Source organism: Narcine bancroftii, chromosome 9 (assembly GCF_036971445.1).
Source record: "Narcine bancroftii isolate sNarBan1 chromosome 9, sNarBan1.hap1, whole genome shotgun sequence".
Taxonomy (NCBI): Eukaryota; Metazoa; Chordata; class Chondrichthyes; order Torpediniformes; family Narcinidae; genus Narcine; species Narcine bancroftii.
The window spans coordinates 118275105-118347193 of NC_091477.1; the positions used below are offsets into that span (position 1 = coordinate 118275105).

Consider the following 72089-nt stretch of genomic DNA (forward strand, 5'->3'; position numbering starts at 1 on the left):
TGGTGCAATGCTACTATATAGTGCCTGGGTTAAAATCCAGTGCTGCCTGTACGGATTTTGTACAATTTCCCCGTGTCTGCTTGGGCTTTCCCCGGGTTCTCTGGTTTCCTCGCAGTCTGCAAAATGTTTGGGTTGATGGTTTAATTGGTTGACACGGGTTTCATGGGCTGGGAGGGTCTCCTACCATGCTTTATTGTTAAAATTAAAATTTAAGTGGGACCATTTGGCTCATTGAGTCTGCTCCACCATTCAAATCATGGCAGATGGATTTTTCTTCTCAATCCCATTCCCCTGCATTTCTCCAAAACCTTTGATGCCCTCACTAATCAATCAATCTCTGCTTTAAAGATACCCAATGACTTGAATTCCACAGCTGCCTGTGGCAATGAGTTCCAGAAATTCACCCTGCCCTGGCTGAAGAAATTTCTCCACTTCTCTAAAGGGACATCCTTTGGTCCCAAGGCTATGCCGTCTGATCTGAGACTCTGTAGCACAGTTCATGCCAGCAGAGGAACCAGCCCTTTGGTAGATTAGACATATTCTCACCATCAAGCACATATTTACACTGATCCCAACTTATTCTCCTCACAGATTCTACCACTTACCCAGATCGGAGGATGATTTACTGTGATACCGTACCATACATCTCCTCCATGGCTCTGTAAGTGGACTCATATTCCCTGATAATGTAGAAGGAGACCTTTGGGCTCATTGCATCTCTGCCAGGACATGAATCATTCTGATTGATTTCATTTTTCCACTTCCCTATAATCGTTTCATTTATATAAAACTTTGATTAGGATGCATTTGGAATCCTATGCGCATTTCTGGTCGCCCCACTACACAAAGGATGTGGGGGTCTTGGAAAGGATACAGAAAAGATTTACAAGGGCGCTGCTTGGATTGGAGGGTATGAGTTATGGCGTGAGGTTAGACAAACCTGGGTTGTTTTCTCTGGAGCTTTGGAGGCTCAAGGAATGCTTACCTGACAGAGGTTTATAAAATGATGAGAGGCATTGATCAGATTGGCAGTTAGAACCTTTCTGCAAGGGTAAAAAAAAAAAAAAACTAGTGAATGTACATTCAAGGTGAAAGGAGAAAGGTTTTATAGAGATGTACAGGGAAATTATTTTTTACAGGCTAATAGATATCTGGAACACACTGCCAGGCATAGTGGTGGAAGCAGAAAAGGCAGTAGCATTTAATAGTCTTCTAGCGAGACACATGAATAGACAGGGAATGGAGGGATAGGGATGTTGGGTGGGCTGCAGAGATTTAATTTAATTTGGCATCAGGTTAAGTGTAACATCATGAGCTAAAGGCAAATGATCCAATATCCCTTCACAGGTACGCAGGCAAACGTGCACACACACACACACACACACACACACACACACACACACACACACACACACACACACACACACACGCAGACACACATCTGCATACGCACACACAGACACATGCACGCATCCACAGACAAAAATACACACACACACACAGTCACACACACTCATAGTCACACAAACACACACACACACACACACACACGCGCAGACACACATCTGCATACGCACACACAGACACATGCACGCATGCACAGACAAAAATACACACACACACACACACACACACACACACACACACACACACACACACACACACACACACACACACACACAAACACACACACACACACAAAGGACCAACTGATAATTGGCAATAAACAAGATCAAACATTTTTGGAACATGGGAGGAAGCTGGAGCAGCAGAGGAAATCCACGCAGTCACAGGGAGACTCCACATGGATCACCCCAGAGGTCAGGATTTAAACCTGGGTCACTGGACTGGACTGGACTGGTGCTCCTGCAGCTGCCTCATCCTGAGAAATGAGAATTACATGTCATTGAGGGTATCAATCCAAACACAGAAAATGCTGGAAATGCACAGCAGGTTAGGCCATGTCCATGGAAAGAGAAACGAGGGTTAACATTTCAGGCAAAGACCTAGCATCAGAACTGGGAAATAGAGGGAATAAAACACATTTGTTCCTACGACGGGTCTTTGACCAGAAATATTAACTAAATTTCTCTTTCTGTGATTGCTGCTTGACCTCCTGAGTGTTTAGTTCAGATACCCAGCAGCTTGAATTGCTTTCACTTTTCATCGAGAACACCAATTGTTTCAGGAAATATTAACATTGCTAAACATTGAGTTCAAATCAATGGAATCTACTGAGAAATTCAGTTCCTACAAACATTTCCAAATCCCTACTGATATCACATTGTCTAGAACCCAGCTGGCCTAGACTGATGTGATTGACAAAGGCACTGGGCCTGGGAGTTATTTTGTGAACTGCTCTCAGGGGAATGAGCAGCAAACTTGGCTTCTCCACTAGGCTCGTTTGCCCATGAATTCTCATCCACGCAGCGGACATAAAATCTCCAAGGGCACTCCTTTGAAGAGATGCAGGTGGTACTCCCCGATTAATACTCAGCCTTCAGCCGATCACCCAGATAGTAGATTAGCTGGTCACTAGCAACTTTGCTCTGTTCTGCTCTGCGTTATTCAAATGAGCAGTGACTACGCGTCCAAAAGTGCTAATCAGTGTCAAGAAATGTACTCGAGGAATCCACACGTTTCCCCAATGACCCCAAGCATGAAACAGCCCAAGCTTTCAGTTCAAATTTACGCTTATTGCCACTTGTTCCACGGTACAATCAAGAGGCTTGCTTTCACTCCCCCCAGCAAGTCTGTTCATACAGAAGTGCAGCAGAATAAAACAAAGTACTAAAAAAAGAGTTACAGTGGCAGATGAGTTTTCGCAAAGTAAGGGCCACATTATTTAGAACAATGGTTTTCAAACTGTCCCCTTAAACTCATGTTCCACCTGAAGTAATCCCACGAGCTTGCTTGAAACTATGAGGACATTATGCAACATTTCTAGTGAATGATTACTTGGTTTGCCAATCATATGAGCAGTTCATCCATCAGAATCACATATCTCTGACATAGTGAGGGAGCAGGAGTTCAACGCTGATTATTTCCTTTGTCCTTGACTATGATCAGTTCTGACACTGCAGGCAGGGAACTTGAGATACCTGCAAATGACAGACTGGGTGGTGCATCTGAGCTTGCACAGCAAAGGTCAATTAAGCTACTGCAGAGCTTTCTGAGACAGAGGCTGCAATTCCATTGAGGCCTTGGTGAGAGGTTGTGATATTCAGGGTGATTTCTATCGGATATAAATCAGTGCTGCCGACTGATTTAAGCTTGCAATTTTTCCACTGTAACCCTGGGAGAAGGGCTGACGGGGTCTGATCTCGTTTAGCAGTGTGTTGGATCTTCATCGGAACATCACATACAGTGGATGGGCTCACATTTGCTGTGCTACTGATAGTGAGGCCAATTGTAGTAGCTGAATGCCAACTACGTTAACATCACTGGATCCATTTTTTAAAGAGCTACACAACCATCTTTTGAACTCAAGAGTGAGATAGAATTTTCTGTTGGAAGAAAAGTGCAAAACCCCTGCTTTGGAGAGTGGAGGAGGGAGGTCGTCTTTAAAGAGGGAATTTATACATTTATACATGGCACAGAAATCGAGAAGATGCGGAGGTAAGATTGGCCATGATCACATTGAATGGTAGGGTAGGTTTAAATTCTTTCTTTTGTTCATTCGTGATTTCTATCTTTCCTAGAAAGTAAAGCTTAGTTGTTTGAAATCTTGTTCAAATCAGAAGATTATGCCTTCAAGTCTCACTATCTTAACACAGGACATAGAACGTTACAGAAGAGCACAGGCCCTTTGGCCCACGATACTGTGCCGAGCAGGATAAACCTACTCAACAAATTAAACCACACCCATAACCCTCTATTTTGTTGCATCCATGTGCTGTCTAAGAGTCTTTTAAATTTCCCCATTGAAACAGACTCCACTACCACCCCTAGCACCAACTTCCCTCTGTGTAAAAACTTATCCCGGATGTCTGTCTCCCCTAAACTTTCCTCCATTCACCTTGTAGGTATGTGTGGTGGTCCACCACCAACCTACTACAGGGGGCAACCTCTGTACCTGCAGGAGTGTAAGGGGACAGGACAACACCTGGCCAGCTGGCAATCAGTCGGCCTGAATGGATCAAGCCCCACCCGGTCGGGTGTCAATCACCCTCCGGGATATAAGCCTGCGCCGGCCTCCCGAGGCCTCACTCAGAGTTGCTGCAGCCACAGCCAGCCTGGCTCTGTGGACGTCTTTGTGGATTAAAGCCTGTTGTACAGTCTTTACCTTGTGTGTGTCTGATTCTGTCTAACAGCGCACCACAAGATGTCCTCTGGTTTAACCACCTTAGTTGATGGTTCTACACAGCACTGAGCATGTGCTGTGTAGTCAGATAAATTCCACCTATTTTCACCAAAAAACCAGTCAGGGTTCTGGCTATGAAGAGAAGGAAATACTTTGCTGGTATCCTGTGCAGATTTATTATTTAAAGAGCTTCACTGAGATATTATGATTACCTCACTGTGGGATTGTGAGGTGCTTAAGTTCGTTGCTGGATTCTCCCACAGTGTACCACAAACTGCTCGAGAGGATCACATCCTAAAGCAGTGAACCAGTCAAAAAGATTAGAGTTGAGCTGGCTTTGGCTTCCCGCCTCTTCATCAACCTTCACTGATTGCCCACTATACTTCCTTTGCCATTATCCTCCCCTCCCACTCCCCCTGCCCTCCCCCCGTCCATCATTGTTTGCCTAATGCCTACTGACCCATCCCCCTACCCTCTTTAATACTGTCCACCTTCTCCCTCCTGAGCACAGCCTAGTACATCACAGGCAAAACTCTCCCAAGCATCGGGAATTACCTACATAGAATGCTGCAGACAATGAGTGTGAGTGGCATCAAAAATCCTCACCACCCAGGCCACACTCTGTTCTTGCTGCTGTCATCAGGGTTGAAGACCATGGAAAAATCAGACTAAGTGTCAAAATAAAAGGGGAATTAAAAACACTCATTTGCAGATGTCTCATTCAGAGTATCTCTGGCCTGCAAATCTTCCACTGAAATCCCACATAGCCTTCCCTTTTGTAATTTTTCCATCTGATAATACAGCAGATGACAGCTGTGAAAGAAGGTATCAGATCATTCCCACCCACATGGAATTAGAAATTGTGAAGCACGAATTTCCACAGGAGAACCAGCAATGGCCAGAACCAGCGATAGCCAGAACCAGCGATGGCCAGAACCAGCGATGGCCAGATCCAGAGATGGCCAGATCCAGAGATGGCCAGTACCAGCGATAGCCAGTACCAGTGATGGCCAGATCCAGCGATGGCCAGAACCAGCGATGGCCAGTACCAGCGATGGCCAGAACCAGTGATGGCCAGAACCAGCGATGGCCAGAACCAAATTATCATGAGTCCCAAAACTGTTTGTCCCTGAGAGGGCAGCGTTCAGACAATATCAATGTGAGGCATTGTTAGTGTGACCTACAGCTGGCAGCAATGTTTGGCAGAACCACTCCCTAAAAGGATTCACCTTCCAAATTGAGGGCAATATATTCCAGAAGAAAATTTTAGCCAAGTTGCCAGCCTAGAATCCCGAAGAAAAGGATGGGAAAAACAAGTTTCACAGTTCAAAGATTCCTTTTATGGTTACGTAATAATACATAAAAATGTAATGTCCATGATATACTGCAACTTTTGTCTGCCGTAAGGCAGAGTTGCCATGAGCATTGCAAGGTGCCCCTAACAGGAGGAGAAAGAGAAGCAAAAGAGGATCCCTTCAGAGACAACGAATGTCTGGATTCACCTCCAGTGCCCCCACAACCTCTGCAGTTTATGTAATAAATTACTTCATTAATTTCAGCGAAGAGGAGTGGGCAAAGGTGCAGCAATTTCCGATTCAAGATAGTGTGAGAAAGGAACATGGAACATGACAGCACAGAACATGATCTTCGGCACATGATGTTGTGCCAACCTATATGAACCTACTTCACAACACTCATAACTCTCTATTTCTCTTGCATCCTGTCTAAGAGTATTTTAAATGTCCCTGTTGTACCAACCTCCACTCCCACTCCTGGTAATGCATTTCAGGCACCCACATCTCTCTGTATAAAATACTTATCCCAGATGTCTCCCCTAAATATTCCTCCTCTCAACTTGCACGTATGTCATCTTAGATGATGGTTCTCCAAATCACAGAGTGTGTTGCGTGGTCAGATGTGCTACTTGCTGGGATAAAATTCATCTATCCTCACAAAAATAAAAAACAGATGGCAGGGTACTGGCTAAGAAGGGGAGGAAATATCTTGCTGGCATCTCATTCAGATTTATTATTTAAGCAGCTTCACTGAGATATGGGATCGTGCTATGTATAGATTTGTTACATGATTCCTACACAATACTATAAACTGCTCTTCAGGAGTAATTCCCAAAGCAATGAACAGGTCAAAAAGATCACAGTTAGGTTCAGCTTCTTTCCTGTCTCTTTTTCATCAACATTCTCTTCCTTTAGGAACAGTCTCTGCCGTCATCCTCCCCTCTCTGCTCCTGGCTCCATTGGACTTTTTGTTCTCTTTATCAATCTTCAGCTCTCATTCTCCTGCCTCTTGTCTCCCAACACCACCCCTCCCATTCTCCCACCTATCATCCTTTACCCCTCCTCACTCCACCTATCACCAACTGACCCCACCCCTCCCTCATCTCCTATTGAATACTGTCCACCATCTCGGTACATCACAAGTAAAACTCTCCCAAGCATTGAGCATCTCTACATGGAATACTGTTGGTGGAGAGCAGCATCAATTATCAAAGATCCTCATCAACTCGGACACACTCTGTTCTTGCTGCTGCCATCAGGGTTCAAGACCACAGAAAGTCAGATGAGTGACGCAATAAAAGGGGAAATAAAGACGGTTGTCTGTGGTTTCATTCAGAAGCATCTCTGGCCTGAACATCTTCTAATGAAATCCCACAAGCCTTCCTTTTTGTTATTGTTCCATCTGATAATATGTTTCTCTGAAGACAGCTGAGAAAGAAGGTATCAGGTAACTTGCACTCACAAGGATTTTATCAGGAATTGGGGCAGAATGCGTGGCATAGTGGTCAGCACAATGCCCTTTCAGCGCCAGCGATCAGGACCTCTGCTGTAGGGAGTTTCTACTTTCTACCCACGTCTGTGTGGGGTTTTCCCAGGGGCTCTAATTTCCTCCAACAGTTTGAAATGTACCGGGGGTTGTAGATTAATTGGATGTAAATTGGGTGGCACGGATTCATGGGCTGAAATAGCCTGTTACCGTGCTGTGTGCCTATGTCTAAAGAACTCATGAGGCACAGATTTCCACAGTAGAACAAGTGAGTTAATAACTGAAGTAAAGTATTGAATTGTCACAGCCACCAAAACTGAGGGGTCAGGATTCCGACAATATCAATGTGACGTATTGTTCGTGTGACCTACAGCTGGCAGCAACGTTTGACAGAACCATTCTCTAAAAGGATTCTCCTGCAGCGAAGTATTCTCTACTGAGCTGCTATAAACATTGGTATACACGTTGTTGAGTTGATGAACACCCTGTGGAGTCTAGTGCAAGACTGACACCTCCAGGCTTGCATGCTGGGCTTATATTCATCACGGCTTCTGTCACATGGACAGGAAGTGGCATCATCAGTGATATCATCAGCCCAGATTAAAAACCTGTGTGGGATGCAGGTCAATTTCCCGCATTTTCCACAGCATGTCTGCCATTTTGGGAGCTGGTTCACTGGCTGGTAAGTGGTTTGCCACACTCCTTCCAAATTAATGGCTAAATATTCCTGAAGGAAATTTTAGCCAACTCACCAGCCTAGAATCCCAAATGAAAGGGTGGGAACAGCAAGTTTCAAGGTTCAAGGTTCCTTATCTTGTCCTCTAGTAATATATAAAATATAATATGAATGATATACCTCAACTTTGTCTGCCGTAAGGTAAACAGAGAATGGCAATGAGCATTGCACAACGCCTCTGACAAAAGTAGAAAAAAAAGCAAAAGAGAATCCCTTCAGAGACACTAAGTGTCTGGATTCCAGTGCTTCCACTGTTTCTGCAGTTTATGTAATAACATACCACCTCATTAAGTTCAGTGAGATGGAGCGGGCAATGGTGCACAGTTTATGATACAAGATAATGTGAGAAAGGATCCTATGCAGAACGTGGAATATTGCAGCACAGAATATGCCTTTCGGCCCAGGCTGACCTTTATAAATCTACTCTACAACTCTCAGAACATTTCTTACCCCACACCCATAACCTTCTATATATATTTTTTTCATCTGTGTGGCTGTCCAGGAGTCTTTTGAATGTCCTGATTGTACCAGCTTTTCACTAACCCCATAAAATGCACTCCAGTTCCCCAAAACCCTCTATGTAAAACTTGACGTCTCTTTTGAACTTTCTCCCATTCCCCTTAAACAGATGTCCTCTGGTATTTCCTGTTGTTGGGTGGGAAAAAATGGTGCTGGCTGTCCAGCCTATCTAAACCCCTCATAATGGTATATACCATGATTAAGTCGCTTCTCTTTGAAGTTTCTTTGGAGTCTAATATAAATCTGCATTTAGAGTAAAAAGTAAAAGATCTGGCTGCTAAGTAGAAGGGTGATAGGTGGACATTCTACTTGGCCCACAGGAAAAAGAATCTCAGAGTTGTGTGTGATGTTATTATTTATGAGAGGAGATCTTATAGAAACTTATAAAATTATGAAAGGGATAACTAAGATAGAGGCATGAAAATTGTTTTCACTGGTAGGTGAGACCAGAACTAGGAGACACACCCTCAAGATTCAGGGGTGTAGATTTAAGACAGAGATGAGGTAAAACTGTTTTTCCCAGAGAGTAGTGAATCTGTGGTATTCTCTGCCAAGGGAAGCAATTGAGGTGACTTCATTAAAGATATTTAAGGTTCAGTTAGTTAGATTTTTACATAAAAAAAGGAATTAAGGGATATGGGGAAAGGGCAGGTGGGTGGAGTTGAGTCAACGATCAGATCAACCATAATCTCAATGATCAGATCAACCATGATCTTATTGAATAGCGGAACTGATGGCCAACTCCTGCTCCTATTTCTTATGTTCTTAGTTTAGTCATACAGCACGGTAACAGGCCACTTTGACCCACAAGTCTGTGCTGCCCAATTTACACTCAATCAACACAACCCCCCCCCCCCCCCTCCCTCCCCGGTACATGTACTTTGACAATAAACCTGAACTTTGAACTTTCTCACTTCTGAAGCAGGATTTCAATGCAAAATGTTGACTATCCATTTCCCTGACTCTGTTTCCCCAGCATTTTATAATTTTTTACTCTAAATTCTAAACCGATGGTATAAACAAAAGGGGTTGGTATTGAAACAAAGAAAATAGCTTTAAAAACGTCTTGCAGACAAATAAATGGAAATATTAGAACCATTTCTAAACCTTGGTCAGAGCGGAAAGGCCAAAAAAAAACCCACCACTGGATGAACTCAGTGGATCGAGCAGTAATTATGGAGGCAAGAGGGATGGTCCACATTTTGGGTTATGGCTCTCTCTCAGGAATGCGATTAGTGTGAAGTCCAGAAGCTGATCACTGAAAACTTTTCAACATGTCGTGTGTCTTTTCTCCTGAAAGTGGGAAAATAATTCAAGGAACGGAGGTACAACATGCTGATGACGTTTTGAGAGATGATCTGAATTTTTAAAAGGAGTCACGCAGGACGGAACAGGCCCTTCGGCCCAACTCACCCTTGCCGACCAAGCTGGCATTCTGTGCTCATTCTATTTGTCTGCATTTGGTCCATTTCATTTCCTATCCAGAAATCTTTCCAAATGACTTTTGGCTCTTGAAAACTTCTACAGGTGTACCGTGGAGAGCATCCTGGCTGGCTTCCTCATTGTCTGGTGGGCAGGTGCTAATGCTCAGGGCAAGAAAAAAACACCAGAGTGATGTTAACGTGGCCTGCGAAATCACGGACACCACTCCAATGAAGACATCTACAAGAGGCGGTGTCTCAAGAAAGCAGCCTCTATCATCAAAGACCACCCAGGCCATACCCTCTTCACTCTGCTACCATTGGGAAAAAAAGGTACAGGAGCCTGAAGACGAGCACTCAGTTTCTTCCCCGCTGCCATCAGATTCCTGAATGAATATTTAACCACAGGCACTGGAGGGTTGAAACCCAAAGCTGAACTCACTGAGGCATGGGACTTCTAACATGGTTCTTCACCCAGAGTGGCTATGCACTCATAGTGTGGGGTGACACAGTTAGTGCAATGCCTTTACAGTGCCAGTGATTGGGACTGTGGTTCGAATTCCACCCTGTCTTAAGATGTTTGTATGTTCGCCCCATGTCTGTGTGGGTTTCCCCGGAGGCTCCAGTTTCCACCCACCGTTCAAAATGTACCAGAGATGTAGGTTAATTGGGTGTAAATTGGGAGGCACGGACACGTGGGCCAAAATGGCCTGTTACTGTGCTCTATGTCTAAATTTTTTAAAAAATTAAATTAAGATGCTAAGTTCAGGTTCAACAATATCGTCAATTAGTCGGATTATCATCCACCCCTCTTTCATTAACTTTGGCACACTGTTAGCACAGGCAGTATAAAACTAAATTAATACCAGAATAAGCAAGTTATTTCTGTTCATTTTGAATCCGCTGTCCGGTTTGCAAATGCCTTCGTTTTCACTGGCAAATCATCAGTTGTTTGCAAAAATGCTGATTCGGACAAATTGGATGATTCTTCATCCTGCATGATTTTCTTACGTAACCCAGAGCTCACTGATCATTGAATGAAAGGAATGTCACATTATCAGTGATGTGGAGTGATGCCCATTGTGTTTAGATGGAATCGAATTAAGGGATTAGTCGAAGGCAAACCATTTAGGACCGAGGTGGGGAGGAATTTCTTGACCCAGAGGGTGGTGAATCTGTGGAATTCATTGCCACAGAGGGCAGTAGAGGCAGGTTCATTAAATATATTTAAGAGGGAATTAGATCTATTTCTTCAGTATAAGGGTATTAAAGGTTACGGAGAGAAGGCGGAGACGGGGTACTGAACTTTAAGATCAGCTATGATCTCGTTGAATGGCGGAGCAGGCTCGAAGGGTCAAATGACCTACTCCTGCTCCTATCTTCTATGTTTCTATGAAGGATCATCAAGTTTATGAGTGCTCGTTGAAAAAGAATATTGCCAGGCTCTCTGGCGTGACTTCACTCTGTTTTAGACAGACGCTATTACTGATCAGTCTTCTCACTGTAACCAGCATTGGGGCATACAGCTGAGACCTCATCAGCCAGCCCTTAAGGGCACAGTCACCCATGAAGAAGGGCTCAGACCTGAACCGTCGACTGCCGCTTCTTGCTGTGTGACTTACTGAGTTTCTCCCGCACTGTGGTGAACAGGCACTTGAGCCACCAGTTTAGAGTCAGAAGAGGTATCCCAGTTTTCATCTGCATCAGTGTTCAACTCATAGTTTTGAACTACAATATTTGGCAAACGTTGTCTCCTTAAATGGAGAAAATCCCTGCGGCATTTTGAGGGATGGATGAGAGAACTGTGGGATTATTTTGCTATCATTGCTATTCGTCCTTGGTCCGTAAAACGTGTTCCATTCACTGTTATTTTGTTCATTCTGTTGAGTAGTTTGCTTTAAACCAGTTGGTTCTCAACCCTTTTTCTTTCCACTCACATCCCACCTTAAGCAATCCCTCTGCCATCGGTGCTCTGGGATTAGTAAGCGTTTGCTTAAGGTGGGATGTGGGTGGGAAGGGAAAGTTGAGAATCACTGCTCTAGACCCAATTGTTACGGAAATATTTTGCTTGAGTAAAACTGTCATTGGCCCATTTCCTTTGGAGTTACAAAACCGTGCACATAACGAGTCAATGAAGTACGATTAAAACAGGGGTTTTCAAACTTTTTCTTCCCACCCACATCCCACCTTAAGCAATCCCTTAATAACCAAAGAGTACCGATGGCATAAGTAATACTTAAAGTGGGACGTGAGTGGAAAGAAAAGGTTGAGAATCACGGTTTTAAAGTTAAATGTGATTTTATGCTGCTAATTTGTAAGGGATAAAATTATAACTGGGAGGCTGGGATAAGATGGTGGCCGTGGTTTGAGATGGCTGGGCGGCAGTTGCTCACAGCGGCCTCTTGCCACGGTGCCATTTTTCCCGCTTCTATGGTTGGTCTTGTGGTGGTATGTTATTACACCACTAGGTCACCAGTTGGCTCACCTGGTGACCTTGCATATATAAACTGGTGGAGACCCATCCCCCCTCATTCTGGCCTAGGCTTGCACAGAGGCAAGACCTCAAGACCTAGCTGAATATATTAGTCTATTAAAACTAATGTTTTACCTGCACTCCGCTTCGTGTGATTTGATGCCATCAGGTCTTATGTATTCTGTTATTAAGTTACACCTTGTCCTGGAGAAATGCAATTGCGTTTTTGTGGCTGTTTTACAGTTTTAAAAATGACAACAAATTCTGATTGACTGATATGCAGGTTACCGGTGTGTAAGTTGGGCAGCATGGACTTGTCGGCTGAACTGGCCTGTTATCATCCTGTATGTCTAAATTTAAATTTAGAATCCTTCTCAATTACTTGAAGAAGTATCCCTCTCCCCAGGAATCACTGACACAGACCAGAGGTAGAGCTGGGGGTGGGGGGGGTGGTGGTGTGGGTGAAGGGGGAGCTACCACATTTTTCAAAAGTGGCGCCTTTCCCCCCCCCCCCTACCCGGTCCTACTCCACCACCACCCGGCCCCCCCCACCACCACCGGTGCCAACACCACCCTCCCCTCAATCTGGTTGAACCCCACCGCTGCCACCCACAACATAGCCCCCACCACCATCTTTCCCCCCACTCCGTTCGCCACTGCCGATAAAGTGTGGCCCACCATTCAACCACTGACTCGCCATCTGGTATGTGTAATGGTGCCTTATTTATGTGCTTGCTCCCCATAAGTTTAGACCTTGGCTAAGCCCATCTACGCAGACAACATTGTGGCACTGGTTTCTGACTCATGACACAGGAGTATTGTCTGTTGGTGGTTCAATACAACACTTTTAAAATTTGAAATGGAAATTCAGTGTTTGTCTTTTCACTGGTGAGTGAGATCATTTAGTCAAGCAATATAAAACTTTGGTTAGGTTACACTTGGCACATTGTCTGCAATTCTGGCCCTTGTGTTACAGGAAGGATATGGAGGCTTTGGAAAGGGTACAGAAGAGATTTACCAGGGTGTTAAATGAGAATGTCTGAATATGCTGGGGTCGAGTGCAATACACAAACGTCCTGGAGGAACTCTGGAGGTCACAGAGCATCCACAGGAAGTAAAAGGTAAGCAGGATATCAGGTCTGGGGCCTTCGTCAGGCATAAGGAAAAACGGACAAGTGAGGGAGGGGGGAGGAGGAGAGGAGAGGAAGGAGCAGAGCGAAGAGCAAAGGCCAAAAGGTTAGGTGATACAGTTGGGAGAGTAGAAGAGAAAAAAAGGTGAGGAGTGTTGGGGAGCTGGGTCAAGAGTAGCCCTGTGAGAGGAGAAGGAAAGGGGGTGGTGAACTGGAAGAAAGAATTCAGAAGGATAGGGGGAGAGAGGGAAAGAGAGAGTGAGAGAGAGAGAGAGAGAGAGGGGAGAGACCTGACGGAGGTTTATAAAAATAATAAAATAGACAGTCAGATATTTTCACAGGGTAATAATGCCAGACATGGAGGATATGTGGCCACTGGAATCACAGTGGACATGACGAAATAACCACAAAAGGCATTTTTAGAGTGAATCAAGCAGATTTATTCTTCATCACCTGCGTAACCTGTTAAAAGCCCGAATCTTGTGCTCGACACGCACTGACGCCATCGCACATTGACGTTACGTACCTGGTTCAATGCCTTCTGGGAGTTGCAGTGCCACCATCGCACCACTACAGGTATGTATTTAAAGTGAGGGGGAAAAATTTAAAAGAATTGTGTGAGGCGAGAATTTTAGGCCAATAGTGATGGGTGTCTGGAACGGGCTGCTAGAAGCAGTGGTGGAACCAGATACAATAGTAACGGTTAAGAAACCTAAATAGTCACATAAACATAAAGGGGATTAGACCGATAAGGATCATGTTTATGTAGAAGGGTTTTAGTGCTTGACACAGATACGTGGGCCAAAAGGCCTATTCCTGTGCTGTACATTCTACCTATTGTAAATGTTCAGGATGGTTCATGACCTGAAGTGTTCACTCTGCTTCTCTCTGGTGCTTGGCCTCCTGTGAATTTCCTGTTTTTACTTCACATTTTTGGCATCTGCAGTATTTTGATTTGATGCAATGTAAACTAAAAGAACTTTCAACCAAAATTTCATTGCATCAAAAGGTGTGTGTGTGTGTGTGTGTGTGTGTGTGTGTGTGTGTGTGTGTGTGTGTGTGTGTGTGTGTGTGCGTGCTTGTCTTGAATATATACAATATATGTGTGAATGTGTATATGTATACATTTTTACACACACACACACGTCGTTGCAGACCATCAAATGTTCACATATAAAATTTTACCTGAAGTTAAAACTGTTTTAATATGAAAAGTTATACAATAAATTAATTATTTTCAGAGATATTATTATTTCTTCAATTTAATCAGGCGTAATGTTCCCCACTTTCTTTAGTGTTCGACTGCCAGCTAAATTTAGCACCTTTACTGTGTCCATCCTAGACACTGCCAGCTCCTGCAGATCGTTGACTTGAATAATCCCTGTGCGCAGCAAATGCTACGTCTGCACTACGTTTGTCATTTAATTAATGCACAACCATAAATCCATTGTGTGGGAGATTTTCTAAACATCAATAATAACATTAAAATAAACCCAGGCCCAATGTGACATTTTAACTGTGATTTTTCAGCTGTCTGTAAGGAGTTTGTACGTTCTCCCCGTATCTGTGTTGGTTTCCTCCCACCATTCAAATCGTACTGGGGGGTGTAAGTTAATAGGGCGATAATTGGGTGGTACAGATTCGTACAGGACCAAAATGGTCCTTTATGTCTAAATTTAAATTTAATTTAAATATTTAATATTGCATTCACCTTCCTCACCACCATCTCAACCTGGAGGTTAACTTTTGGGGTATCCTGCCCAAGGACACCCAATTCCCTTTGCACCTTTGAAATTTGAATTATCGCTTCATCCAAATAATACTGTGCCCTTTATTCTTTCTACCAAAGTCCACTTTCCCACATTGTATCTCATTTGTCACTTCTTTGCCCGTTCTTCTAATCTATCTGTCTCTCTGCAGCCTCTCCATTTCCTCCTCACGACCTGCCCCTCCACTGACCTCTGTATCATCTGCAAACTTAGCCACAAGGCTATTTAATCTGCAATCCAAATCATTAACATGCAATGTACCATGTGGTCATTTCCTTCTTCCCTCATAGCCATTAATTCTGCAAAAACACTGCCACTCATCTAGACACCAGGGGCAATTTACAGCGGCCAACTGGCCAACCAGCCCGCAGGTCTTTGGGGTACGGGAGGAGCTCTGTAGCACCTGGACGGAACTCCATGCGGGTGCAGGGAGGTCGTGTAAAGTCCACACAGGCAGCAGCCAAGGTCAGGACTGAACCCGGGATGCTGGAGAGCTGTGAGACAGCGTCCATGCCGGGAACCAAGGCTGGTTCTTAAGCATGATGGGGAAGGGGGAAGCCTCAGTCATTGCCTGGTGGGAAACAATTCATGCTGTCAACATTCACACACCTAGCCCCAACAGTCTGCTACTTGCACCATGTAAACTAGGATGCACCATGTAAACTAGGATGCACCATGTCACTATGTGACTCATTTAGAGGGTTGAGCAGAATGGCTTGCTCCACTGTCAGACCATCCACCATCCTAGTCTTGCCGAGAAACCATTACGTTCAGATCTCCTGTCAGAGGGAGTCAGGGAAGAGATTCGAGATGCCATGAACAGGAGGTGTACAGGCACTGGGGTTTAGCGCAATACACAAATGTGCTGGTGAAACACCGCAGGTCACAATATATAACCAATGCTCTGGCCTATGCACTTCATCAGATATTGCTATTTATTATTTGGGCATGGGGAGAACGTGCAAACTCCTTACTGACAGTGCCAGATTCAAACCTCGGTCGCTGGCGCTGTAACAGCGTTGCAATAATTGCTGCACTAACCGTGCCACACCACAGATGGGTTATGGGGCTCATAACATCTGATGAAGGGCCCAAGCCTGAATCATCGATTACCTTTTACCACCTATGGATGTCGTGTGGCCTGCTGAGTTTGTCGAGCCCATTTGTGTACTGCACACCATTAAAACAAATCAGTTCCTTTTCATCAATTATTTTGCTTTACCTCAATAACTTTTAAATATTTATGTGGCTGCAGGTGTTTTAAAAGATTCAGACCCAATTAAAGGTGCTGAAGTCAATTCACAGCTAGCAAAGCTCCATCTCCAGCCTTTGCTGGATCAGAAGGTTGATGGTCATTAGGAGGCACAGATGGAAAGCAGGCCCTTCAGCCCATCGAGTCTGCACTGACTATTGACTCACCCATTGACTCCAATGCTATCCATAGCTATTTTATTCTCCCCGCACTCCCATCCACTTCATTCAATTCCACTGCTCTCCTGCGCACATGGGCAACTTACAGCGGCTCACCAACCCTGGGGAATTTGGAATGTGGGAGAAAACTGGAGCAGCCAGAGGAAACTTGCGTGGTCACAGGAAGAACATTAGCGTAGTGATTAACGTGATGCTATTGCAGTGGCTCTGACCAGGGTTCACATCCAGCGCTGTCTGTTCAGAGATTGTATTTTCTCCCCATGACCTGCATGGGTTCTTCCTGGGTGCTTCTGTTTTCCTTTCGCTCAATGAAAGGTAAATTGGGTGTCTTTGGATGGCGCAGGTTTCTGGGGCCAGAATCGGTGTTATAAATAAATTTTAAAAAGCATTTAAATGTGCAACTTCCACCAGATGTCAGGATCAAACCTGGGTTCCTGGAGGCAGCCGTTCTACCGGCTGCACCACCATACATCTTCACTGCATGGCCAGCAGCTCACAGCCATTCAGAGGACTCTGAGGTATGAAGGCTAACAGGAGAGGCCCTCCCCATCCAGTCAAGGCAAGGACAGGCACAGCAGAGACTGGTCAGGGGAGACACATCTATAGAAAACACTTTCCCTATTCTAATATATCCTAATTTCAGTATTATCTTCCAAAGCATGAGCTACGATATTCCAAATTCCAATCTCTTTAATCCAACAAATCAAACTCTGTGGCTGCTACTTTATGTTGTTTTAACTAGTTGATAAAACAGATAAACATTTTGCATAGCTTCGTATTAATACTTTCATAACGATGAATAAAAAAGCATTTACTGTATAATAGAGATAAAAAAGATATATTGAGATATAAAAAGCTTTTAAAAAGAGACACAAAGGTATTTAAAGAAAATCTCTTGTGCTCAGGCTTCCTTCACATCTTGTAGAATACAAGCAGTTTGCTTGGCAAATATTAGAATATATTACATAATAGTCGCTATGGTAACCCTACAAACAATAGTTCTCTTAAAGTGACAGGCACAAAATTAACTAAGAGTTTTAACCTTTTCATCATCAGTACCACCCATCTTACTGAGTTCAAGGTTCAAATTTATTGTCACATATATACATGATATTATTTACAGCCCTGTGATTCTTTATCTTTCTGGCAAGGCAGAATTCTATGCCAGTAACTGTAAAACTGCACTCAAAGTACAGTGTGGAGCAGACTTGATGGGCCAAATGGCCTACTTCTGTTCCTTGATCTTGTGAATTAAGAAGGGACTGTAAACAAACTGACTGTGCAATGCCAATGCAGATATAAATATTCAGTAGTAAATAATGACTGAAGTAAGAGTCCTTATTAAATGATTCTCTGAATGAGTCTATTGTTCATGAGTTTGCTAGTTGAGAGGTAACAAATATTCCTGCACCTAGAGGTACGAGTTCTGTAGTAAACTGAACCCAAGACATCACAGGTAAAAACCCTCCCCAGCATTGAGTAGATCTACGGGCAGTGCTGCTGTTGGAGAGCAACAGCCATTGTCAAAGACCCTCACCACCCAGAGCACGCTCTGTTCTCCCTGCTGCCATCAGGAAAGAAGTATAGGTGCCACGAGACTTGCACCACCAGGTTCAGGAACTGCTGCTACCCCTCCACCATCAGACTCCTCAACAGTGATTCACTTAAAGACTCTTATGCACTTTATTGATTTTCTTTTTTATTCTCTCTATATTGCACAGTCAGTTTGTTTGCATTTGCTATCTGTTTACAGTTCTTTCTTTACATGTGTACACTGTGTACTTTTTCCTTTGCACTACCAATAAATGGTAGCTCTGCCATGCCCACAGGAAAAAGAATCTCAGGGTTGTATGTGATGTCATGTATATACTCTGACAATAAATCTGAATTCTGTGGCACCTCTCCCTCCTGCCTGATGGCAGCAGTGAGAACAGAGCATGCCCTGGGTGGTGTGGATCCTTGATGATTGCTGATGCTCTCCAATGTTCTTTATGGTTGGGACAGTATTATCCTTTCAGGGCAACCTGGGAGTCGATGCTTAAACAGGTGAACCTTCACCTTTTTCTCCTGCTGAGAAATGGAATCGATTGGTGGCTACTATACACAGATTTTGGGTGGGATATGAGACAAATGGCTTCCCAATAAGTTGAGAAATATTCCACACAATATCAAAGTCCAGGAGTTGAGAAAGATTCCATACAATTTCAAAGTCTAGGTGTTTCCTTCTTCAAGTTTTTGGAAGTTCAAAAAAAATGAATGAAATATTGATACCACTTTTCATTTTTTTTATTCCTTTTACTTGTGCATAAAACATTGGGTCTCATCGGTCGTGTTGAAGGGCAGCGGCAAAATGAAAGATGAAATGCTTCATATTTCTTTCCACTGTGCCTGTGCAGAGAGTTGGTGCATACTAATGATTACACTCTTTGCAAATATTGATTAATCTTTGCCACTTGAAGGCTGGTTTAGATGCTAATCAAGTTCAGAGGCTTGTGCTAGATATTTTCCACGCTTGTGAAAGATTCTTTTCTGTCTCCCACTCAGAGGGTGGAGGGGTCAAGCTGTTTGTTCGTTTCAAAATAGATTTTATGAACAGTAAAACAAAATGTATACAGTGTATACATGTACAGGAAACCCACTAAGTATCCAGCACCTATTGGGATTTTTAGATACTGGATAAGTAAATTCTCCAGTTGCTTGAGATTGTGGGTTGTGTGGATTGGCGAACTAACTGCCAGCGGACACCAATTTTAACCTTTGGGTTTTTTTTATCAATTTACTTCCCGCAGTTTTTGCCTGTTGCTTGAAGCTGCCGGATGTTTGAATTCCAAATCATGGGGATTTTACTGTATACTGTATACATATATATTTCCTGATATTAGATTATGCAAAGATCTGAACTCACACTTTGCAGAGGCCTAGACTTCTACAGCATAGCAATGGGTCCTTCAGCCCAACTTATCATGCCAACCACCTTTTGCATGCATTTGGCCCATTTCCCTTTATACCACAATCTGTATTGCACAGGTAGTTGTTTATATTTGTTTGTTTACCTGTGTACGTTGTGTAGAGTTTTTTTTTGAACTATCAATATGGTAATTCTGCTTCACCCACAGGGAAAGGAATCTCAGGGTTGTATGTGAAGTCGTGTATGTGCTCTGACAATAAATCTGAATCTTTAAACTATTCCAATCCGTGTCTCTGTTTAAATGTATTTTAATCATTCACTTTTTCCCCGCCTCTACCACTTTTAATTTTTAATTTAGTTTTGCACCACAGTGACAGGCACTTCCAGACAATGCGACTGCACCATCCAATTACACCCATGTAACCAATTAACCTACTGACCCTGTGCATCTTTGGAACGTGAGAGGAAGCTGGAGCACCCAGATGAAACCCACACAGGTCATGGGGAGAACACACAAGCTCCGAGCAGACAGCGGTGGATTCGAACCTGGGTCACTGCCGCTGTCGTAGCGTTGCACCAACTGCTACACCATCCGCCTCCCTTTGACACCTCGTTCTACCTACTCTGAAGGAGGTGCCCCTCAACCTCCTTTAAGCCCTCTCACCTTTAATCTAATTCTCCCATCTTGGGAAAAAAAGGGCTATTTACCTTTTCTGTGTCTTTCACGATTTTATAAACCTCTCTAAGACTAGGAAAGGGGAGGAGAATTAGGCCATTTAGCCCATCAAGTCTGCTCTGTCATTCAAATCTGAACCATTCTCTTGCCTTCTCCCTGTAACCTTTAAATTCTTTACAAATCAAGAGGCTATCAACCTCCACTATAAATACACTCAATGACTTGGCTTCCACACCATCTGTGGCAACAAATTCCACAGATTCACCACCAACTGGCTGAAGAAATTTTGAAAAAAACAGTAAGATGTAGGATCATAAGGATCCCTCCTTAGCCTCCTACACTCCAGGGAGTTTGGGTTATTTATTCACATGCTAAGTTAATAATACTCCTTATAGTGTGAGAGGTTTTTAACCATTTAACCTTTGCAAAAGAAAATGCATTTATCTTGCAGTTGCATTCAGTTCAATATTGGTTATTTTACAAGGTTTTGCTCATTTCTTGCAATCCACAAGAACAGCTGATATTGCAAGAATGGAAACCTCTGGCTGATGGTTCACATGTTCCCAAGTGTGTGGTTATCGTGGATTGCCATTGAATGCTTTGTTCTAGCTTCAAGCCACAGATGTAACTGTTGATTAATCCTGAATCAACCATCTACTCTGGAAATCTTGGCAACATTATGTTAAACCCAGATATTATTCTGGGCCAAGTCAAAATCTGACTCTTCCAACATTGAAACAACTAAAACTGATCTTATTATTCTGTACATAATTATTATGGGTATAGATAGAGTACATGCAAACAGACTTTTTCCACTGAGAGATTAAAACAGGAGGACTTAAGGATGAAAGGGGAAAAGTTTAAAGGGAACATTAGGGGGAACTTCTTCACACAGAGAGTGGTGGGAGTGTGGAATGAACTGCCAGCTGGATTGCTAAATGTAGGCTCAATGTTGACATTTATGAAATGTTTGGACATGAACATGGACAGGGAGGAGTATGGAGGGCTATGTTCTGGGTGCAGTTCAGTAGGACTAGGTGTTATTAATAGTTTGGCACAGACTAGAAGGGCCAAAAGGCCTGTTTCTGTGTTCTATGGTTCCATACTTATTCACTAACTCGCCAAAATAAAATTGATGCTTTCATGAAATTTCTGGAATGGACTTTGCATTGAGGTTGTCATCTCACGATTTTGCTTCTATTTCACAGGCAGATTATAGGGAAGTTACTGTGAATTTGGCCAAGAATGCCTTTAGATAACGACTTAGGGAAGATAAATATGCTGTCTATTTTAACTTCACTAAGAAGCACCAAAAAAATCTTCCTTTAATAAATCACTTCTTTAATTGCACCACTGTTCAAAATCTAAGCAGGAAATGGTAAGATCCAGATATCAATGACCATAAAATAATTCGAGGTTAGTAGGATGCTATTCACAGCATCAATGACCCAGGTTCTGTCTCTGAGAAGTTTGTATGTTCTCCCTGTGTCTGTGTGGGTTTCCTCCTGGTGCTCCGGTTTCCTCCCATTTTCCAAAGATGTATGGGATGGGTAAGGTTAATTGGCCTACTTGGGCATCCGGAAAAGTCAACCATTCTTTTTCTCTCACTGCTGCTGGACCTGATGAGTTCAGCCGGCAAGGCCAGATTCCAGCATCTGCAGTCTCTTCGTGTCCCCAGTTTTATCACCTCATAAGACTGAAAGAGCGTAGAGGAGATTTACACGGATGTCACCAGGAAAAGGAACTGAGTAACAGGGGAAGTTTAAACAAGTTGGGACTTTATTCCCTGCAGCGTCAGAATCAAAGAATCAGATTTAATTGTCATGAACATGTGTCGAGAAATTTGTTGTTTTGTGGCATTACAGGTACAAAAATTGTTATAAATTTCCATAAATTTATGATTTAAAAATAAGTGAATTAGTGCAAATAAAGAGAAAAAGTGTGAGGTTTAATTGTCCATTCAGAAATCTGATGGTGGAAGGGAAGATTTCATCGAGGTATACAAAATTATGAAGGGTATACTGTAGATAGATTAAATGGAAACAGGATTTTTCCACTGAGATTGGATGCCAAGAACTAAAGGACATGGATTAAGGATGAAATATGAAATGAAGGGGAAGTTTTTCACTTGGTGAAAGTAGTGTAATCCGCTGGCAATTGAAGTGATAAATGCAGGCTCAATTTTAATATTTTAGACCATTTTGGAGAAGTACATGGAGGGGAGGGGTATGGGTTGAGTGCAGGTCCATTTGATTTGGCAGAGCAATAGCCTGGCACAGACTAGAAGGGCTGAAGGGCCTGTTTCTGTGCTGTAGTGTTCCATGATTCTGTTGTTCTATGGTTCTGGCTACCCACTGATGAAAAAATTGGCAATGCCTTCTTCCAAGTTTTATTCATTGTTAATTCTCTATGAAGAACCAGGTATTTTCAATAAATCTTACTTATCTTACACACTTCACTGTCACTAATAATAAGTCATCGACGAATGCAGCAAGAGTGTAGGATCCCAAGAGGTCATTCTTCAGACAGCCTGGGTCATCTGCTGGAGACAGCTGTCTTGATGTGGAGCATCAGTAACAGGGCCGATTCTCAGCAGGTTGCCATGGCAGGCAGTCCTTCCCAGTGACTTGCTGAATCAGGTTCCACTGATCCTTTAAAGCAGATCTGAAAGCAGCAGAAATCGACCACAGGTTTGCTGCAGGAATTGAGTGAAAATTGACCGGAATGAAACCTGGACTTATCAAATATCAATGATGGCACAGGCACCAATTATATTCCCTTGAATGGATTACATTTTAGGAACGCTGAGGTGAACTGAAAGAGGATGAGAAAGAACAGTTTCTGCTGACTGAGGATTCAGAAAGGACCAATTAAAAAATTGGACCAAGGTTCTCAAGAGTGCATTCACACAAGTATTGATGGAAATATGAATTTCTCCTCCAGATCAGTGAATCAATGTCAAATCTAACATTAATAGCATTTTGTTTTATCAAAACCTGACACTTGCCAACATCTGCTCACTCAATGTATCCCCGGGGTTGTCACCAGGTAGCCCTCAGGAACAGGAATCCCAATTATTCATCATTCAAAGGGCAAGCATGCTGGAGAAACTCAGCAGGTAGCACAGCATCCATAGGATGTGAAGAGTAGCCAACATTCCAGGCCTGGGCCCTTCACCAGGTACAGGCAAAAACTGGTAGGATCCTGAATAACAAGGGTGGAAACAGTGAAACAAGATTGAGGTGAGGGTATTAGGTGAAACTGGAAAATTCAATATTCATGCCCATGTGATTTCAAAGACCCAAGTGGAGATTTCATTATTTGCTTAAGATTCTGTCATCTGTAACACAATCTCTCTCTCTCTCTCTCTCTCTCTCTCTCTCTCTCTCTCTCTCTCTCTCTCTCTCTGTTCTTCCCCGAGAGCTACCTTTTCCAGCCCTCTGCCCTCTCCCCCGATTACTTCTCAGTTTCTTTCTCTTCTTCTATCTGTCACCTGATTTCTGTGCTCCTCTCCCCTTCCAATTCCATTGCACCACCCCCCCCCCACTTTGACATTTGACCTTTTTTAATTCAGATGTCTGCCTGAATTTCAGTACTCCCCAAGAAAGGGTCAGGCCCAAAATGTCAACCATTTTTTTTGCTTACTCTGGGTGCTTGTGTGACCTTCACCACCACTTTGGTACTATTGCAGAGTGAAGAAGAGAGCTAACTCTAAGATTTATAGCCTCATGAGGGGTTCTGATAAGGTAGCCTCATTCTTTTTCCAGGATCAGGCGGTCTAGTTTTCAAGAGTTCTTCTTGCCCTCAGCACTCCCTTGAATCCCGGTTCTGATACTTGGCTCCCATGAGCCAGTCTCCATCAGCCTGTGTCCTTCAGCTGTTGAGCCCCTCATTGGTCCACTACCATGGTAACTATCCCTGTAGGGTCATCTTCCATGCTTTTCCTTATCAATGAAAGGTGTTTCTCGTCCCCTGCAGTGTAACAAGCATTTATAGCCGGTATGAAGTTGTCAGTATCATGACCGGGCAGTAGGACCCTGTGGAGCAGTGTTGTGTCTCCACTCCCTGCTCTCTCGGGTCCACACGAGAGGCATTGCTGCTTTTACATCATCTCCAGCAGCAGGTGCCGTTTCTTTTTTCAGTGGGTGGTGGATATTGTGGTGCAGATGAAATAATAGAGGTGGGTGCCATTTTTATATTTAAATGACATTTAGCTGAGCAGGTGGAGAGGAAAAACTTCGAAGGATATTGGCGTAAGGTAGGCAAATGCGGCGAGCTTGTGTAAATGATATGGTCAGTGTACACATGTTTGGCCGAAGACCCTCTTTCTGTGCAGTAAAACTATATCTCTCTTTACAGCACTGTGTGCTGCCTCGCCAAAGATAGACATAAAAAAAGAGCCCAAATAATGATCACAAAAGGAATACTGCAGGTTTAGCTTAATACAAACACATTAAAATAAAAGCTTTAACCAATTACTGAATGGTTTGAAATCATGGAACAAATAAAAGTACACTTCATAATGGAAAATTCCATTGATTTTTTTCTTTTGATGTGCAGCAGGCATTATTGGCTTTTAAATAGAAAGCGACTTCTCTGTGGATGAAGAGGAAGCATCTCGCAATGCATCACTCAGTTTGTAGAATAATTAGCTCCAAAAAAAAACCTCAGAATAACAAATAATCAGGAAAGCAAGAAATGTAACGGATAGTGGATAGTAGGTGTACCTGAGAGCAAATAATTGCTGCTATGTATCTTCAGTGCAATTAAGAATTTCCTAATTGGAATCAGAATCCTGAACATGTCACGAAAATGTTGCAAGCGCAAATATTGCTATAAATTAATTGTTTAAAAACTTGTGCAGAAGAAGAGAGAAGGAGGCGCTATTTCTGGTCCATTGAGAGATCTAATGGCGGAGGGGAAGAAGCTGTCCTTGTGCCGCTGGGTGTTCGTCTTCAGGCTCCAGTACCTTCTTCCTGATGGTAGCAGTGTGAAGAGGGCATGGCTTGGGTGGTGAGGGTCCTTGAGGATAGAGGCTGATTTCTTAAGATGTCCTCGATGGAGTGAAGACTGACGCCCATTATGAATTCGCTGAGCTCACAACTCTCTATAGTCTTGACATTGACACTTCCGTACGAGACAGCGATGCAGCCAGTCAGAATGTTCTCCATGGTACATCTGAAGTAATTTTCAAGATGGTTTTGGTGACGTACTAAATCTTCTCAAGCCCCTCACAAAGGCTGGTGAGGACTTTGTTGTGATTACATCAACATTTAGGCCCCAGACCAGATCTTCAGAGACATTGACACCCAGACATTTGATGTTCTTTAGCCTCTCCACTGCTGTTCCCCTGATTTCCCCCTCCTGAAGTCCACAATCAGCTCCTTCGTTTGGCTCACATTGAATGCAAGGTTGTGACACCATTCAACCAGCTGATCCATCTCACTTCTGTACACTTCCTCATTGCCGTCTGTGATTCTGCCAACAATCATGGTGTCATTTCCAAATTTTTGTATGGCATTTGAATTGTGCCCGGACAATTCAATTAGATTTTGTTCTTCATATTGAGAACTCTTAAAGGCAAGAGTTGTGTGTGCAGAACTTCCCCAATAAATAGCATCTGTAACCAATATCTTCAGAGAATGCCAGTCTCATTAAACCAACTGTACCAGTATTTTCTCCTTCGATGCCATTGTCTCCATCAATCCGCAAACCATTTCTTTCTTTCCCTCTCTCTCTTTCATCCTCTCTCCAACATTTCAGAGAATATTGGAAACAAACTAATTGTCAAAAGAATTTTAATTTACTTTTTAAATTTTTTTTAAACTTTAGAGATACAGCATGAGCCCATGTTCCCCAAACGCTCCAATAAATTGACAGACCCCATATGTTTTTGGAAGTTGGGAGGAAACCGGAGCAGCCGGACAAAACCCCACGCAGTCCATACAAGCTCCTTACACCTTAGAAAGAAAACTGAAGATGCTGGACTGAAATTGAAAAGACCAGCCACACTGTAAATACTTAAAAGCTTAGGCAGCATATCTAGAGAGAGGAAAATGTTTCAGGCCCTTCAATAGAATTAAAGAAGAAAAAGAAACACAGTTAATATTTCAGGTCAATGAACTTTCATCTGAAGTAAGTTGCAAATATGGGAAGAGAACAGAGGGATTGTCCATGATAGTGTAGTGGCCAAGGATGGTCAGGTCAATATAGAGAAAGCACTCCAGCAGTTATATTTTATTAAGTCTTTGAGGAGATTCGGCATGTCACCAAAGACTCTTGCAAATTTCGACAGGTGTACCGTGGAGAGCATCCTGACTGGTTGCATCACTGCCTGGTATGGAGGAGGCAGTGCGCAGGTCAGGAATAAACTAAAGAGAGTTATAAGCTCGGCCAGTGCCATCGAGGGCATCAGTCTTCACACCATTAAGGACATCTTTAAGAGGCGGTGCCTCAGGAAAGCAACCTCTATCCTCAAGGACCCTCACCACCCAGGCCCTCTTCTCACTGCTACCATCGGGAAGGAGGTACAGGAGCCTGAGGACACACAGTCAAACATTACAAAAAGAGCTTCTTCCCCTCCGCTATCAGATTTCTGAATGAACAACGAACACTACCTCATGTTTTTCTCTTTTTTTGCACTACTTATTTATTTTTTTTTAATCTTGTATTTATTTAATTGTAACTTTACAGCAATTTTGCACCTTGTTCTGCACAGCACTTGCTGCTGCAAAACAACTAATTTCATGATGCCTGTTTCTGATTCCCTTCATTCTCCGACACTACAGGGAATAAAATCCTAACCCGTTTAACCTTTCCCTGTAACTCAGCTCCCACTGACATTCTTGTAAATCTCCTCTGCCCTCTTTCAATCTTATTGATATCCTTCCAATAGTGAGGTGTTAAAACTGGGGACACCAAGAGACTGCAGATGCCAAAATCTAGACTTGCCGGAGGAATAAACCTGATTCTGATTCTGATATCCTTGATGCCATCTAAGAAATTTAGAATAATGAGGGATGATGTTTTGGAAATAGATATGATCCGAAGAGGCAAATGTTGAGATGTTCCACTGGTAGTAGAGTTGTGAATGAGGGAGGGTAGTTCCCAGATAAGGGGGCGATCATTTGTTGCTGAAGTGCGTCAGAACTTTAACTTGGTGGCCTTTTAATCTCAGGATTTTGGTGTCCCAGAGGATTGTGGAGGCAAGGGAACTGGCTAACCCTATTACTCTCATTTTGTAGGCCATAGAGAGAGCAAAATGAACAAATAGGGACTGGAGGAACTCAGCAGGTCAGGCTGCATCCATGGAAAGAAATATTCAATGTTTGGGATCCTGAGCTCTTCCACAGCCACTCCCTTTACGAACCTGATATCTCTCCTTCTAACATTTTTCCTAATAATGTGTAAACTAGAGGTGATAGGTTGAAGGTGAGAGGGCGTAGATTCACACAGAAGGATGAAGGTGGTTGGAATGAGTTGCAGAAGTAGGTACAATTATGATTAGTGAAAATCATTTAGAAGGTACATGGATAGGAAAGGTTATGGAGACGTGGGTGAACACAATCAAATGGGATGGCTCATATGGGGTAATTTAGTTGGTATGGAAGAGTTGGGCCTGGGTCTGTGTGGTACAACTATCTGGACGACGGTGGTTCATGCCGATTCTGATCAACTCTTTCCTGAGCCTTGTGTTATAAATGAAATTAAGATGTTAAAATATTAAAAGCTGATTTAGTCTGTTGCATCCAAAGAACTTATTTCTTCTGGCGGGGAAATCAAAGAAAAAGCTGTCCAATTTCAAAAGTTGGATTGAGGCAATTCAGGATTGAAATCAAGATGGATGTTTTCACAAAGTATTTGCAGAAGTATGATATTGTGTGGATGTTGCTCTCCCTCTTCGCAATCTCTGTAATCCCCCTCATGCCCCAAACTCCCTATTTCTGATCCCAATCTACCTCTATAACCCCTGCATCATATCCCTGAAGCTCCCTATCTTTGTAATATCCTCTTGATCATATACGCCCCTCTTATCTCCTCCAGCCTTCTCCCTGTCTCTGTGACATCTTCCAGGTTCTGCACCTCTCTTTGTATCTGTAATGCCCTTCAATCCCTATGCCCCTCTCAATGTTCATAATACCCTCTAGTACTTGCACCCCCTATTTCTGTGACCTCTTCCCATGTCTAAAGGCCTCTAATCCATCTAACCCCACCTGTCCCGGTATCCCAGACTTTCCCCACAAACCCCATACTGTCCTACCCCCTCCACATCCCTCTCCCTCTCACCCATCAATTCAGGGGTGAAAGCACCATATGTAGGAGTTAAAGATGTTTTGGGCCTGACCCTTCTTCAAGGTATGAGAGCTCGTCGAGTTTATCCATTTTTCTGCCAACTTCCACCTTGACCTCAAATTCACTTAGCCCATCTCAGGCAACACTCTCACCTTTCTCGATTTGTCTGTCTCCATCATAGCCCCACCTATGCCTGCCTTTCTTTTTGGGTACGTGGAGAAACTCATGCTACAAGCCTACACAGGAAAGGCTCCTCAAACTTACCTCCACTTCATCGACAACTACTTTGGTGCTGCCCCATTCACCCACAATGAGCTTGTTGACTTCATCTACTTTCCACCCCAACCTCATATTTTCTTGATTCATTCTTCCCTTCCTCAATGTTATGACATAGACCAGCAGCAATAGAAATTCACCAAACAATATTATTTTTAAAAATCAATAATTTTTATTATTAACTATTAATAACATAACACTTCATACTTATCTCTAACTTAATCCCATTACGCGCAAATGTAATACCCGCGTATGTTATGGTGTATAATATTGTGTGTGTGTGTGTGTGTGTGTGTGTGTGTGTGTGTGTGTGTGTGTATGTGTGTGTGTTTGTGTGTGTGTGTGTGTGAGTGTGTGTGTGTGCATGCGTGTGCATGTGTGTGCGTGTGTGTGTGCGCGTGCGCGCGCGTGCGTGCGCAGGGTCCAAATCCACAGATTCCCTCAAGGTTGCCAGGCAAGTTGATAGGCAGTTAAGAAGTTTAATGGTGTGTTAATCTTTATTAGTTGAGGAATTGAGTTCCAGCACCATGAGGTAATGTAGTAGCCCTATGAAGCACTGGTTATACCACACTTGGAGTATTGTTTTCAATACTGGTCGCCTCATTACAACCACAAGCTTTTAGAGCGGGTGCAGAGGAGATTTACCAGGATGTTGCCTGGATTGGAGAATATGTCTTTTGAAGCAAAATTGACAGCACAAGAGCTTTTGTGTTTGGAGTGACAAAGGATGAGAGGAAACTTAATGGAGGGGCAGAAGATTATGATAGGGTGGGCAGCTTGCATCCTTTTCCTGGGGTGACAACAGCAAACACCATGCGACACCGGTTCAAGGAGGAATGTTTCGGGGAGATGTCAAAGAGAATGGTGGGTGCCTGGAATGTATTGCCAGGGGTGCTGGTAGAGGCTGATACAATAGGGAGATTCAAAAGACTCTTTGATGGCAGATGGTAGTAAGAAAATTAGAGGGATGTGAGGTGGATAAACATTAGTTTGTTGTGGAGTAGGTTTACATCAGAAGACACAACACTATGGAAGTAATGTCTGTGTTCTGTGGTGATCTGAAGTTCAAAGCTGGAAGAGGAATCAATCAATACTTTCTGAAATGTGATTGGCCCATGATCGATAGTAATTTGCATGATGCAAAAAAAGAGGAATGAATTCATGAGATTGTACTGCCAGAAGCCAGTATAGATAAATTGGATGGTAAACCAAGTTGGATCTACTGCCAGAGCATCCTTCGTTCATAGCAGTATCTCTCAGCTAAAGGTGGTGACCAACAATTTAGCTTGAGTGCAACATTGAAGCATGACATCCTTGTTACTTGTGAGAAGGAAGGTTGAATCTCCTGTTTTACCAACATACCTCAGGGTCTCCAGTTGGGAAGGTAAGTCTGCAAGACCACATGGCCCTTCATTGACTGGGATTTGGGTCTCTATTTGATAGGAATTCATGAAAATTTGTGCTTTTCATATGCAGGAGGTTAGGCTGTTTATGTATGGTTAGTGTAACATTCTTGTAGCACCATCATCAGGACTAGGGTGTGAATCCCATGCTGTCTGTAAGGAGTTTGTACGTCCTCCCCGTGTCTGCGTGGGTTTTCCCTGGGGGCTCTGGTTTCCTTTCACCATTCAAAACTTTGGGGGTGTAGGTGAATTTGGTGCAATTGGGTGGCACGGGCTCATGGGCCAAAAAGCCTTGTTACTGTGCTATATGTTTAAATTTCAATTTTAAATTTTAAAAATATAAATTAAAAAAATTTAAAGCCTAATTTTCACATAACATGTGCTCACACCTATTCCATTTTATCCCCCAAAACAGCCTTTTTTTCTTGTTTATGAATATTCCTATTGTTGCAAGACTGGGTCATGCTTTATGAGTTTAAACATTACCCTGTACAAACATTCAAACTGAGAGCAGGATCCATATCCTCAGGCCTGTTCATCCACTTAACATGGTGGTTCTGACTCTGTGTTCAAAGTTCGGATCTATTGTCAGAGAACATGTGTACAATCCCAAGATTCTTTTTTCCTGTGGGCACTAAGAAAAAGATACATATACCAAAGAGAGAAATGTAGACAAAGAAAGAAATATAGAAAAAATAATTATTCAATCATTAATAATTTTCAAAGAGTTGTTAAGTGAGTCTCTGTTTGAGTTTGTTGTTGAGGAGTCTGATCTGATGGTGGAGGGGGAGCAGCTGTTCCTGAACCTGGGGGTGCAAGCCTTGTAGCACCTGTAGCAGCGAGAACAGAGCGCGTGTTGGGTCGTGTGGATCCTCGATGATTGCTGCTGCTCTCGAAAAATGTTCTCGATGGTGGGGGGGGGGGGTTTGCCTTTGATGTACTAGATTTTATGCTCGAGTGCATTCATGTCCCCATACCAAGCCGTGATGTAGCTGGTCAGCACACTTTCCACCACACATCTGTAGAAGATTACCAATATCGTACTGGACCGCTGCAAACTCCCATCTACTCTTCACCTTGCTCCTCCTTGCTTATTACATACTTATCTACACCTACTTTCAAATAAATCAGAGACTTGCTTACATTGATCTTTGAGGAAAAGATTCAAAGACTCCTGATCCTCTCAGGAAAACAAATATGTTCACGTGTTCAAGTCAAGTTTATTATCATCTGATTGTAAAAGTACAACCTGACGAAAGAACGTTCTCCGGTGCAAAACATGAGGATATGCAACCAGACATTCCACATGTACAGACAAGCAATGCATATATAAGACAGGTACTTATTTATACAAATAAATATTCTTTCATGAATATGAGAGTCTCAGAGGGTGAATGAGAGCAGTTCCTTTGATTGTTCAGCATTCTCACTGCCCACGAGAGGAAGCTGTTCCTCAGCCTGGTGGTTCTGGCTCTGATACTTCCCCAACGGGAGCAGCTGAAAGATGTGTGCAGGGTGGAAGGGGTCCAATGATTTTTCACGCCCTCTTCAGACCACGATCCTGATCGATCTGGTCGAGAGGGAGGGGGAAGGAGACTCCATTGATCCTCTCTGCTGCTCGTGGTCCTGTGGATTGTTACCTCACTGGAAAGAAATGGGACATTAATTTTCATTTGATGAGCCCTAATCCTAGATTCTCCCTTAAGAGGAAACACCCCTCTATTTCCTCTTTCCTAAGACCCCTTATTTAATCAAACCACCTATGTTCTAAACTCCAGTGGAAACAATCCTGTTCAATGTTGCTTGAAAGATCCCAGTCCAGTTTCCCATAATTTAGTAAACATTAGCTGAAATGTTTTCAATGCATTTATATCATTTCTTAAATAAAACCAGAGAATCTGTGTAAGATTATGCAGAAATGGTCTCACCAATGCTGTAGTAAACTGGAGCAAATTCTCCTGACTTTTTTGCATTCACTTCCCACAGCCAATCATAATATTGTCAGTTTTCCTAATCACCAGCTGCATTCCATCTTTTGAGAATGATGTATGAGGAACATAGGATCCTTCTGCATCTCGCACCTCTGAACTCTTTCACCATTTAAAAAACGTGCTTCCCACAGCACCAGTCAAACACTTAGCCCAGTTACAGCATCCACATTTGGCATCTTGATCTACGATCGGAAAGGTTTGTGGAATGATTAGATCTCAGGAGCCCTGCTGTACAAAGCAGGCAAGCCACAGTTAGAAAACTAGAAAAGATCATGTTGTTACAGATTCCATCAGTTAAATGCCACAATGTGGAGAGTCATTGAAGTTATAAATAGTAAGTCAACTCACAAAGAAGTAATGAGCCATAACATATGATGCTGACGTTTGAGTTATTCAAAGATGCTATAATTATTAAGAAAAATAGCTTTCATTTGTAATTTTTTTATGTTCTAGTGGTCTTCAAATCAGTGTTTTATGATGATTGCCGAAAGAGAGAGAAGTTGGAAGATAATGAGTAATTGTGAGGGATATTCAGGTTCAAGTTTATTAGCATTTCACTGTACATATGCAGCTCAACGAAGCAGCATTTCTCCAGAATATGGAGCCCACACTTAGACAATACATTTCTCACACAGCACATAATGATCGTATGCATAAAAATATGAAGTAACTTCACATGAGTGCAGATTTGATGGCAGCGTAAAGGTGGCCCGGCGAGTGTAGTGGTTAGCTCAGCGCAATTACAGGGCCTGTGATCCAGGTTCGAATTTGGCACTGTCTGTAGGGCGTTTGTACATTCTCTCCCCGTCTGCATAGGTATCTTCCCACATTCCCAAGATGTACTTTGGTCACGTGTCGTACTGGACCTCTGCAAACTCCCATTTACTCTCGATCTTGCCCCGCCTATTAATTTGGTATTTGGGCAGCAGAGGGTCAGAAAGGGAAAAAAGGCTGAGAAGTGATATGGGGAGGGGGTAGTTCTCTGAATGTAGAGGGAATAATATTTTGTCAACCAGATAACATTAACATCAATTTCTCTCATTTCCATTTTGTCCTTCGCCTGAGTGTCCCTCGTTCCTTATCCCTCTGTCTCCTTTCTTCCAGCTCCCCACCCTCTTCCCTCTCCATTCACCTCATTTTTTTTCTCTTCTACCCTCACACCCATAATCACTTATTGACTATTGGCCTGTGCACTCCCCTTTCCCTTGCCTCTTCCTCCCTCCTCTGCTCTCCTCCTCCCTCAGATGCCTGCCTGCTTTTTTCCCCTCATACAAAGGGCACAGGCCTGAAATGTTGCTTACATCCCTTTGCTTTCTATAGATACTGCGTGACCTGCTGAGTTTCCCTAGTCCTTTAGCTTGCCATGGCTAAGATACCAGAAGACTGAAATGTTGTGATTGTTGTCTCGTCTTTCAAATGGGGCCCTGAGGGTGAGCCTGGAAATTAGGACTATGGGGCAAGTACAGGATTAATGTGGGCATGCCTCTTGTTTGGCATTGATGAATTGGGCTGAGGGCCTATTTCATCTATGGCTGGTGGCTAACACCAATTTTTTTTTGTGATTTGCAAGCATGCCAATCTGCCCCTGATATTCTCATCTAGATGCGTTGCAAGCAGCTGGGGGTTATGGACCTCCAGCCAGAAAATAACACTCTTCAACCCATGAGACTCTGCATTTACGCCTCAAGCCAATTTTAGATCCATTTTACTAAAGCATCTCGAATCCCATGTGCCTGAGCTTTTGCATCAAAAGTTTTTGGTTTTGTTAGAAACCTCCTCAAATAAAATCTTGGTCAGATTTGTGAGGTGCAAGTTCCCAAGCATAGACCCCAAATCAGTCCCTGCCTTTTCAAGTGACTCAAAATCCCATTCCTAAGAATTTTTTGAAATGGTTTCTCCTACTACGGATGTAAGATTCACCAGCCCATAATTTCCTGAATTATTGCTAAAATTCTTGAATACAGGAATATTATTAGCTGCGCTTCAGTCTTTGAGTACCTCTCCTTGACTAAAGAAGATGAATAGATTGCCATCAGAGCCTCATTGATTTCTTCCTTTGCTTCATCAATACCCCATGATAGGTTACCTCGGGATTGGATGGCTGTACTTTGATACCTCCATCTTCTCCTCTTTCCTGTTGTAACATGTTCCAGAGCCTCACTTTTCCCTACATCCTGAAAAGGAAAAAGTATGTATCATGGTCAATGTGGTTTATGGTGTGAAAAAAAAAACAAAACAAAAAAAAACCCTCTCCATCCACCCCATCCATCTCCCAGGTGACTAGTGATGCAAATCTTTCATTCAGGGAATCACAGGCATCCTCTGGGTCCGCACAAAGACATCCCTTCATGTCCTTGAGGGGACCTACTTTGTATGTTCTATATCATAATGTTGCCAAAGAAAGCCTTGTCCCTTTTTTTGCACTTTTCACTGCTCTCTTAAGATCTCTCCGGCATAAACCTCACAAGACTCGCTCAATAACAATTTCCCATATCTGGCACATGTTTCCTTAGTCTTCCTGAATAAACTCTGAATTTCACTTGTAAACGTCTCCCTCTTGCAGCTGTTCCCAATCTATTTCCATCAGTTCCCGTCTTGACGTCCGATCTCCTTAACATCATTAGAGTCTTTCAGTTCCTCAGCACGTGACTTGTCCACATTGACCAAGTTGTCCATATAAGCTCATCCAATTCGTCTGCGTTCGGTCCATATCCCTCAAGATAATTTCTCCCCGTGTGCTAGTCTAACAGTATTTTAAATTGTACAGTTGCACTCTCCTTGACCACTTCCATATGTTCACCATTCTCTGTGTGAAGAAGGCGCCCCTCAGGTTCCATTCCAATCTTTCCCCTCTCACCTTAAATCTTTCCAGAACCCCTCTCATATTAGATTCTCCGATTGAGGAAAAACACCATGACTTATCTATACCCCTCCTGATTGGATACAATTATGCCATTGGACAGGTTGATAGGAGAGTTAAAAATATGGATTAAATGCAAGCAAATGGGGCCAGTCCAAAATGGCAAATTGACTGGCATGGACAATTTGGGCTGAAGGGCCTTCTCTATGACACTTTTTTAAAACATTTTATTTATAAATTTTTAAACCACAATAAATAGTGAGATTACATTCAATTCCAGAAATTATTTTGAAAAATTATACATGTCGTAAATGTAATCCCACCCTCCCACTTCCCCACCCCTAAGTAAAAAGAAAGGAAAAAGAGAGAGAAAAACCGGAGGATGCCAAGAAAATAAAACATTTATTCAATAAAATCTATTGGAAGTTACAAAGAAGTGAGGTCTTCGGGGAGCCTATCATATATGAAAACCAAAATTTTGTAAATATGGGTGCCATATTTTCCCAAAAATACATGATCTTTATCTTCTCTAACGGTATACAATTCTGAAGTTCTGCATGCCACCTAAATCTATTCCATGATTTCCTAAAAACTGCTAAAGCAACTAACACAATTTCAATTTGATAGATATTTAATTTTAATTTATGCCTAATAGCCTTCATATCACTCAGTAACATTGGATCCTGTGCGAATTTCACTGCCGTGACTCGTCCCAAAAAATTACCTACCCGTAACCAAAATTATCCAACTTTAAGACCATGTTGAATGCAAAAAAAGTTCCAACCTCAGATCTACACCTGAAACAATAAATCTGATGTGGTGATATTTAATCTTGGTGGAGTCAAATATAATTGATGCAAAAAATTATATTGGACTAACCTGTATCTTACATTTATAATTTTCTTGCATAACTTCATCCCGTCCTTTTCATTTATTTGTGTGTGTAAATCCACTTTCCATCTTAGTCTTGATTTATGCACCCCAATTTTTGGGGGACACTATATTATTATAAAACATTTAAATAATTATAAAACTAAAAAAGAGAATGCATATAAAATGCTAGTGAACTCATTTAAAATCATATGGCACATGGGTTGGAATGATTTAATACTTTTCCGATTATCCAAGAACCACTTAATCGAAAAGCTCCTAGGCAGGAGCGGGACCCTTAGGCTCTCGGGCAGGATCCCTGCCGATGCTACTGGGGTTGCTTAAAGCCAGTTAACTGATTCATGTCCAGTCCCGAGCATTTCAGATCCTCGGAAACTTACTCTATGTAAGCAGCAGAGATTTAACTTGATTTGGACTTCATGTTCAGCACAGATATGGGCTGACAAATCTACACTGCTCTATTTTCTTATCAAACTTCTGTTAATAAATCCAGTTTTAATATTCAAATAGAACCGGGAGTTCTATTGCTAGGGGTGGTGGCTGGTACAATGGAGACATACAAAAGAATCATTAATAAGGATATGGATGTACGGAAAAATACAATGAGGGAGGGAAGGATTAGATTGTTTTGGAGTAGCTTTACACAGGTCAGTACAACATCATGGACAGAAGGGCCTGCACTGTGCTATAATGTTCTGTTAGAATAACTTAACATGTGTACACTTGTGTGTGGATTGATAAGATCATTCAAATGGTCCCAGCTGCGATGGATAAGCAGAGAGGGGAGAAGATATGAAATACATTCATTTTTTTGGCTCTATTTGTGATGCTGCCATTGTGAGGGCATAGGTGTAGAACACATGGCCAGCTGCATTGTCACTGGCCAGTGATTCATTGTGGAGCCACCAGCAATCCTCTGTGGCACCACCAGCCCTGTTGGGACAAAAGTGGATATGCTGGTCACGAAAATCGGTGGAAATAGCCACAGGTTGAGCGATATCGGGAGCATGAAATAAAGTCAATTGAGTTTAATGTCCAGAAATGGATGTACAAATTGTATGCTTGTTTTATGAGGGAGGGAGGGAACAGAGGAACAGGAAAGAGCAAAAAGGACAGGGTTGGAAAAGATTAATTGGAGGAAAATGAGAAGGGTGCTCATGGCAAAGCTAAATATTCAGTTCTGCTGTGTCGGGCACCAGACTTCACTCCACCAAGGATATCTACAAGTGGCAGTGTGTAAAGAAAGCAGCCTTGATCTTCAAGGACCTGCACCACACAGGCCGAGCCCTCTTCACTTTGCTACCATCAGGGAAAAGGTACAGGGGCCTAAAGACGAGCACTCAGTGGCACAAGGACGGCTTCTTCCCCGCTGCCATTAGATTCCTGAAAAATCAATGAACCAAAGACACTGGCTCATACAGACTTTTTTGTGCACTATTTTAATTTATTTTTGTAAGGTGTTTTATAAAAATGTTTGCACTGTGTGAATGTACAGATTCTATCACCAATGTGTACACCAAGACACAAGAGAAACTTGTCCGTGAACTACTCTTTGCAGATGATGCCGCTTTAGTTGCCCATTCAGAGCCAGCTCTTCAGCGCTTGACGTCCTGCTTTGCGGAAACTGCCAAAATGTTTGGCCTGGAAGTCAGCCTGAAGAAAACTGAGGTCCTCCATCAGCCAGCTCCCCACCATGACTACCAGCCCCCCCACATCTCCATCGGGCACACAAAACTCAAAACGGTCAACCAGTTTACCTATCTCGGCTGCACCATTTCATCAGATGCAAGGATCGACAATGAGATAGACAACAGACTCGCCAAGGCAAATAGCGCCTTTGGAAGACTACACAAAAGAGTCTGGAAAAACAACCAACTGAAAAACCTCACAAAGATAAGCGTATACAGAGCCGTTGTCATACCCACACTCCTGTTCGGCTCCGAATCATGGGTCCTCTACCGGCACCACCTACGGCTCCTAGAACGCTTCCACCAGCGTTGTCTCCGCTCCATCCTCAACATCCATTGGAGCGCTTACACCCCTAACGTCGAAGTACTCGAGATGGCAGAGGTCGACAGCATCGAGTCCACGCTGCTGAAGATCCAGCTGCGCTGGATGGGTCACGTCTGCAGAATGGAGGACCATCGCCTTCCCAAGATCGTGTTATATGGCGAGCTCTCCACTGGCCACCGTGACAGAGGTGCACCACAGTTTGGCGGGCAGCAACCTCCTTTGAAGAAGACCGCAGAGCCCACCTCACTGACAAAAGGCAAAGGAGGAAAAACCCAACACCCAACCCCAACCCACCAATTTTCCCCTGCAACCGCTGCAATCGTGTCTGCCTGTCCCGCATCGGACTTGTCAGCCACAAACGAGCCTGCAGCTGACGTGGACTTTTTACCCCCTCCATAAATCTTCGTCCGCGAAGCCAAGCCAAAGAAAAGAGTGTAGGGTGACTGTGATTGGCTGAGAGTGTAGCACCACCTACTGGCAGCTCTTAAAGGATTGCTCCTAGCCAGACCAGGTCATTCTGGACTGGTCGACCTACTTGTGATATGCTCCAGTCTTTTAGTTAATAAAAGCCTTGGTTTGGATCAACAAGTCTTTGGTTCTTTCGATGCGCTCTACACCCTGTGATGCAGACACAAAACAACAAAATTTGAGACCTGTTCATCACAATAAAGTCTGATTCTGAGTATTGGGGGGCATTGTTCAGCAGAAAGTTCCCTGATCCTTCCTGTCAACAGGAATAACGTCCTTTACAATGGAATCTGTATGTGTTTAGTTGGAAACCGCAGAGCAGAAAGGGCCAATCTTGTTGAGTTTTACAGCTTTTTCTCATTTGTCATCATCTGACTTCAATAATGCAGGAACAGCTGTGCTGATTGATGAATTGAATTCAATCTGTTGTTGAACTCCACCCTGAGTTGTATGTCTGTAAATATACAAAAGTGCTGGAGAAACTCGGCAAGTCCTGCAGCATCCCTTGAAGGCAAAGATGTATATATATATATATATATATATATGTATTTCATTTTTACCCAAAATAGACTTAATTCGCAATAAATTATTTACAAAGGGAAAGCCATTCAAAATCTGAGGCTTGGAGCAGGCAACACACTGCGGGAGAAGGACCACAGAATACAGTCCTCCCATTACTGGGCAATGAGGAGCTGAGACCTCAAACAACATGGTGGGGGAAGTAACCACAGCAGAAATAGAAATAAATGTAACAATACACAGTGATGAAAATGTACCGATACAAAACTAAGGGTTGAAGGCAAAGATGTATAACCAATGCTTCGGACCTGAGCCCTTTGTCAAGGTATGAGCAAAAGATTAGGCAAGTGCCTGAACAAAATGGGGAGGGGGGCAGGGAGAGGGGCACAGGTAAGGGGAGGAGGAGGGCCGAAGGGGCAGGGAGAGGGGCACAGGTAAGAGGAGGAGGAGGGCAGAAGGGGCAGGGAGAGGGGCACAGGTAAGGGGAGGAGGAGGGGCACGGGCCCACTCGCAATATGTGGACATGGATAGGAAGGCAGGAGAGGAAAGGTGAGAATGGATCGGGGGGGGTGGTAACTCTGTGGATGCAGAGCTGGAGGAAAGGAGATGGGAACGGGGAGAGAAAGAGGGGGGATGGGGAGCTAAAGGAAAGAAGACAGAGGAATAGGGAAAGAGCGAGACAAGGGGTGGTGAGCTGAAGAGAAGGCAACAGAGGAATTGGCAAAGAGAGAGAAAGAAGAGATGGGGAGGTGGGCACTTCAGGATCTGCTGAATTACTCCAGCAAATTTGTGCATTGATAACAATCACAGCTTCTGAAGACATTGTTGGTTTATTCTATCATTGACTTGGTCTGTTGGTCCAATCGATCTTTGCTCACTATTGAGTGGGAGTGGCCCTTGATGTAAGATGTAGGAGCAGAATTAGGTTCATTTGGTCTATCGAGTCTGCTCTGCCATTCAAATTGTGGCTGATGTCGTTTTTCTCTCAGCCCCATTGCCTTGTCTCTCCCCATAACATTTGACATTTGATGGGATGCAGGCAAAGCCATGATTAATTTTTAACTTAATCACATGCGACTATTACTGAAAAGACCTGTTTTTTATTACCCTTTATTCATTGCCTTGAACTACAGAGATCCTTCCAGCGAAAGTGTTGTCAGACTGCTGGCGAGCATGGAGACCTCGGTCTTAGACCCAGTGATGACTGATGGTTCAGATGGTGGTGACTTGGATGGGACCATTACTGTCAGAGTAATGAGCAGATTGCCATTTGGTTCTCTCAGCCTCTTCATGACCCTGAATGCGCAGCAGAATTGTTGTTGAGACTTTAGAACAGGGGTGGGCAACCTTTTACATGGGCCGGATGGTGTGTCAGTGGTTGAGCGGCGAACCGCACTGGTGCTACCATTAATTAATTAATTAATCAAATTGATGAATGGAATGAATGAAATAAATACGCTGATGCATTTCCGGTCAGGAAAGTCATCTTCAAATCTGGAAATGTACCAAAAATCATGAGCTAGTCATTAAAATAACAGAATAAAAAGACCACAAAAGTCAAAAAGGAGAAAAATTAGAGCCACAATGAAAACAAAATAACTAACCCCAAAACAGAGAGCAATGAGAGGGGGAGAATGTCACACAAAGAGAGGGGGCTCTCTTGCTGGCAGAGGCATGTGTCAGAGATGGAGGATGAGTCACAGAGAAAGCGAGGGATTTGCACACAGATGGGGGAGCCACACACAAAGAGAGGGTGTCCAACCCAGGGAGATGAAGTCCAATACAGAGAGACAGATGATTGCAGAGAGACGAGTCACACAGAGAGATGGTGTCTATACATGCACAGAAAAAGTCTCACATATAGAAAGGGGGAGAGAGAGAGATGACTATACAGAGATAGTTGAAAGAGCTTTACAGGAAGAATTGGTCTCTCACAGAGGAGAAGGGTCTCACAGACAGTGGAATAATGTTATCGTGAGAGGGGGGAAGAACATCATTGAGGGGGTGGGGGGGGAGTCTCGCACAGAGGGAAGGAGGGTCTCCAACATCTTCATATTACCTCTCAAATACTTGTGTCACTCTTCAATATCTTTGACCGTCAGAGATATTCAAAAGCAGCACCTCTGTTCAAAAGCAATTATGAGAAAATAGATGTATTTAAAAAAAATGCATCAGTTATTTATTAATTCAAACAGAAATATACAGAGAATTAAACAAAACATTTAGCCAGTCAGGTTGTCCGTCTAATATCAGATATAACTTTCCATTTCAATAATCTCAAAGATGTACTCTATGCAAGTGCAAATACTTGTAGAACTGAATGTACCACATGCTATGTCCTTAATGTTTTGTTGTGAAACACAAAAGTTTGAAAACACTGTGATTGAGTTAAAGCATAAAAATGCTGGAGAAACTCAGCAGGTCTCACAGCATACATAGAGATATATAATCAATGTTTTTTTCAAGAAAGGTTCAGACCTGAAAAGTTGTTCGTATGTCTTTACCTCCTATGGACACTGCATGACCTCCAGCATGTCTGTGTTAATGTATTGTTGCATGTTGATTAACATTAAAATTTTGCAGCTAAATTGATAATTTTTTAAAGAAAGTCTGCACCCTCTTTTGGCTTAAATGCAGGAGGTGGTGTATCCAATCTCTCAGTGTAGCAGTTTTTTTTTAACACCTCTGGGCTCAATGAGAGGAGGGGTGATGTGTGAAAAGAGTGAAGAGCTTCAAATACAGAAACAAATCTCTGCCAAGGTATAAAGCCAAACTAATGTTGCAGGGTACAAGTTCTCACTTGTGTACACCTGGAACGACAATATAGCAAAAAAATTCAATCCCTGTAAATGCTCTCTTACCAGAGGATCTATGGGACAACATTCTTAAACTGGTGAAATCATCTTCAATATGTGCACGGCATTCACTAATCCATTTCAAAGTGGTGCAGCATGTTCACGTATCCAAAGATAAGCTGGCTTGTATCATTTTGAAAATTAACCCTAATTGTGACAGATGCAAATCTGATATTGCTACAATGACATATATGTTTTGGTCTTGACCATCTTTGGAAATCTATTGGAAAGAATTTTTTAATATCTTTTCAACTGTATTTCAGGTGGAGCTTCGACCCAATCCAATAACTGTTCTTTTTGGGGTTATTGAGCCAGACATAGTTTTTCTGAACCTGCGCAGCGGGTTGTGGCCTTCTCTACATTGTTGGCTAAAAGAGCCGTCTTATTCAACTGGAAAGACGCGAGACTTCCAACAGTGTTTCAATGGTTCAATGTTCAAGATTAGAAAAAAATTAGGTCATGTATTTGATTCATCGGTGAAATTTGAAGATACATGGTGACATTTTATATCTTATTTTCATTTTTAAAATTTTTTATTTAATTATTTGCATCATTACAGGAAAAAAAACATTAATCAAATATCCATATCCAATGATACAAAAAAATACTTTAATCTATTTTCTCCCCATCCCCCCTCCCACCCAAAAGTAAGAAAAAGAAAGAAAAGAAAGAAACACCTCCCATTTAATATCCAATAATATTAGCAGAGACAATCATTAATTGTTATTAAAAATTACTAACTAAGAGGAGTGGATGAGATAGAAGAGGTGGATGGAAAATTATCCATAAAATCCATATATGGTTACCAAATACTATAAAAAGTTTCAACTCGATTCCTTAAACTATACGTAATTTTTTCCAAAGGTCTACAATTTTGCATCTCATTCTACCATCTTCTCAATAACACTTCTCTCTCATCTTTCCATGACATAGCTATACATTTCTTTGCAGTTGCTATTGCAATACAAGAATTTTTCTTGGTATTTGTCCAATTTCCATTTTAAATCCTTTTCATAAAAATCACCAAGTAAAAATATTCTTGGATCCTTTGATAAATTTATCTTCATAATTTGCCCTCTAATAATAAACTCAGTTCATTCCAAAACCTTCCCACTTTTTCGCAAGACCACACTGAATGCAAAAAATCTGCTTCTTTCGCACATCAAAACACTTATTTGAATAATTAGGATTAAGTCTATTTAACTTATGTGGAGTATAACACAATTGACAAAGAAAATTATATTGAACCATTTGATTTCTAACATTTACCGTATTCGTAACACTTTCATAACATAATTTTGACCAAATGTCCTCCTGAATTTATATATTTAAATCGTTCACCCATCGGATTCTTGATTTTTCCTTTACAGTCTCTTGTAATTTTATATACATATTAGTAATAAATTTCTTAACAACAAATGTATCTGTTATTATAATCTTCGAATTGACTTTGTTTAGGGAGTCTCCGATCTGCTCCCAGCCTCTCATTGATAATATGCAAAAATTGTATTATTATGTATATTATATTTATCTTTTAATTGATCAGAAGTTAAGAATAAAAATCCTAAAAAACAATCCTTTATTCTCTATAAACCTTTACTATACCAATGATCAAATAAAGAATTATTCAAATTAAAAGGAAGAATTTGATTTTGTTTTAACAGCACTTTTGGTAATTGATAATTTTTAATTCCTCTCTCAATATGAATTCTATTCCTATCTTATTTTCCTTTGATGTAAATGTTTTCAATGTAATTAGATCTACTCACTCTTCCAAATGAGATATAGTCCTGGTTTTTTGAATCACGATGGGCGTGTGTCTTTTCCGTCTTCATCCAGTGCAGTGGAGGGGGGGGGGAGGGAATCCAAGTTTATACTATTTGAAGTTTTATCTTGATATAGAGAGAGATGGATAGAGACCCAGGGAACCAGGTTTGGTTAACTACACAATGCAAATCCTACCGGTGCATTACTGCAATGAACAGCTGGAATTGTGTGCGCACACACACACACACACACACACACACACACACACACACACACACACACACACACACACACACACACACACACGATATTTTATATTCAGATTTATTCCCTTCATTGTACTGCATTTGTTATTTTTAAAAAAATTTAAAAATCATACACGACTTTGGGACTTCCATCCTCAAGTAGCTGCAATCTGTTGAGACTGCTTAATGCTTATAAAGGTAAGTTTTAGTCGATAAGATTTTCGGAGATCCAAGTTAATGACCATGAGTCAGAAAGCAGGATGGAGATCAAGAATCTGGTTGTGTGATGCCAGGACAACAATCTTGCTTTCAATTTCAATAAGATTCGCCCATCGTTATTGAATGAAGATCTACCGGGACCAATGACTGAAGAGGGCGCACAAAATCAGTGAACCGGTGCGGACTCGAAAGGCCAACGTGGCCTGTTTCTGCTCCGTAAATGGTTATATGGTTATGGTTGATTAATTTGGGAAACTTTAGAAGTTTGGTCTCGTTAACACTTGCAGAAGTTCTTATGTATATGAAAAATGCTCTTAGGCAGCATTAAAGTAAGTAATGCTTTTTTTCAGGTTTAGGCATACAGCACGGTAGCAGGTACTTCTGGCCCACAACCCGTACCGCCCAAATAACCTCCAACCCTTGTACGTTTTGAAGGGTGGGAGCACCCGGAGGAAACCCACGTACACATAGGGAGAACATATTCCTTTTCGACTGCAGCAAATTCGAACCCGGGTTGCTGTCGCTGTAATAGCGTTGTCCTAGCCGGTCCGCCCTTTGTAATCCAGATTTTTCTTTGGTTGTGTTTCTGGTTGAGAAAGGACTATTGTCCAAAAGAGCAAAATATATTTAAAACAATTTCAGCTGTTCATTGCAGTAATGCACCGGTAGGATTTGCATTGTGTAGTTAACCAAACCTGGTTCCCTAGATAGCTCTCCTCAGTGAATTCACTGGCAACAGAAATGAAAACACACTTTAGCATTACAAAGCATTGTCAATATCCTGTGCTGTTTTATTATTTCTTGCTGGGGCATGTCAGTACATGATGAACCAGTAAGGTTTCCCGTCGAAGAAAATCAATTTACGGATGAGTGTACTGCTCCTATTAAAACAGAAAGGAAGATGGTTAACTCATGACATTTCCTGTTGTGGCAGGTTTGGACATGATTAATTCATGAAATTACCTGTTGAGATAAGTTTGAATATAGTTATTTGTGAAACTTTCTGCCATGGCAGGTTTGGACGTGATTAATTCATGAAATTACCTGTTGAGACAAGTTTGAATATATTTATTTGTGAAACTTTCTGCCATGGCAGGTTTGGACATGATTAATTCATGAAATTGCCTGTTGAGACAAGTTTGAATATGGTTTTTCAGGAACCTTTCTGCCATGGCAGGTTTGGACATGGTGAAACAGTTAAATTTCTGTTGTCCTGTTCAGACATGGTTAATTCACATCATTTCTCTTAAGACAGGTTTGCTTGACAAAATTTACTGTTGCAACAAGCCTGAACATGAATAACTGGTGAAATTTCCTGCTGTGACAGGTTTGGTTACCTTGAAAACCTTTGGCCATGGCTAACAGTGACATTTTCTGTTATGATATAGTTAACCAGGGAAATTTCCCATTGAGACAGGTTTGGACATGGTTACCTTGGTGAAATTTCCTGTTAAGACAGGAATTTCAAGTTAAGACAGAGTTTACTGTGCCGTCCAGTTCCACTCAATTAACCTACAACCGCAGTAGGAAGAAACTGGAGCACACCATGGAAACCCACCCAGACGCAGGGAGAACGTGCCAACTCCTTACTGAGAGTGTGGAATTCGAACCCCTGTCCCGATCGCTGGTGCTGTAACAGCATGGCGCTAACTGCTACACCAACCATGCCTCTCTTTGCTGAATTTACAGTAAAATCTCCTACTGTGAGAAGTTTGGACAGGATCAATTAAAATGTTCCTCTTGCGATGGCATTGTTCTGGTGATGTATATTGTTGAAAGATATCCATTCATATGAATAGTATCTTCCCACTGAAATATTTTATGGATCGTTAAATGGCATTTTCTTGTTGAAACATGTCAGGACATGGTTAACTGGCATGTTTGTGTTTAGACATGTCTAAACAATGATAAACTAGAGCAATTTCCTATTGGGGTGCCTGGAGGGTACGTGAGCCGTCTGATCTAATTGTGTCACGCCAAAGCTGGTGAGATTACCCAGTGAGGTAATGAGCAAAATATATGAGCATTTGACATTTTACCCTTGGGCGAGTCAGCTAAGATTTTACATGCTAAACATTGGCATGTTTTTTAAAATGTTTTAAATTTTTCACGCTATGAACCATATCAATCAAAATACATACAAACATTTCCCTCTTAAATATACACAGTGGCATTTTCTCCCCTGTTTCCCCACCCCTACCTTCCCTCCCTCCCACCCCCCACCCCCAAACCCATTAAACGTTCAACATATACAATACAATAAACCCATTAAACAATGTCATCACACAATGAAAATAAACAAGAAAATTTTATCATCTACTTTTACACACTGGGTCAGTTCATTTCGTCTTCTTCTCCTTCTGTCATTTTAGGGGGTGGAAGTCCGCGGTAGGCCCTCTCTGTTGTGTTCCATGTACGGTTCCCAAATTTGTTCGAATAATGTGACTTTATTTTTTAAATTATATGTTATTTTTTCCAATGGAATACCTTTATTCATTTCTATGTACCATTGCTGTACTCTCAGGCTCTCTTCTGATTTCCAGGTTGACATTATACATTTTTTTGCTACAGCTAAGGCTATCATAATAAATCTTTTTTGTGCTTCATCCAGTTTGAGGCCTAATTCTTCTTATATTACTTAGAAGAAAGATCTCTGGATTTTTTGGGATGTTGCTTTTTGTGATTTTATTTAATACCTGATTTAGATCTTCCCAAAACTTTTCCACTTTCTCACATCCCCAAATTGCACGTACTGTTGTTCCCGTTTCCTTCTTACAGCGAAAACATCTATCTGATACTGTTGGGTCCCATTTATTTAACTTTTGGGGCGTAATATATAGCCTGTGTAACCAACTATATTGTATCATGCGTAACCTCATGTTTATTATATTTTTTAGAGTTCCAGAACATAACTTTTGAAACTGCAAGCTCTTCCATGTTGCAGTGAACCATTTTGTTCCCCATTATCCTGTTGAGGCTATCGTTTACTTTCAGGGGAATGCAGGGACTTTAAATGGAGAATTTACTCATTCCGTTATTTTCCACTGTTATAACACCTCTTGAAACTGTCAGCTTTAAATGTGGATGCGTGTTGCCCCTGAATCACATGTTTCAAGTCATGGTGTTGACTAATGAAGTTTTGAATAATTACACAAAATATCAATAACACTAAACAGGTCAAGAATAATCTTTTGTAAAGAAAAAAGAAGCTAACACTTTTGGTCAGCCATCTTTTTGCATGGATTGAATGGAACTGAATATCACAATTTAGTGGAAAAATTTTGTTTTGTGTGCTATCCAGGCATGTCAACCTGTCCTTGAGTACAGCAGGGCACTGTAATATAATAGTTCAAGTATCATCTGTTTGTGTCAGTGTAACCTGATGAAACAACATTGTCCAGCCCACAGTGCAAAACACACACAGACATAACACATGTGGAGACAAACTATACATATACACAGAACCTACGTACATATGTTAAAATGAATAGTATTAATAAATAGCAGAGTCACGGGGAGTTGTTTAAACAGTTCAACAATCATTCAGGAATCTCACTGCCCACATGCGAAGAAGCTGTTCCACATAATAGTGTATAGTGACATGATGAGAATTTATTGCCGTATACATAAGTACAATGCACAGATTCACTGAAATTCTTCCTTGTTGCAGCCAAACAGGTACCTACAATAGAGTAAATTAAAGGATATATAAATATTCACAGTTGCAATTCGTGCAAAGAAAATTGATGTTTCTTTAGAACAGACAGATCTTTTGTCTTAATTTTAAAAAAGTCCAGATTATGTTGTTCTTGGTCCCTCCACTGAAAGGTCCAAAGCAAAAATCTCAAGTTGACCTCAGCAAGATCGCAAATCTGACTGGGCCATCCACTTGTCACCACAATTGTTTTTAATTTTAAAAAAAAGTTTAGGCCTACAGACCATTTCGGCCCATGAGCCCGTGCCGTCCAATTTACACCAAATGAACCTACACCCCTGGTACGTTTTGAAGGGTGAGAGGAAACCGGAGCTCCAGGGGAAAAACCACGCAGACACGGTGAGACGTGCCCAAACTCCTTGGAATTCAAATCCCGAACGCTGGCACTGTAAAGGTGCCATGCTAACTGCCAACTGTGCTGTGCATTTTGAGTCTCAGATCTTCACTGTCCAGGGCGAGGAGGAAGTTTGGGACCTTCCGGCTCTGCATATTCAGAAAGCCACAGGGAGCCCACATACCCCCACTGATGCCACTGACTCAGTCCTGCCATAATTTGACCTGGGGAATTGCAGTGCTGTTCATGCCTGCTCCAACTTGATCAATGCCACCCTGGGCATAGTCTTCACTCCATTAAGGACATTGACAAGGGGTAGTGTCTTAAGAAAGGAGCTTCTATTATCAAGGGCCCTCACCAGCCAGGCCATGCCCTCTTCACACTGCTACCATCGGGAAGGAGGTACGGGAACCTAAAGGCCAACACCTAACACCACCATAACGTCATCTTCCTCTCCACCATCAGATTTCTAAATGGACAATGAACCACAGACACCACCGCACTTTCTCTTCCTTTGCACTAATTAATTTATTTTTAAAGGGAATCTATAGCAACATTGTATTTGAAACCCTGCTGTAAAAACAACAAATTTTGTGACATACTCATCAAAATAAGTTCTGATTCTGAATGAACCAAGATTTTTTTGAGTGACGTAGAAGGCTCAGGGCAAAACACACTACTCAGAGTACATTTTCTTGCCGTTCATCTTGACGTGATGATAGACGGCCGGACCAACACTTCCACGGTGGTTTGGAGACACATGCTAGAATGAGGGGGGAAAGCAGGATCACCACATTTAGTATAGCAGTCAGCATGGCGCTACTGCAGTGCCGGAGAGCGGGGTTCAAATCTAGCGCCGTCAGCGAGGAGTTTATTCATTTTCCCCGTGTCTGCGTGGGTTTCCTCTGGGTGCTCCCATTTCCTCCCACCCTTCAAAACCAACAGGGGTTGTAGGTCAATTGGGAGTATTTAGGTGGCAAGGGCTAGAAGGGCCTGTTGCCGTGCTCTAGGTATGCTGTATTAAGTGACAGCAAATTACCTGGCAGTTTAATTTGCACAATTTATTGAAGCTGCATTCATGGGTAGCATCGTTAGTGTACCTGTTAGCGCAACTCTATTGCAGTGCCAGGGGCTTGGGTTTAAATCTGCTTGTACGTTCTCCCCGTGTCAGTGTGGGTTTCCTCCAGGTGCACCAGTTTCCTCCCACCCTTCAAAACATACGGTGGGGGGGGGAGGATATAGTTCAATTGGGTGTAATTGGATAGCACAGGCGCGTGGGCTGAAAGGGCCTATTACCGTGCTGCATGTCTTTTAAAAAAAAAACATGCCAAACAGCCCCTGTGAAGTCGAAGGGACAGTCATCTCTTCAGGACGGTGCTCTGCACCAAGATGTCAAGGAAAGCTAGCCAGAGTGAAGAGGTGGAACGTGAGGGGTGAGACAGGGGCTGGTTGGTGATGGATGGAATCAGGTGGTGTGGGGAGTGATGAGCAGATGGGGTAGGTATGAGGAAAGAAAGGGGTAAGGTAGAGATGGAAGCGAAGACCAGAGGGACGGTGGTCAGCTGGAACCAGGCAGGGAAGATAACTGGGTAAGGAGGGAGGGTGTTTGGGGAACAGAAAAGATGAACATAGGGAGGAAAATAAAACCTGGGGGGGGGGGGTGGGGGTTGGGTTTGAAAGGAACTCTGGCAGTGAGCAGTGAGTTTAAACAGGAAAGTCTGTACATGCTGAGATTATATCCAATGCATAAATGTGTTGGAGAACTTAGCAGGTCACGAAGCAAAGGGTTACGACCAACATTTCAGACCTGATCCCTTCATCAAGGAATGAGCGAAAAGCAGGAAGGCACCTGAACAAAATGGCTGGGGTGGAGGAGTGGATGAAAGAAGAGGCAGGGGGAGGAGAACAGGCCAACAGGCAAGAAGTCACAGGTGGGCATGGGTGGGAGGGCAGAAGAAGAAAAAAAAGCTGAGGTGAATGGGGAGGGAGTAGTTCTCTGAATGGAGGGAGAAGGGATGGAGAGCTGGAGGAAAGGAGAGAAGGGAATGGAGTGGGGGGGGTGGTCAGGGTGCAGAGAGAGACCTGAAAGAGGGAGAAGTTTCTTATTGCCTGGTAAGGGGTTACCTGAAATTGGAAATGTTAATGTCCGCACTGTTGGGCTGCGGGGCCTCCAGGTGGAATAAGAGCCATTGTTCTTCTCGTTTGCACTTGGCCTCACCATCAATAATAGTTTGGAGTGGCAATGGGAAGGGGAGTTGAAATGGCCTGCACAAGGCGGAAACTCAGGATGGTGGTTGTGGAAAGAGCGCTGTGCAAAAAGGTGTGGGTTTGCTCTCACCGATGCAGAGGAAGCCACAGTCAAGAGCTCCTAATGCAGTAGATGGGATTGGAAGAGTTAGTCATGGTTGAGGGAGTAATCATGACCCAAATATTGGCAGAATTAAAAGATCTTTAGAACTTTCCACTTCATTTGCCGCTCAATAAGCAACTTAAAATCACCGGTTGACTTAGACAGTCCTATTGTTACTGGATAATTGTGCCTGCCATGCATTCCCAATGAGCTGTTGTTTCCAAGAGTGGATGGTTGCTCTTTGATACTATCCCCGGGATGCTATGGTTCAGACTCCACATGATCAAAAGAACTGGCTACTGATCAGATGCCCAACTTGGTGGGTTTGATTGAATTAGATCAGAAGAGATGCAACATGTCCAGCAGAATCAAATGTGCGACTCTCAACGATACCTTGGTGTGACCGCGTTTGGAGCACTGCTCCACAACAGGTCCCTCATTGCTAATGCTGCTCAGGTACAGAGAGGCTTTCATTCTATGTGGGTCATCCCCATTCGCTTGCTAAGCTGAAAGCAACGGAGAACTCAAATGTACAACAGATTTCCTGTAATTGTCTGTTAATGCATAAGAGAATATTGTGAATTAAAATAATCCTCATTAATGTATTCTTGCCAGTCATAAATCTCTGCCTCTCCACAGTTAGTGCACTTCGTTCCTCAGGTACTATATCAAATCTGCATGATTTTGAACCCCTCCCTAAATCCTCCAGCCTCTTCAATTGATGTCAAAATTGATGTGCCTGTCCTCCAAACTCAGTGACCTAATTTGGTGCTCCAAATGTCACCACCTCTGAGTCTTCAAGACCAAATGCCGACAAGGCAATCAGATTATTAAAGTGTCTGCACTATATCTGCAGCAATTAATTGGAGTTTCTGGTTGCACGTCCATAAAGACAGGAGCAAAATTCGGCCCATCGGGTCTGCCCTGCCATTCGCTTCATGGCTGATGCTTTTTTTGCTCGCAACCCCATTCTCCCATCATCTTCTGTATACTTTGACATTGTAAATGATCATGAACCGAACAACCTCCGTTTTAAATACCCGCAGTGTCTCAAAAAAGCAGCCTCTATTATGAAGGACCCTCACTACCCAGGCCAAACCCTTTTCTCACTGCTCCCATCACGAAGGAGGTCCAGGAGCCTGAAGACGAACACCCAGTGGTACAAAACCAGCTTCTTCCCCTCCGCCATCAGATTTCTGAACGGACAATGAACTGCAGGCACCACCTCACGTTCTCTTCTTTACCACTAATGTGTTCATTTTTTTTAAAAATAGTGTATCTATGCAAATGTAATTTATTCCAATTTTTGCATCTATACTTTAAACTTAAATTTACATTTTAAATTAAATGATAAATTTAAACATGTAGCACAGTAATCGGCTATTTCGGCCCACGACCCCATGCTGCCTAATTACACCCAAATTACCTACCAATCTGGTACATTTCAGACAGTGGGAGGATGATGGACAGACGGAAGATTAGGTGTTGTTCCTCCAATTTGCAGCTTAGATAGTGCATGCAGCTGTGGATGGACATGTCAGTGTGGGTATGGGGCACAGAATTAAAATGGTTTACGCTGGGAAATCCCTGATATTGCAGTTCACAGAGTGAAGGTGCTCAACATCTAATCTTCTGTCTGGGCACTCTCCAATCAGATGGCATTCGCATCAATTTCTCCAGTTTATGTACCCCTGTCTCTTTCTCTCTTACCCTTTCCCTCTGTCTCCTTTCCTCCACCTCCTCAGCCTCTTCCCTCTCTATTCAAAGAGCTAACCCCACCACCCTATCACCTCAGGGTTGTTTTTCTCTTCTACCCTCCCACCCATATCCACCTCTGACCTTTTATTTATTAGCCTGTGGAGCTCGCCCCCCCCCCCGCCCCTTCTTCCCTTGTCTCCTCCCCCGACATCTTTAACCATTCACCTTGCCTACTTTTTGTTCATACCTTGGAGAAGGGCTCAGGCCCGAAATGGATGCTGCCAGACCTGCTGAGTTTCTCCGGGCACTTTTGTGCCTTGCACGTTTATCTGTCTAAATGTCTTTGAAGCATTACAATTATTCCTGGCTCTACCATTTTCCCTGGCAACACGTTCCACATACCCACCAGCCTCTGTACGAAGCAGGTGCTGACAGCATCCCTTTTAAATGATCCCCTCTCACCTTAAATCTATATCCCCTAAGTTTAGATCCCCCCCCCAACCCCAGAAAAAGACCCTGATTATCATCCTATCTGTGCTATTCTCCTGTCAGTGCATTAGTCATTTTATTACACTCGACTGGCAAATAGTAAACAAGTATTTTTTTTCCATTAAGACCATTTTCTTTTATTGCTTCCTCGAAATGAACTGGAATTGAGTTACTGACTAATATAATCTTCAGAAGTTGAAAGAGAACATGGAAAGAATTCAAGCAGAAAAATACAGGATGTAACATGATCATGTATTTTAGATGGTTTCAAATGTACTTACAACAGAGGGATGCATCCAGCCAGGTATTTTACAATAACTAACCAATTAGTCTCTCTTCCCTTCCAGCGTTTATCTAACCACTTCTTGCAGGCTACATTGAGATGCTGTTGGCAAAACAATGAGTCAGCCGACAAACACAAAAGCTGAACATGCTGGAATCTTGGGCAGGCAAAGAATTTGTGGAGGAACTCAGCAGGTCGGTCAGCATCTGCGAGTAGAAGTGGCCAGTCGAGATTTTGGGTTGAGACCCTTTATTAAGGTCCAGAGAAATGGTCTTCAGCTTTTTCTTTGTTGTGATAAAAGGACCAGAGCAGGCATTTTCAACCTTCTTTTTGGCTATGGCTTCACTCTGGGACTCTTGCTCAAAGTTTATGGACCCCCTTCTCTGCAAAGCAGTCAAGTTTAGTTGATTTATTCCATTCTTCTCCCTTATTGTCTACATTTTAAAAAAAATTAAATTATAAATTTAGACATACAGTACGGTAACAGGCTATTTCAGCCCACAAGTCCATGCTGCTCAATTACACCCAACTGACCTAAACCCCACCCCCCCCCCATACATTTCGAACAGTGGGAGGATACCAGAGCCCCGGAGAAACTCATGCAGAAATGGGGAGCATGTAGAAACTGCTTACAGACAGCACGGGTTATGAACCTGGGTCATTAATGCTGTAACGGCTTTGTGCTCACTGTGCCATGAATCATGCTTTTATTTAAATGCAGGGGGAGAGACAGAGAGAGGCATAACCCCCCCCCCCCCAAGAATGGTTGGCCCAGAGCACAATTAGAGGGGGGCAGGGGGGAAGAACTGACATTGTAAAATATTTTATTTGCAGTTGGTGGGAGAGAATACAGAGAAACCAACTAAACTGCTTTACAGGGAAGGGGGCCCATAAACTTTGATCAGTGTCCTAAGGGGGCCACAGCCAAAATTCAGGTTGAGAATGGCTGCTCTAGACCTTTGCAAGTGAGAAGGAAGGTTGTTGTTCTGTCAGAACAAATAATGAGTTTGTCATACACAGTGTACAATGTTTTTTATGCACCAAAATTCTTACCTGCACAAGCTGAACAGTGCTTTGTTTAAACAAAACCCCTGCATAAACTACTAATAAATATAACTACAATAACATACATAATTGCAAACAATTTAAATATTCATTTATCCAAGTACACACAGAATGTGACTTGGCAATAGTGCAGACAGTCCTTTGGGTGGGTGTCAGAGTAGTCCCTGATCTGTGTATCAAGGAGAGGTTCAAGAGACTGATAGCTGTTGGAGAAACACTGCTCTTGAATCTGGAGGTGCTGGTCCTCAGGCGTTTGTACAGGAACAAGTGAACGTTATTCATCAGCTTCTGACCAGATGACTCGTTGACCTCCTCCACATCACAGCTCAATGTTATAGATGTTGTAGATCGGCGTGGATAGTGTAGTGGTTAATGCTATTACAGTGCCAGCGACTGGGTTAGACTTTGGCCCCATCTGTAGGGAATTTGTATGTTCTCCCTATGACCTGTATGGGGTTTCCCGGGTGCTCTGGTTTCGTCCCACCCTCCAAAAAGTATGAACTTGTCGGTTAATTTGAATATAATTGGTTTTAATGGTCAGAATTAACTTTTATCATGTTGTAAATAAAAAGAAAAGAATTGATCTTCATGTGTTCCGCCTGCTGGAAAGTTCCATATTAGACAATTAGACACAACTTTCATCATCCTGGCAGGAGACAAGGCAGCATCATTTCACATTCAGTTTCCTGATGAAGGTCTCAGACCCGAAATGTTGCCTGCCTTTTGATTCCTATTGGCGCTGTGTGACTTGCTGAGTTTCCCCAGTACTTTTATGTACTGCACTTGACCCCAGCATCTGCAAACATTCTTGCTTAACATCATTTCTTGTTTTCTTTGCAACACAGAAGGAGGTAATTTGGGCCATTGACTTTAAAGTGGATCTCAGGTATTCCCTTGCAACACTTTTACTCTTTCAAGTATCAAGCAACGCCTCCATAATTACTTATTCCCAAGCAACTTCAAACTTTTGCCACCATGTTATCTAATTTTAGTCCGGAAGAGAGCCTCTCTGGCCATCTACATAATCAACACCTCTCATCAAATGCACCTCTTATCAGGTCACTCTTCCTCCGTGACTCCAAGGAGGCAAAATCAAGTTCACTCAACCAATGTTCAATAAGTTTGTGTATTACTCCAGCTACCTGGAGCACATTGAAAGCTATCAGTCACTGAAAAGGGTTTTTAATTAATATTTACTGTAAACATTAATGGGTGCCATGGAGATTATTCAGAGGTCCAGTGGTCCACAGAATGCAACAAGATCAATAAAGAATGGTCAATTGGAACAGGATAGAGGAGAAATTTGTTGAGTTTCAGACAGCTCCAAGAAAAGTGCGGAGAACAAAACAAAGGACTCTACATCACCTTTGTTGACCTCACCAAAGCCTTTGACACCGTGAGCAGGAAAGGGCTTTGGCAAATACTAGAGTGCCTTGGATGCCCCCCAAGTTCCTCAACATGGTTATCCAACTGCACGAAAACCAACAAGGTCGGGTCAGATACAGCAATGAGCTCTCCGAACCCTTCTCCATTGACAACGGCATGAAGCAAGGCTGCGTCCTCGCTCCAACCCTCTTTACTATCTTCTTGAGCATGATGCTGAAACAAGCTAATAAAGATCTCAAATTTACATCCGGTACTGCATGGATGGCAGTCTCTTCGATCTGAGGCGCCTGCAAGCTCACACCAAGACACAAGAGCAACTTGTCCGTGAACTACTCTTTGCAGACGATGCCGCTTTAGTTGCCCATTCAGAGCCAGCTCTCCAGCGGATGACGTCCTGTTTTGCAGAAACTGCCAAAATGTTTGGCATGGAAGTCAGCCTGAAGAAAACTGAGGTCCTCCATCAGCCAGCTCCCCACCATGACCACCAGTCCCCCCACATCTCCATCGGGTGCACTGAACTCAAAACGGTCAACCAGTTTACCTACCTCGGCTGCACCATTTCATCTGATGCAAGGATCGACAAAGAGATAGACAACAGACTCGGCAAGGCAAATAGCACCTTTGGAAGACTACACAAAAGAGTCTGGAAAAACAACCACCTGAAGAAACACCCAAAGATCAGCGTGTACAGAGCCATTGTCATACCCACGCTCCTGTTCGGCTCTGAATCATGGGTCCTCTACCGACATCACCTACGGCTCCTAGAACGCTTCCATCAGCGCTGTCTCCGCTCCATCCTCAACATTCATTGGAATGACTTCATCACCAACACCAAAGTACTCGAGCTGGCAGAGTCCACAAGCATCGAATCCACGCTGCTGAAGACCCAACTGCGCTGGGTGGATCATGTCTCCAGAATGGAGGACCATCGCCTTCCCAAGATCGTGTTTTATGGCGAGCTCTCCACTGACCACCGAAACAGAGGTGCACCAAAGATGAGGTGCAAGGACTGCTTAAAGAAATCTCTTGGTGCCTGCCACATTGACCACCGCCAGTGGGCTGATATCGCCTCCAACCGTGCATCTTGGCGCCTCACAGATCGGCAGGCAGCAACCTCCTTTGAAGAAGACCACAGACCCCACCTCACTGACAAAAGACAAAGGAGGAAAAACCCAACACCCAACCCCAACCAACCAATTTTCCCTTGCAACCGCTGCAACCGTGCCTGCCTGTCCCGCATCGGATTTGTCAGTCACCAACGAGCCTGCAGAAGACGTGGACATACCCCTCCATAAATCTTCGTCCGCGAAGCCAAGCCAAAGAAAGAAAAAAAACATTGGGATTGATGGATTTATCCTATTTAATGGGATTGGATGAAATTTGGATCTAAGCTATGGGATAATTTTACTGGATGGTGGAACCTGCTGAATGGGTGTTTCCAATTCCTATATTCATGTAAGCAGTGAAACAGATTGTATCAATACACGACCCAGTAGCTGAATGTGGGTAAAGAAATGTGCTGTTAAACTTACAAGCCTTCGAGTGTTTATTAAGACCTCTGATGGTACAACCCGGACGCAACACATTTCCAATAGGCATCAGATCCTTGAATTTCCCTGCACTCCCTAACTACTGTGAGACGATTGAAACGTCTGTCTGCGCCACCGAAATGTGGTTGATAGAAATGTTTGCACTGGTGATACTGCCACAAAACAATGAATTTCGCGACACGTTCAAGATAATAAATTCTGATTCTTATTCAGATTGAGGCCACATGTAAATTGGAGGAACAAAAGCTCATCTTTGATCTGGACACCCTCCAACCAGATGGCATTAACGTTGACTTGTTCAGTTTCCATTAGACACTCCCCTTGTCTTGCTCTGTCGCTCGCTCTGTCTCATGCTCTTTCACTTGCTCTCGTGCTCTTTCCCTCTGTCTCCTTTCACAGAGCCAAAATAAATGCTCAACTCTCCTCCTTTCAAATCCAATTTTAAAAAAAAACTTTTGTTGGTCTGGACTCCTCCCCCAGTCAGTCCTTATTCAAATGCCTTCCTGTGCTTTGCTTATACCTTGAAGAAGGGCTGAGGTCTGAAGCGTCGGTAATATATCTTTATTGGAAGCCTAATATGCCTGAGATTGTCTGATCTAGGAAGCCAAGCAGGCACAGGCCTGGTCAGTACTTGGAGGGGAGACGGCCTAGGAACACCAGGTGTTGTAGGTTTCTGTGAGGGGTGCTGGACAAAGTAGCGGCTCTCTGCCTGCCTTACAGTAGACAAAAGTTGAAGATTTCTAAATGTAGTATTACGTGACAATAATGGAACATTTACCTTTTTAACCTATACCTCCCAAGGACACTGTGAGACTGATTGAGTTCCTCCAGCTTTTTTGTGTTTGACCCCAGATGCTTGGATAACCAGTTATTTATTTTAATAATTTATTTGAGGAACTTGACCAGGAAACTGAAGAGAATGTCCCTCAAAATGGCACCAGGGGGTCGTCTATCTCCATGTGCCTGAGTTGGGTTTAACACAGCGACTGAAATGCAGGAGGCACTGGGATTCTTGCCCTCAGCAATGCACCAATGCGTGGGGCGTGAATGTGTTTAGTAGGGGACTTCAGCAGCAGAATTTATTGTCATGAACACATCACAAAATTCGTTGTTTTGCATCAGCATCACAGATGCTATAAATTAATTTTTTTTTAAAAGTCCAAAAAATGAGAAAATGTCTATGGTTCATTGTCCATTCAGAAATCTGATAGTGGTGGTGGGGGGGTGGGGGGAGAAGCTATTTTTGTACCCTTGGGTGTTAGTCTTCAGGCTCCTGTACCTGGTGGTAGCAGAGTGAAGAGGGCATGGGCTCTGTGGTGAGGATCCTTGAGGATAGAGACTGCTTTCTTAAGACACCGCCTCTTGTAAATGTGATACAGTTACTCCCCGACTTGCGACCGTAATTCAGACCGAAGGTTCGATCATTATCTTGGAATGGGTGTATGTTGGAATTGTGTACTTACCTTGTTAGTTAGCATCCTGGAGTCTGCAGGCTGGACATGGCCATCTTGATTCCTGTGCTCAAGTGAGTCTTCTGTTGGCATCTGTGCCGTTCACGTATTGGAGTTCGGTTGGCCCATGTGCAAGAGTTAAGCGCCCTGACAATAATGAATTTGCGCCCTTAACTCTCATGTATGAGCCAACCAAATGCCAATAAATGAACCGTGCAGGCGCCAACCAAAGATTGGCACATGTGCAGAGGAATCAAGATGGCCATGCCCAGCCTACGGACCCTGGGACGCTGACTAATAAGGTAGCTATCTACATTTTGTCTTTTGCATGCCCTGTATCCCTGTTATAGTTTGTCAAATACAACATAAACCACGTAAATTTTATATTTTTTCTTCATATTTTTCTAACAAATTTTCTGCCATATGTGCGGATGGTTGCAGGTCACAAGTCGTGGAGTACCTGTATATCCATATCTGTAGTATTTCAGGTCACTCGTCTGAGTGCTACTGGTACCATGTAGCCCAATACTACCTGTTGCGTGGTCGGGTGGTTGGCGACTAAACTGGCTCCCCCACCAGGCTTGGCTAGTGCGGAGGGTAGCCAGACACCCTGCAGGACGAAAGCAAGACCTGTCAAAGGGCGGACGAACCCTCTCGCAGGGTCAGCGGTCGCCTGGCAAACGCGTGCTGTGAAGCACAGAAAGGGCATCCCTTGCATTGGAGCTTGGTCTGGCTATTCACTGCAACAGAACTTGCCCCAGCCATCTTGGACCTCACCATGCCACTGGATCCGGAAGGGGGCTTTCGAGAAGGTAGGGTCTGGACGTGTGAAACCCCCTCACCTAAATCCATTCATGCACATGCTGCTCCTTTCTGAGGAGTGGGGTATCCTCATATCAAACCCCACAAACTGACTGAAAGGAACCATCATCGCCCTACGGGATGGAGAACCAGAATATATATGTTATACGTGTTGAGATGCTGCCTCTTGTATATGTCCCAGATGGAGTGAAGACTGGTGCCTAAGATGGTGTTGGCTGAGTTCACAACTCTCTGTCGCCTTTTCCCGTCCTGTGCATTGGCACCTCTGTACCAGACAGTGATGCAACCAGCCAGAATGCTCTTCTACTCGTGCCCTTCTGAATCCGAGCCGACTGATGTACAGTGGTCCTGCCTGTGTGGTCTCTAGTGCCCTCCAGTGGTAAGGTGCAGACTGTCGACATGGAGACAGATTTTGCCCACCATTTTGATTCTGAATACCAAGGCACCTCAGTGGAGGAACGAGGAAAAGAGATGAACATGTGAAGTGAACTTTATTTATCATCTGATTGTATCAGTATGACACGATGAAACAGTGTTATCTGATCCTTGGTGCAAAAACATTCAGACACACAGCCAGAAATATCTCACATGCAGACAATACATATGCAGGACATGTATTCAAACTGTATATAAAAATAAATACATCAGTATTGTTTGGTGACTATGAGAGACTCGAATGGTTCGTGTGAGCAGTTCCTTTGGTCATTCAACATTCTCATTGCCCGTAGGCTGTTCCTCAGCCTGGTGGTTCTGGCTCTGATCCTCCTGTACCTCTTTCCCAATGGGAGCAACTGAAAGATGCTGTGTGCGGGGTGGAAGGGGTCCTCGACAATTTTGCATGCCTTCTTCAGATGTCGATCCCACTAGATCCTGTCGACGGAGGGAAGGGAGACGACAGCGATTCATTCTTATGGTCCTGTGGATTGACCTCTGATCCATTTCACTGCAGCAACCGTACACCACTGTGATGCTGTGGGGCAGAACTCTCTCAATAGAACTCCTGAAAAAGGTTGACATGATGGTGGCCGGTACCCTTGCCCCATTCAGTCTTCTCAGGAATCGCTTTTGCGCCTCCTGACAAGTGAGGAGATGTGGAGTGTCCACAATAGGTCACTAATCAAGTTAACTGCAAGGAACTTGGTGCTCTCCACTCTCTGCTACAGAGATGTTGATGCAGAGTGGAGGGTGGTCATTCCTTGTCCTCCTGAAGTACATAATCAACTCCCTCATCTTGTCCGCGCTGAGACTCGGCTTGTTACTCTCGCGCCATATCACGAGATTTTCCTCCTCTCCTCTCTAGTGTGACTCATTGTTGTTGCTGATGTGGCCAAATACTGTTGACCCCATCCCCCCTTACATCTTGCACATGGTGCGTGACCTGATGAGTTACTCCAGCACTACACCAGAAACCCCCGCATCAGCAGATTTTTTGTGGAACTGCCAGTTGTACCTTGCATTTAAGTTTTAATTAGAAAAGCTCCATGCATGCTCCCAAAGCAGAGTCATCAAGACCAGCCAAGAGTGAAGATTTACTTAAATTCCCTGAAGCAAGTAGATTTCAATTGGGACAAGTGGAGTGCTTTTCTTTCGCTGTACGTCAGCGTAATTTACAGGGCAATCCAAAAGTATCCAAATGCATCTGGTTGCGTGAAATAACTAATGGAATCCCAAAGTGAAACCTTGCCAGAATATAATGTTTTGGGTGAAAAGTAATGAGTTGCATTAACAGCTTTCATTTCGGAGCGAAAAGTAATGATCGGTGCGTAAGTTTACTTCTTGCATCCATTGGCAACTTGGCAACTACTTGGGTACTGTCGTTATTGAGAACCAAGCCACCCTGCATAAATTCTATCATGTCATGGAGTTGGACAGCACACAAACTGGCCCTTCAGTCTCCCATGTCCCCACCGACCTTTTGGTCCATCTTTATTATTCTAATTTGCCCGTAACACTGGACAATGAAGGTTTTGCATCCTGAACACTTTTAGGCGTATTTTATGGATTTTGGGCTGCTGGTCATGACGATCACTTTAAAAGTTTCCTATCACATCCTGTCTTTTAGATGTAATCTCTTTGTGGCGTGATCAATGACCACTTCGCAGACACAAAGCAAGAGTCAAAGGCTTTATTGATCAGAAGACCCAGTCATGCAGTTGGCTCACATCCAAGGCAGGTATGAGGGAGGAGACTAGGGCTCTCAGCCTTTACTGGGGGATCTTATGGGGAGGGGCTACAGGTACAGAAGGCAGGCCAACTTGCACAACCCAGTGAGGACATGCCCGGACATGGCGGCAGTACTGTGTTCCACCACACTGTTCTTGTGATTTCCTGTCATGTTTTAAGTCTACTTCAAGCATCCAAAAACCAGGAAGCGCAACGTGTCATTGAAAATTCATTTTCTGCCTTCGCACTTGGGCTTCTTCCCCCTCTGATCTCAGTGCAGTCACTGAAAGGTTTCACCAGGACATTGCGACCATGGAAAAGTGATATCAGGGTGTAATGGTATGGATTGTGTATGCTAATTGGCACGGGCTGGCCCGCCCCCTGATGATGCTCTTTCCTGGACTCCTCCCCTGGGACCCAGGCTACAAAGGTCAGACCACCTTTTCCTTCCCTGCACTTCCCTAGTTTGGATGTGGGCCAGCTCAAGTTCTTCTGTGCAATAAAGCTTATTGTTCCCTTCAGTCTTTGTCATTGCAACTATTGGGGCAACTGATAGTGCCCAACACAGGGCAACTGGAATCCACCGTCACTGCCGACTATTGTCGGACACTGACACGAGAGGCATCAGATGCCAAGTACAAGTGAAACTCAGAGGCAAAACATTTTTTAGGTCAGTTGAACTAACGCAATGTGTCAGCTTCATGATGTGATTAAACAGGCTGAATTCAATAAAAGTTAATATTTCTGCAACTTCCTACAGTCAATTTGAAATTATTTTTGTTTTCAGCTCGAGGTTGTCTATCATAATCCACATTTTTTTTTCAGAAGCAAACCTTTTGAAAAAGATGTGTTGTCCAGTGTAATTTGGACCATTTGCCTTGGCTATTTAAGGGTCTGTCTGAATGCCTCATGAATGTGATTTTTATTTGATTCCACCTCCTTCTCTGGAAAGGTTTTTGAGGTATCAACCGCTTTCTGTGAAGAAAAAACAAATCACCTCTTGGTTCCCTTTGGAAACTCCTTGATCTTTCCTTAAACTTATCCATTTGTCTGTGATACCTCCATCGTATTAATAACGCTTTGACATAGCTGCCCGATTCATGCCTCTCAAAGGTTATCAGCTTCCATCAGTTAACCCCTCAGCTTCTTTCACTCCAGAGAAATAAAATCCAAACTGTTCGATCGCTTCCCATAACTAAACTCCTCCAATCCAGTCAGCATCCTGGAAAATTTCCTCTGCTTTCTCTCCAGGCTCTCAGGATGCACAGTTAAAGGTGCAATACCACAGAGGAAGGGGTAATTGGCAAATTAATTTCAATTCAGATAAAGTAGGTGTGATTAGCATAGTGGGTAAGTTACTGGATGAGCATTTCAGTGTTGGACAATTCACCTGAACCTGGTGGGATGCGTCTTGGGGCACTTCTTTCCAGATGGCAGCAGCAAGAACAGAGCGTGTAGAATTATGGGATCTCACTGCTCAGCCCATGCGGAGGAAACGAGAGATTGTGCGGTCTGCAGGGGGTGCCACCATCCAAGTTGCACGCAGTTCTGACTTAGAAATAACATTGTCGTCACTGGATCTAAATCTGGGATCTCTCTCCCCAACAACACCTTCAACAGGAGGATTAGAGTAGTTGAAGAAGGAAGCTTACATTACACGTCTCGAGGGCTATTTTGAATGAGCCATAAACACGGGCCTTGTCAAGATCACCTAGATTCTGAAAGTGAATTTCAAAGAAATAAATAGTCACGGAGTTATAAGGCAGAGAAACAGGCCATTCGGTCCACAGGTCCATCCTATTGTTGTTTCAAGTGATTGCCTTGATGCTCCTGTGAGAGTCCCTACCTCCACCGTGCTTTCAGGGAGTGCACTCCAGTTCCCAACTATCCCCTGAGTGGGGGGAAAAAAATCTTCCTTGCATCCCTTCTGAAGCTCTTACACATTCTCATTAACCTATGTACTTTGAGGAAGGGCTCAGGCCAGAAGTGTTGAATATACAGTGAAAACCCCCAATAAGTGAATTTTCCGGTTGCTTGAGATTGTGTGCTGTGTGATTGGCGAACAGACCCGGGGGGTGGGGGGGGTTCAATTTAAAACTTTCGTGTTTTTTTAAAAACCTGTTTATTTTCTGAGATTTTTTTTCTTGCCAGTTGCTTGAGGCTGCCGGTCACTTGAATTCCAGATAACAGGGATTTAACTATATTGTAGCTGCTACTACAGTAGATGCCACTAAATAAAGACAAGGGTAGTCAACTCAAGACTGGCTTATTGCAGACATACGCAGACCTTTTATTCTGAGCTTGTTAGTGAACAGCTGCTGGTCCACAGGACCACCAGGTTAAAGCTATGAGCCATTAGTGCTGCCCCGCCCCTTTAGGCAGAGGCTTCATCTGATCCACTCGCTGTACTTTGGAGCCCAGCACTGCTAGCTCGCGATGTGTCAGGTAAGTCTGTGAACTGACGGTGGCAGTTTGCAATACTGCGCTGTGCGCCCGCTACAATATCATTATCTCCTAAGGATGCTGCGAAACCTGCTGGGTTCCTCTGGCATTTCTACAATCACAGTGTCTGCAAAGGTTCGGGCTTCAGTTCAAATTCCTTGGGTTTGGTTGAGTTGGGATGAGATTTACAGCGAGTTTAATATCAGCTGGTTCTTTGTCTGTTCTTGTCGAGCTTGCTTTGCACATGGAGCAGGAAGGGGATTTAGATGGAGTGCTTCAGTAACTCCAAGTCCTTCCTGTAAACTGTCAGCCCAAGATAAATAATTCAGGTCCAGCTGAGAATGAACAGGAGTGAGCTCCCCTCCAGGGCCACGACTGCAGGAAGGAAAGCCCACATGCTGGAAGGTGGGCTGGGTGTGGGCTGGGCTGTCCCTCGAGGAACTCAATGGCCTAGCGAGGTGGGCAGCCTTGTTGGCAGGCAGTTGGCTGGAGGCCTGCCGCACCTTTGACCACTGCTCAGAGCTGGGCTCGGTGCTGGAGACGTGGCAGGGCCAGGATTTGGGCTCTTTCCCCTGCCACTCAAGGTTAGTTCAAGTTCCAGTTCAAGTTTATTATCATCTGACTGTACATATAGAACTGCATGAAGGAACTTTTCTCCAGACCTAGGTGCCCACACATACACAGCACATAATAATCACCTTGATGAAGGGCTCCAGCCCAAAACATTGATGTTGTATCTTTACCTTTGCTACATAAAGGCACTGTTTGACCTGCTGAGTTTCTCCAGCATTTGTGTATTTTTTTCACTTCACCACGGTGTCAACAGAATCCTGTGTTTTACCACATCATATATTTTTTATTAAAAATTTAGACATACAGCACAGTAACAGGCCATTTTGGCCCACGAGTCTGTGCCGCCCAAATAACCTTTACCCAACCCCCTCCCCCCGGTATGTTTTGAACGGAAGGAGGAAACTGAATCCCCTGGGGAAATCCCATGCAGACACAGGGAGAAGGTACAAACGCCTTAGGGATTTTTATCCTGTTCCCGGTCGCTAGCGCTGCAACAGAACTACACGAACTGTGCCACCCCTGCAGCAGAACTACACGAACTGTGCCACCCCTGTATACACCCCTATATACCCCTGTAACTACACGAACTGTGCCACCCCTGTATACTTCAAGGTATCATTTGAAATAAATATACAGTAAAACATATGGAGATTGGTAGATGCTGGATAAGTGAATTTTCTGGATGCTTGAGATTGTGTGTTTTGCACGATTGGGGAGCTAACAGTGAGGCACGCCAACTTGAAAAACTTTGGATTTTTTTTACCTTTTCATTTTCTGCAATTTTGTGGGGGTTTTTTTGCTGGCTGCTTGAGGCTGTCGTTTGCTTGAATTCCAGGTAACGGGAGTACGTAAAGATTTAGGGATGATTTACTTGGTTTTAGGAAACTGTTCATCAATCTCACAGTCTGAAGGAAGAAGCTATTTCCCAGCCTGGCCGCCCTGATTCTGATGCTCCTGTACCTCCTTCCTGGTTGTAGTGAATCGAAGGTACTGTGAGCAGGATGGAAGGAGTCCAGTAATTCTTTAAGCCCTATTTAAGCATCGCTCCCAGTGAATGTCATCAATAGGTCATCAACGGTCTCAGCAGCCTTACTTTTCTTCTGTTTTTAAACCCAGACTTGAAGCTCTGGGTGAAGGCAATCTTGCCCCCTGGGCCCCAGGGAGCATGAAAGTTGGAGCCCAGGGGGGATTACACTGGACAACATTTTTTTTTAAAGATTTGCTTCCTGAAAATAAATTGGGGATTACGAGGGATAACTTCAAGCTGAAGACAAAGACAATTTCAGATTTGCGGTATCACGTAGGAAGTTGAAGAAACATTAAATTAACTTTGATTGAATTTAGCATCCTCAATCACATGATGATGCTGGCACATTGCGTTAGTTCCACTGACCGGAAAATGTTTTGCCACTGATTTTCATTTGTACTCTGCATCTGATGCCTCTCGTGCCAGTGTGAACACGAGTCGGTCAGTTCCATATGTGAATCCAAGTGTGAATGCAGGAAATGAAATGTTGCACTGATGGTTTTGGATGCTTAAAGAAGACTTAAAATTGACAGGAAGTCATAAAAATAGGTTATACTGAAAATTTTAAAGTGACTTCAGTGATCAGTAGCCCAAAATCAATTAAATAGACCCAAAAATCTTCAGGAAACAAAATCTTCATTGTCCAGTGTTATTGAGGGCACTGTTTATCCATTAAGCTCCATCTGCTATCCCTTGACAAGCCCCTACCAATTCCACTGCTATTGACAGAGGAACCAATTCATCTGTAAACTGCCCATTGGATCTTGCTGCGCATCAATCCTCAGCAGAGGGTCCCATCTTACGATGGGAGGTTCTCTGGCAAGTGCACCTGGGTGACTGCAAAGAAACTGCTGGTGTTGCATTAGCTCGAAGGGCAAGTCTGTGAGTGTTGGACAGTGGTGGAAGATGGACTCAACCCCCAACCTCTGCCCACCCACACACCCTCTGAATTGAATGGTGTGAGCGCCTGGACTCTGCCGCATAAAGAGTAACTCTTCTTTTGTAATATATGCATCCGTCATAGTTGCAAATATGCATGCAGGTCTTTGCCAGCGGCCAGTTCTCTGCTTTTGTGCAGTGATTTGGTAGCTGGCCGCAGTCCAAAAGTTAGTTAAACTTGGCTGTATAACTGTCAAGTTGGAATCCAAATACTCAGAGGCAAATTAAATTTGAGCACCCGTAAGATTTACATTAAACAACCCTTTCGCATCTTGAAGGGATTGGGAGAAGGGGGTGGTGTGGCAGGGGTCAGAAAGTATCGGGGCTTCACACCAGACTCCTGTGGCATGCCTGAGCATGCGTACAAGGCACTGGCTGATAGAATCTTTAAAATGGTGCCATTGTTTGCCTTTGAGCTGCCTGTTATACAGTGACATATAGTCATCAGAAACACGGCCAGGGTTGGTTGAACATGGAGAAAGGACTAATCACTGGTAATAGTTTTAAACTATGTGTGCATCCAGCAAAATACTTCTGCAGCATAATTTTACATTTATTTTATGGTTAGAGATAGAGCAGGGTAATCGGGCCACGCAGCCCAATTACGAATCCTGCATGGGAGGAAACTGGAGGAAACCCATGCGGTCACTTGGAGAACATACAAACTCCTTAAAGACAGTGCTGGATTCCAACATGTGTAACTGGGGCTGTAACAGCATCATGTTAACCACTACGTGACCTATAATCACCCTTATTTTCTCAGAAATATCAGATTGAAGGAGAGTTTCTTTCCTGTCATTATCAGATCCTGATTGAACCCCAAAAGAGTAAGTAAAAATTATGGTACATTTACTCCATACCAACTGATCTCTCTCTGAACTCTGCTCTTTTATTATGTATGAGAAGTTTACTGGCTTGCACACAAATCATTCTTTTGATAAATGTGACAATAATGTTGAACTTGATAAAAACAGGATGATATATTAATTTAAACATTTTTAAAATTTAGTCAGACAGCACGGTAACAGGCCCTTCCAGCCCATGCCACCCAAACGAACCCATGTGACCAATTAACCTCACCCCATACGTTTTAGAAGGGTGGGAGGAAACTGTAGCACCCGGAGGAAATCCATGTAAACTTAGCGAGAACTCCTCACCGATAGTGCCAGATTCAACCCCAGGTCACTGGCGTTATAATGGCTTTGTGCTAACCGTGACACAGTGTGATAGTACAGACCTATCACCAATGTATATGGTTACAGTATCTAGAGGGCAACGACTGTGCTTACAGCGATTGGCTGAGAGCTTAGCCACGCCTACTGTCTGGGCCTTAAATGGTTGTGTCCCTAGCCAGGTCGGATCATTCCGGACTGGTTGGCCACCTGTGAAGAGCTCCTGTCTTTTGCTAATAAAAGCCTTGGTTTGGATCAACAAGTCTTTGGTTCTTTCGACGACCTCTACACACAGCTCCACCCGAGGGGGATAGCAAGCAACAGCTCATCCCAAAGCCAGCAATGCAGACAAAGCTGCTGACCACCAAACACTACCAGGGATTCCAGCCCTGGTAGCCTGTGTCTTCACTTAACACCCTCATTTTCTTTCACCAGACAACCCGTCTCCACCCCCCCCCCCCACACCCCTTCTTCCTCTTGCCTTTCTCTCCCTGCCAATCAGGGGTGACACGGTTAACATAGCAATTAGAGCAACATTATTACAGCGCCAGTGATCTTGGTTCGAATATGGAGTTTTCTGTAAAGAGTTTGTACTTTCTTCCTCTGTCTGTGTCTGTTTCGGTTTCCTCCCAAGTTACAAAGATGTACGGAGTGGGTGGGTTAATAGGGTGAATTTGGGCAGCACGGACTGATGGGCTGGGAGGACCTAATTACTCTGCTCTATCTCTGTTTAACAGAAATACTTCACCCTCCCCATCTGCCTGTCATCCATCACCCCCTCCATGGTTCACCAATTGCCTACTGGCCTCTGTCCAACCCAGTGGTTCTCAACCTTTTTCTTCCCACTCACATCCCACTTTAACTATTCCCTATACCATAATTGCTCTGTGATTATAAGGGATTGGTTAAAGTGGGGTGTGAATGGAAAGAAAAAGTTTGAAAACCACTGTTTTAATTGTCCCTCATTGACTTGTTATGTGCACGGTTTCATAACCCCAAAGGAAATGGGCCAATGACCATTTTTCTCAAGCAAAATATTTCAGTACCATTTGGGTCTAGAGTAGTGGTTTTCAACCTTCCCTTCCCACTCACATCCCACCTTAGGTAATCCCTTACTAATCACAGAGCCCCGATAGAGGTGATAGAGCATTGGACACAAGGTGGGAGAGGCGAAGAGACCACGGCTGGAGGAGGGAGAGGTGGGGCTGAGGGGTGTGGAGTTGGGGGGGGGGGGGGGAGAATGGTAGCTAAAACAGGGAGTACAGGAGGAGATAGAGATAGAATCAGTAGAAACAGATGAGGGCTACCTAAAATTAGAATAATTGATGTTCATGTTTTGGGGTTGAAGGTTGTCCAGGAGGAATGTGATGTATGGTTCCTCAACTTTAGGCCTCCATTTAACAATGGGGGAGGCCAGGGGCAGACATCTCTGCATAGGGATGGTAGAAGGTGTTGAAATGGTTGGCAACAGGAAGTTCAAGTTTAGACACCTACACTGAGTGTAGGTGTGTGCATTGGTCAAACAATTTGGACTTGGACACCATCTTCAAACTTTTAGATGATACAAGAAGAAAGGAAGACATAGTAAATCATGAGGAGAATTAACTCCAGGGAGGTAAAAAGAAGAATCCATCAAGGTGCTCCAGCGCTCATCAGATTGTAGCTATTTGGGAGATGTTTGGGCATCTTTGTGAAAACGTCAGGAAAAGTTGACGTGCGGGAGAAGGAGGCAAATGGTATTTTGCATTCAAATTTCCCTGCAATAAAGCCCTTGGGTACATGTCATTACTGTGGGGGAAACCCACAGGCTTGATCCAAAAACATTGACAATTCATTCCCCACCCACACACAGCTGCTCGACCAGCTGAGTTCAAAATCAGAATCCAGTTTATTGTCACGAACATGCGTCACAAATTGTGTTGCTTTGTGGCAGTAGTATTGTGCATTAGGGGTGCAAAAATTGGTATTTCAGTTTTCGTGCTATTTAAAAATATATATATAAATTAGTGCGAAAGGGGAGAAAAAAGTGAGGCAGTGTTTGTGGTTCAATTGTCCATTCAGAAATGTGATGATGGAGGGGAAGGAGCTGTCCTTATGCCATTTGATATTTGTCTTCAGGCTCCTGTCTGTCCTCCCTAATGGTAGCAGGGGGAAAAGGGTATTGCCTGGATGATGAGGGCCCTTGAAGATAGAGGCTGCTTTCTTACGACACTGTCTCTTGTGGATGTCCTTAATGGGATAGAAGTGGCTGTCCTGAAACACACCTCTGTAGATGTCCTAATGGGATAGAAGTGGCTGTCCTGAAACACACCTCTGTAGATGTCCTAATGGGATGAAGACTGATGTCCATGATGGTGCTGGCCAAGTTCACAACTCAATGTAGCCTTTTCCTGTGAAGACAGGTCAGGAGATAGATGTATGTGCAGGTGAACATTTTGGGTCCAGTGACCATAATGTCATTAGCTTCACGTTAATTATGGAAAAGGGTAAGTCTGGTCCTCGTGTTGGGATTCTGAATTGGAGGAAGGCAAATTTTGTGGAAATGAGAAAGGATCTAGAAAGAGTGGATTGGGATATGTTGTTTTCTGGCAAGGGTCTCTTAAGTAAGTGGATGGTCTTCAAAGACAGAATCTTGAGAGTGCGAGTTTGCATGTTCCTGTTAGGATTAAAGGCAAAATTAATAGGCATAGGGAACCCTGGTTTTCAAGGGATATTGGCAAGAGAAAAGAGAGAGGTGTATTACAAGGAGCTAATGGGGTACTTGAAGAATATGGAAAATGCAAGAAAATGCTCAAGAAGGAAATCAGGAAGACATGAGGCTTCTCTGGAAGGTAAACCCGAAAAGTTTCTACAAGCATATTAAAAGGATAGCAATGGACAAAATTGGACCCCTGGAGGATCAGAGTGGTCAACTATGTGGGGACCTTCACGTAAGTTTGTTTCCCTTCCTTCCTTATGGTTTATGCCAGTATAAAACATTTGGAAATGAGGGAGGAGGAAGAAGCGCTTGCTACTTTACAGTTAATAAAGGTAGATAAATCTCCCAGACTGGATATGACATTCCCTCAGACCTTGAGGGAGACTGGTGTAGAAATTGCAGGGGCCCTGGGAGATGTATTCGAAATATCCTTAGCCACTGGTGAGGTGCCAGAGAATTGGAGGGTAGCTCATGTTATCCTGTACCTTAAAAATGGCCCCCAAATTAAACCGGGTAATTATAGGCCGGTGAGCCTGACGTCAATAGTAGATAAATTATTGGAAGTAGTTCTGAGAGATAGGATATCTAGGTATTTGGTCAGCCTTGGGCTGATCAAGCACAGTCAGCATAGCTTTGTGCATGTTTAACAAAACTTCTGGAGGTTTTCATGGAGGTTGCCAAGAAGGTAGATGAAGGAAAGGCTGTGGATGTTGTCCACATGATCTTTAATAAGGCCTTTGGCAAAGCCCTATATCGTAGTTAGTTCAGAAAGTTAAGGCACTAGGTATCCATGGACACGTTGTAAACCAGATTCGCAATTGACTGTGTGGGAGAAAACAGAGTATCATGGTGGATGGTTGCTTCTAAGACTGGAGGCCTGTGACTAGTGGTGTGCCTCGGGGATCTGTGTTGGGTCCATTGTTGTATATATCAATGATCTGGATGATAATGTGGTAAATTGGATCAGCAAGTCTTCTGATTACATAAATATGGACAGTGAGGAAGATTTTCAAAGCTTGCAGTGGGAGAATGAACCAAAAAATGGCAGATGGGGTTTGATGCAGACAAGTGTGAGGTGATGCATTTTGGAAGGGCAAACCAAGGTAAAACATGCACTGTAAGTGGTAGTAATTGAGGAGTGTGGGGGAGCAGAGAGATCTGGGAAAACAGGTACATTGTTCTCTGAAGGTGGTGTCACAGGTGGACAGGGTTATAAAGAAAGCTTTTGGCAAGTTAGCCTTTATAAATCAAAGTATTGAGTATAGGAGTTGGGATGTAATGTTGAAGTTGTTTAAGACATTGGTGAGGCCAAATTTGAAATATTGTGTGCAGTTCTGGTTGCCTAACTCCAGGAAGGATATCAATAAGATTGAAAGAGTGCATAGAAGATACACTAGGATGTTGCTGAGTCTCCAGGAGTTGTTACAGGAAAGGATTCAACTGGTTAGGATTTTATCCCTTGAAGCCTAGAAGAATGAGGGGGTTTACAAGATTATGAAAGATATAGATAGAATGGATGCAAGTAATCTTTTTGCACTTAGATTGGTGGAGATAAATGTGAGAGGCCATAATTTTAAGCTGATAGGGGAAAGATTTAGCGGGAACACTAGGGGAAAGTTCTTCACTCAGAGTGACGGGAGAGTGGAATAGGCTGCCATCTGATGTGGTGAATGCGGTTTCAATCTTGTGTTTTAAGAATAGATTGGATAGATAAATGGATGGGAGAGTTATGGAGGATGGGAGAGTTATGGAGTGGAAGCAGGTCAGTGGGACTAGCAGAATAATCGTCAGCACAGATTAGAAGGGCTGAATGGCCTGTTTTCTGTGCTGTAGTGTTTTCTGTGCACCTCCATACCAGTAGTGATGTATCCAGTCAGAATGCTCTCTATGATAGAAATTTGCAAGAGTCTTTGCTGACATACCAAATCTCCTCAATCTCCTAATGAAATTTAGCCATTGGCAAGTGTTCTTCGTGATTGCATCAAC

General features: G+C 43.2%; 1 long non-coding RNA gene across 1 annotated transcript; it reads right to left on the reverse strand.

Moving 5' to 3' along the window:
• Positions 1-31398: 31398 nt before the first annotated feature.
• On the reverse strand, positions 31399-36620 carry LOC138743079 (uncharacterized). The gene is made up of 4 exons (XR_011344646.1): positions 36582-36620; positions 35849-35967; positions 34196-34283; positions 31399-31762 (listed from the first exon to the last, which is right to left on the reverse strand). It is a non-coding gene; the product is annotated as an uncharacterized lncRNA (long non-coding RNA).
• Between the last annotated feature and the right edge of the window lie 35469 nt (positions 36621-72089).